This window comes from Dipodomys ordii, unplaced genomic scaffold (genome assembly GCF_000151885.1).
Source record: "Dipodomys ordii isolate 6190 unplaced genomic scaffold, Dord_2.0 Scaffold26, whole genome shotgun sequence".
Lineage (NCBI taxonomy): Eukaryota > Metazoa > Chordata > Mammalia > Rodentia > Heteromyidae > Dipodomys > Dipodomys ordii.
The window spans coordinates 3,494,312-3,561,806 of NW_012267242.1; the positions used below are offsets into that span (position 1 = coordinate 3,494,312).

Below are 67,495 nucleotides of genomic sequence, written 5' to 3' on the forward strand. Positions count from 1 at the left end.
CCGCCCCGTCCCGCGCCGCGCCTTTGCAGGGCGGCTGCTTCCGAATGTGCCCACCCCCGAGGGCGGCTTCCCGCCCTCCCCACGTGGGCTGGGCGCCGAGCCGGTTCCGAACCTGGGCAGCGCTGCCCACACGGGGCACCGGCCGCGGCCCCCCCCCCGATTCCAGCCACCCCGTCAGTTCCTGCGGGTGCCCCACCGGCCTGCCCCAGCCTCAGCCCCGCCTCGGATTGGCCTTTTTCTCTCCCCCTGCAGGAGTGGATCTCCCCCTGCAGGAGTGGAAGGACGCGGTAGTGAAGTCAGTGACCTCTTCCCTCTCCTCCCCCCACCCCACACATTGCTTTCTCTCTGCACCATGTATTAGTGGGGTGCCTAGGATTCTGAGGGGTCTTCGGTGTCCCCTTCCGGTTTAGCATTAGGAAAACGGGGTTGTTGGGGGGATTGGGCAACATTGAAACGCTATGCAGTTGTAAGCTATTATATCCACTTTGTAGGCGTATCTGTCTACCTACCTGTCTACCTGTCTGTGTCCTTGTTGCTACTTCTGACATAGGTATGCATTCTCCTGCGTGCAATACACCCACGTCTTAAGGCAATATCGGAACTGAAAGGCCACCTTCAAAAACACCCATCCGATCTTGCATCTCTTCATGTTGCAGGTGAAAAAAAAAAAAAAACTAAAACCCTGAGAGTTAAGTGTAAGTGTCAGTAGGTGTACACTGACAGCATTAAATTAGGGGGTGAAACCCAATGCCCGTGCCTCGCATTTCCTAGCTGGGCAGTGATGGAGTGAAGCAGGCCCTCCACTGCCCTCTGAGGAAAGGGCCCTGCTTTGCTCTCTTTCAGCCCGGTTTCTTCTTCACCTTTGAAATGGAGATTTCAGGCCAAGTTTAAGTAGCCTGAGGTCCCTGCAGGTCACTCTTGAGAATGGATCTCAAGTCCATCACACACCTCCGCCCTGGATCTCCCAGACCTGAGTGCCACATTCTGCAGTAAGACAGCAAAGGAAGGGACAAAGGCTGAATATTATAGTAATCTTGTCCGGACTCCCTGCCAGAACAGTCTTCCGCTTTTGGGGAGTGGGGGGGGGCGAGCCTGGAAAGAAACTAGACACAGAATCATGCCGTGGGCAGCGGAAGGGCTGTATGTGATGTGGTTCTTTGAATTGGTGAGCCAAGAGCTAAAGGGTCATGGCACCACTTTGCGACGTTTGAGTGAAGTGAGCATTGGGTTTTCCCAAAGTTAAAAAGGCTGCTGAGACTGGTCCCTTGATCTTCCGAGCCTCACTGTGGCTGGGGAGTCTGCATCTGCGTGGGTGTCTGCAGTGGCAGGAGCAAAGCGGGTCACCCAGCACTGGAGGAGCCTCTTGTCAGGGATCCTGGTGATTCCTGGAAGGCTCTGTGCTTGTGGGAGAAGAATGTGATTGCCAGGCGCATAGCATAGTAGGTTCTCAGGAGATGGTTGCCCATCTCTTTTTCCACTGAATTAAAGATCAAACCTTTGAGTCCTGGAAGAAGAGGAACTGAGAGCTGCTTCTGTTTGGTACACACACTTGCACACCAACCTTGATTCATGTACAGTCAGTTCTACCATATGTGACTGGCTTTGCTGCCCACCTTTTTCTTCCATTTTCCAGATGGAACTCATCAGTGTCACTGATTTGCTGTAGTCGCCTTTCTAGAGCTACCCCATGCACATCCCACTCTATCCTGCTTAGCTTAGGTTGGGTCAACACTCTTCATTTTCTCTCCCCATAATGTCCTTTGAAATCAACTAAAATAACACCCAAGGAATAATCCTCCTGAGAGCCATGTGCATAGAAACAACTATGTCTTATTTCATTGCTAATATAACTGATTAGTTCACAGTTAGTGTTTAAGTCATTCTAATAGATTTAGCACAGGCTCCTTTGACAACTATTTGTATATGACCTAGAATAAACTTACCCAATTGAGTTTGGGGAACACATCTTTGACTCCATGGGCCTCAGGGTGTAGGAGTATAATTCTACAAATAAGATTGCTTGCAGACAACATCTACTGTCTGGCCTAGAAGACTATCCTGTATCCTTTCTAGCACCTGAAATGTAATACCAGCAATATTGCTTCAAATAAGTAAGCCATCTGAGATCTTCCATGTCATATTGAGTGCATCAGAATTTAACTTATTTGTTGGGAAAAAAATCATGTCTTCAGGAATAAGTTTATTCTGTACATTGAAAGCAATGGTATGCTAAGCGCTGGTGGATCATGCCTGTAATCCTAGATACTCAGAAGGCTGAGATCTGAGGATCGAGGTTCAAAGCCAGCCTGGGCAGGAAAGTGTGAGTCATCTCCAATTAACCACCAGAAAACTGGAAATGGAGCTGTGGCTCCAAATGATAGAGCACTTGAGCAAAGAACTCAGGGACAGTGCCCAAGCACAGATTTTAAGCCCCATGATTGAAAAAAATAAGCAAAAGAAAGAAAATCAATGGGAATTCCTTAGCTCTCTACAGAAGGGAATTCTCACAGCTAGGTAATTTCCAATATTTGCTTCTAGGAATGAAAAATTTGTATCACATTTTCTTGGTTTGGGGGGTTTGAGCTGCTAGAAAGCAAATCCTAAACATACAAATGATTTCTGTTGGGGGGCTATCTCAATTGGAGAGCTGTCCCTCTCAGATACATTTTACACACATACATACATGCATGTGCACTTTGGTTATTAACTTTTTCCAGAGAGTTTTTAAAGGATAAGTAGAGACATCATACTTCAAACAGAATCGGCAGTATTTTAACAATGTTAGGAGCCTCAGAAAGAGAGACTAGCTAGAGCCCAGGCTCCATTCCTTAGATGCCTCCTCTAGCTCTGAGCATGGGCAAAGTCAGAAAGGATCACTTGAAACAGAGCTGTTAGAACGCAGTTTTAGTGAATTTTTATTTTGTCTGGGTCTCTTAAAGACATTTAAAAAACTCATTCATGGAAGCAAAATACCATGATTCAGATAGCCTGTTACAAGTAGTTATGAAAACTCTTTTCCTAATGTCCCCAGATTTATTCTCTTCCATTATTTGTCTTGTCTTTTCTATTACCAAGGTGACAAAATAACCTTTAATGGATCTTCATCGGTAGTTAAGGGCCATGAAATCCCGCTGGTGTTCTTAAAGTTCTCTGAAGTAGCTCCTATCCTGGTGTCTGAAGCTGGACACTGGGAGAAGGCATTGCTCTAGAGCTCCTATGAATCCCTATTCTGAAAACATTCTCTGAGAATTACCTCAGGAGGAAAAAGGAATTCAGATGCTCCCAAATTACCATGCTCTCTAAACTTAGAACTGTTGGACACCTGCACTATGAAGAGATCCCTTTTCTGTTTAGATTCCCTTATTTTTAATGGGTTGTAAGGTTAAAACGGAGCAGATTTCCTCATAAAAGTCACATTAAAGAGTACTAATCAGCTATCGGTATATTAGTTAAGGAAGTAATGTGTTGTCATTTTTTTTTTTTTTTGTCGGTCGTGGGGCTTGACCTCTGGGCCTGGGCACTGTCCCTCAGCTCTTCAGCTCAAGTCTAGTGCTCTACCACTTGAGCTACAGCGCCACTTCCGGTTTTCTGGTGGTTTATTGGAGATAGGAGTCTCATGGTCTCTCCTGCCCAGGCTGGCTTTGAACCACGATCCTCAGATCTCAGCCTCCTGAGTAGCTAGGATTACAGGCGTGAGCCACCAGCGCCCGGCTGTGTTGTCATTTTTGATAGTTCAAGTGTTATATTTATTTAGACAGAGACAGCAAAGCCTACTGGGCCTATTGACTAGATTTGAATTCTGGCTCCATCCTTCTGGATGGTTGCTTTTAGGAGGTTATGACTTAAACTCTCTGACCTTCTAGGTTCCTATAATCTATCAATCTGTGTTCTAATGCTCACCCTACCAAGCTAAAGTAGAGAGATGTCAGGTGCTCAACACCTGACTCTCATAGTAAGTAAATGTCAAAATCATTCTGGTCTTGTCTGATAGCCTTTGCTGCTAAATATGTCAGACACCACTGGATCATGTGATAGAATATTGCAATTTCAGGGACATGTTTATAGTGGGGAGGCTGGAGGAGGCTATAGTGGGAAGGAAATACAGAAAAAAAGTTGTTGACCACTGTAGTCACCATTAATTTTGTACCCTAATCCAAAGGTGAAATGAACAGTTCTCCACTTTGGGTCCCCCAGAATAACTGGGACTTATGTCCACTTTCAGTGTTTTGAATGCTGAATGGCAGTGCTATAGCACATGTATGTAGATAAAGCTTCTTAAAAAAAAGAACTGTCTTCAGCCAGATGCTGTTGGCTTACACCTATAATCCTAGCTACTTAGGAGGCCTGGAGGATGGAGGTTCAAAGCCAGCTCAGACAGAAGAAAAATTTGTGAGACTCTTATCTTCCAAATAACCAGCAAATAACTGGACTGGAAGTGTGACTGAAGTGGTAGAGCACAAGCCTACCACTTTTAAATATGAAGTTAAACAAATATTTGTAAAGGAAAATGGAAGAAGGTAGAATTTCCCACAGAGCAAGGATATCTTGATTCCATTCTCCTATTGTTCAGCATGGTGCTTCTAGCTAGGACAGGATCTGTTCTTTAAGACTTCCATAGACCAGGAACCAAGCCAGGTGTATTTTTCACATGCAGGGAACAGAATTTGTCCGTTTTAGGGGCTCAGTGATCAAGCCACACAGTTGGAAGAGATTTCAGACAGAAGAGAATAGCAGCTGGATATGTTAATGTGAAAGTCAAGTGGAAGGAGTTAAAAGGACCAGCTAAGGCCTTTTCTTCCCCACAGCAGAAGCACAAAAACTTCTTGAGAAAAAACAAAATCTGACCGTTCCATCCACAATGACGTTCCTCAGAATCATACTGCTGTGGCAGCGCAGAAATCATTTCCATGCAAGTTCTTATTTTGCCCTTTCTAAGGATGGTGATGTAGACAGCAAAGTGAGATCTGCTTTTCTGTTCCCCTTGCCCTGAACCTACCATGGGGGTTACTGGAGACTAATCTGTGACAACTCTGAGCTGATGCAGTCTTTTGCTTCTGTTCTTTCTCATTAGGTAATTAAATAGCTTAATATATTATTTTCTAAGACCTTAAAATTTAATGGATTCAGCTGTTTTCTGCCTATCTCTTAGGCAGATATGAATGTTAGTGTTTGTGTAAGCACCATATATATATATATATATATATATTTTACCTACTAATTATATAATATATTTTTTAAAGAAACTTACCACTTTGGTCCTTTTGTAGGTTTGTAATAGTTTAAAACATGTTGAGAGTAAACGATTGCTCATGATATTAGTGGTTTGTTTGTTTTTTTGTTTGGCTGTGGGGCTTGAACTCAGGGCCTAGGAGTTGTCCCTGAACTTTTTCCCCCCTCTACCCCTTACAGCCACAGCTCCACTTAAAGTTTTCTGGTGGTTAATTAGAGATAAGAGTCTCGCAGACCTTCCTGCCTGGGCTGGCTTTGAAACTCTTATCTCCAATTAACCACCCAAAAGTTGGAAGTGGAGCTGTGGCTCAATGGGTAGAGCACCATCTTTGAGCAGAAATAGCCAAGTGAGAGTGTGCAGCCCTGAATTCAAACCCCAGTTCTGTTTTTCTTAAGTCATTTTTTGCAGAACCTCTTCCTGTGCATAAATTACATCATAATTGCCAAATCGATGAGTCTTATCAGGGCAGTAATCTTGTAGGAAAAACAGGTTGTATGTTTGATTTCAGAAGATTCTTTCAAAATGCTTAATTAAAAAAAAAAACATTTAATTCCTTCGGAAAAGAAAATCCAGGGCTGGGAAGGTAGCTCAGTGGTAGAGCGCTTGCCTTGTATGTATGAGGCCCTGGGTTCGATTCCTCAGCACTACATAAGCAAAAAGAAAAAAGCCAGAAGTGGCTCTGTGGCTCAAGTGGTAGAGCGCTAGCCTTGAGCTGAAGAGCTGAGGGACAGCGCCTAGGCCCAGAGTTCAGGCCCCATGACCAGACCCAAAAGAAAAGAAAAGAAAATCTAGCCTCAGTACTCTAGATTGGCAGGAATCGATTCTCCAGGAGAACTCAGAACCAGTGAGCACTTGAGAGTAACGTCTATTTTCAAGTCTGAGATAGTGGGAGAATTGTAAAGGAAGTGTCTATTCTAATTCTGTGTTTTGGACTTGCTTGGGTTTAAATTTAGCTCCCTTTTCTTGTTAATAAGGAGAAAAATGAGAGAAATAGTAGTATTAAACCGCTTTATTTCTACCTCACCATCGGGCAGTCAGTAATTACAAACATTCTTTATGAAAAATCATTGATCATAAACAACTGAATGGGACTCTCTATACCTGGATTTGAACTTTCTAGTCCCAAATCTGCCTTCATAGGTACAAGCAAGGCCAGTCTGAATTTTTTTCTTATTAATCCCATGTGATCTTTCAGACTGCCCTGCCTACATATTTGTCTACATGTGTTCAATGAACTACGTGTGTTGTGTGTGAGTGTGAGTGTGTGTGTTGTGAGTGAGCATCACCAGAACTAATCAGACATAGAACAAGGCATCCTGCTTGTACTTGATGGGGTTCACACTGCCCCTTGTCTGGTCTTCCGGCTGCCCAGTGGCTTTCTTACAACCAGGGGCCTGCCATGGGCTGACGGGAAGCTTGAAATACAGAGGTTTCTTTCCTTTCTCAGGGACTGCATGCACACCCTACCCACGTCTGTAACCTTCACATCTTTGGATTTCTCAAAAATCCGCAGTAGTTTAGGGTGCAGTTCTCTGACGAGGGGAATCCACTGAAGTACCTGCCTTTTCAGGCCTGAACCCATGACCTTGGCCTCATTAGCGCTTGCACCAGTCACAAAGCCACACACCTCACTTTGTATAACTTCTGCTGACTCTGTTCCTGCCACCCTCCACGGCCTCCTTTTCAATTGCAAAGGCGTTCACAGGGACACAATAGAACAGAAGGCAATCAGATCTCTTCAAGACTGCTCTGAAGGACAGGAATATCCAATTCAGCAGGAAAATAATACAAAAAAAAAAGTCTTGAAGGTTCGGAGACACAACTTATCTTTCTAAGGCATGCCTGTGCTAAGAGTCCAGCTGTGTCCCTTGGATTCTTCAATCAGACATTTAGAAATAATGTGGAACTTGCCAATTTATTAGCATCAAGTCTGGTGATTCTTAGGTGTGAAGCTTAACATTTCAGATGACTAAGTAGAAATATGTCATTACATTATTAAAATAGATTGGGTTAAAAAGCAGGTGCTTATTTTTGGCAAGTGTATAGTCCCTTGGGACCAAAATGAATGTTCACCATAGTACATATGATCTGTTGTGTCAGTTGGGACACTGATGTAGAAGACTAGCTCCTGGGGGACAAGAATCACCATGGAGGAGAGGAGACAAGGATGCTTGCTTGAAAAGCGAGTTTCACAGTCAGACTTGCAGAGTTGAACCTGTCCTGAGGAGGTACATGAAAAGAAGTCTGGCTGCCCGACATGATGTGGATTTTCATCCAAACCAAATAAAAATCTTAAGGATTTTATATTTTGGCACTTTATAGGAGTTATGGGAAAGTCTGTAACAAAGTGAAGTGTTCTTAGGACAAACGTAAGAAAAGCTCTAGGGATACGGGTGCTGGCTCATGTTTTGGTGATATTGTTCCTTGTGGTGATGTCTGTACAACCATCACTTGTCCATTTGTCACATGAAAAATCTCTTACCAGTCATTTCCATTGGTCTGCAGCTTTCTGTTAGTGGCTATTCACAGTGAAACTACAACCTTTCATACCCAGAGGCGTGAGGCATACATTTATGAGCCAGGACTAGTGGCAGTCTTCCTGAGAATAAGAACCCTTGTTTTCTTTCATTCTTTTTGTAACTTATTCAAAAACATTTAAACCAGGCACTGGTGGCTCACACCTGTAATTCTAGCCACTCGTGGTTGAGATCTGAGGATTATGTTTGGAAGCCAGCTCAGGAGGGAAGTCCATGAGACTCTTATCTCCAATTAACCATCAAGAAGCCAGAAGTAGAGCTGTGGCTTGAGCAATAAAAGCTAAGCAAGAATGTGAGGTGCAGAGTCCATGCCCTAGTACTAGCACATATATGTGTGTGCCTGTATCTTCCTGCATACACGTGTACACACACACACACACACTTTTCCCTCTACCCTAGAGGATCTACTACTGGGTTATATACCCCTAGAAAGCATCAGGAAGGGACAGCATTCCATTACTTTATTCATCATTATTTTATTTGTCCTTGTTTTACTCCCTTGAACTTTGCCAGGATTTAGCCCATGTTTTATGGAAGATTGGGAAATTGAATATTTTATTCACAGAAAACCAGTAATCCATGTGTGTCATGAAGTGCGATCTGCTAATTAGAAGAATGTTTAACCACAGCACCCTTTGTGATGACATGCACTCACTGAGCTTTGATCAGATCATTCTTAGGTAGGATGAAATAGTAATATTTCTTCTATAATCTGAAGTTTTAGGCCTGAGGCCAATGCCCAGGGTTCCATGTGCCAACTCTGGCCATTCTCCTTAATATACCAAGTAGGAATGCTGAGCAGAGAAAGGTTCTTTATGTGACACAGCCATACTGTAGGAAAAGGTAAACACTTGAGCCAGTTGTTGGAGTACAAATATAAGCGTTTAGATTGAAGTAGAGGAAGAATTGGGAGGGGGGCGCGTAGAGGGTAAAAGGCATTCATAATGATTGAATAGTCCTGGTCATGAGTGTGATCCAATGGTCGCAGATATAGACCAGTTGATCTACCATATCCCAATTGGCCAGGCAAGGCCTGGTCACTGTTACAAAATCACTGGTGGCTGGTGGTCAGTTCCAATTTCTGTCACAAGATATTAGCCATCAGTCCTACCCAACCTAGGTAGTTGTGTCATAGCAAAGAACATAATTAGAAAATAGAAGCAGAGATGCCAGGCTTTTTTTGTGCTGCTTCCAGTTAATTTTCAGCCACAAGTAAGAAGTCAGTGCTTTTTAAGCAAAAGCAATTTTTTTTTCTTTTTTGCTGGTCCTGGGGCTTGAACTCAGGGCCTGGGAGCTGTCTCTAAGCTTCTTTTGCTCAAGGCTACCACTTTATCACTTAAGCCACAGCCCCACTTCTAGCTTTTTCTGAATAGTTTTTTTTTTTTTTTTTCAGACAAGAGCCTATGGGCTTTTCTGCATGGGCTGGCTTCAAACAGCCATACTCAGATATTAGCCTTCTGAATAACTAGGATTATAAGCATGAGCCCTAGCACCTGGCTGAAAAGCAGCTTCCATTTGATGCACTACCTTGTATTAAAATAGCAGGTGCTCTGAGTAAACATATTTTGGTGTCGCGACCGCCTCTACCAGCAAGGAAGACGCGACACCGAACTCTTCTCTCTGCAGTTTATTCAGGACCTTTGAGCAATCTTCTGACCCCCAACCAACCCCGGGGAGAATTCCCCACAGCCTTAAGTACCCGCTGGGTAGCCAACCCTGATACGCCACGTGGGAACCACCAATAGGTTCAGGTGCGTGGAAGCAAGCCAGATTCTTTGCCTTAGCCATATAAGGAGTTGTTTACCACAGAGAGCACTCGCCATCGGGAAGGCGGAGGGCGGAAGCCGGCGCCATCTTCCAGGTGCGGCTGCACGCAGCTCTCTACATCTTTTGGTATGCCATGCAGTGTAGCCTACCCATGCTTGTTGAGTAAACATTTCCAAATACCTCTTTAAAAAGAACAGAACCAGATGCTAGTGGCTTACTCCTATAATCTTAGCTACTCAGGAGGCTGAGATCCGAGGATCAAGGTTCAAAGCCAGCTTGGGCAGGAAAGCCCATGAGCCTCTTCCTTCCAATTAGCCACCAAAATACTGGAAGTGGCTCAAAGTGGTAGAGTGCTAGCCTTGAGCAAAAAGAGCTCAGGGATAGTGCCCAGGTCCAGAATCCAAGCCTCATGACCATCGCACTCCCATCCTCAAACTTACCACCACAACAGCTTCAGAATTTATTCAACTAAGAACATTTAGATTAATAAGGTAAGGACCTAGAAACCCTCTACCAAGTTGCTCCAGTATTTAATTGCTCTTAGTATGTGGTCAGGCCCTCCAAGATACCAACTACTGAAATACTTTTCCAGGAACAGAGTGGAGCAGAAGCTCACTGTCACCTTGTCTTGCTCTCAGTCACTTCCTCAAGAGCTGGTACAGTGCTTTGCACGTAGATACTAGATACTTTGCACATAATACTAGACATTGGCGGTGTAGGCTTACATTATTTCCTTACTGCCTCAGAGGTAAGTGTAAAACTATTCTTCACTCAGAATACAAATGGAATCGATAAGGTTTGAAAGAAAAATTTCTATTAAATCTGTGCAAACCATATCTGGTAAGTCTGAATTTTCAAGGTGAAGTCCATAGGTAGGGATCCTTTACTACAGCAAATTGGTGATTTTTTGTTGTTGTTATGTTTTTGTTTTTGTTGGTTTGAGATGAGGTCTTGCTGTATAGTCCAGGCTGGCCTGGAACTTGCTATGTTGTCCAGGCTGGCCTTGAACTCATGATCTCCTGCCTTCACCGACTGGGGGCTGGGATTGTAGGGGTGTACCACCACTTTCAGGAACTGTTCAGAATTTACTGTTTCTATACAAACAATGAAAATGAAACAAAGGAGACAAGGGAGCATTAGCTTTTAAAATTCTTCTCTAAGGAATTCCAAAGGGGGCTGGAAAGGTGGCTCAGTGGTAGAGCGCTTGCCTTGCATGCCTGAGGCCCTGGGTTTGATTCCTCAGCACCACATAAGCAAAAAGAAAAAAGCCGGAAGTGGCACTGTGGCTCAAGTGGTAGAGCGCTCGCCTTGAGCTGACTAGCTGAGGGACAGCACCCAAGCCCAGAGTTCAGGCCCCATGACCGGACCAAAAAAAAAAAGGAATTCCAAAGGTCCATTTTCTTGTGAGGTTCACAACAGAATCTGTCTGGGGCCAGGAGTTAGTACTCAGATTTGGCTGCAAAGAACTATTTGCATTCAGGGAGGTCACATTTAACGCTATACAACGTTATAAAACTATTTTTACTCCATTCTGTTTTCCCTTTGTGGGCAGACATTTTTATTGAAAGGTATCCTTGGCAGTGTTCTAAGTTATAAAATAGTTAAATTTACGTTCTTTTGGTGTTCCCATTTTCTTTGATGTTTGGTCACATGACTACCAGTTAGAGCAATAGCAATCATAAGTAAAGCTAAAAATATTGGTGTTTATCCAAAAATTCTAAGGGTGACATGATTTACTGTAGTGCTCAATATAGTGGCAGATGTTCTTTATTATCAGAAAAGATTATGAAAATATTGAATGAGAAACAAAGGCCTTAATTGTTTGTTTCTTTTCGATTGCTCCATCCCCCATAGATACTACAGAAGTAACTAAAAGTAGCAAAGAAGTGTTATTCTGATCTTGCATAAATGTTAAGACATGGGCATGGTGACATATGCCTGTCATTCCAGCTGCTTGGGAGGTGAAGTGTAGATGGGTAGGAGGATTGAGGTCTTGAATGGCTGGGCAAAAGCAGGAGACCCTATCTGACACACAAACTGAAAGCAAGAGGATTGAGGGCCATTGTTCAAGTAGTAGAACTCTTACCTAGGAGGCTTGAGGCCCTGAGTTCAGTCTCTTCTCACCCCTTAAAAAGAAAATAAACATTTCCAGAGGAAAGCATGAAAATTTAGAAGTTCATTCTTTCCTCCTCTGAGCAAGATTTAGCTGTTTCTAATATTGGCTGGTGCCTTTGACAATGGCGTTTGGATGTAGTTCTCATCCCATGGCTAAAAAGAGTTAATGTTCACGGTTCCAATGGTTGAATATTTCTCTCTACAAGCGTTGTGAATTCTTTTCTTTTAAAGACATAGATAAATTTCATCTCAGCCAGAGCCTGCATTAAAACAAATCCTAAAACAATGTCATTCTTGTCTTTCATGGCCAGTCCACTAAGCCTGGTTTCTACCTTGTAAATCATGCTTTAATTCCAATAGTTGGGAAAACCTATTAATTGCTACCTTACTGCCCTAAATATTTCCTACCTCCCCTCGAGGAGGACGCAGGCTCTAACTTTTAACAAGCCTCAGAACAAAGCTGGCGCTGAGGCGCAGGTTCAGCACAGCTCTGGGAAAGAAGCCCCCTGCTGCACGTGGGTCCTGTCTCACTGTACGTCGTGGATTAAAGTGGTGTGTAGAGCATCTTTCACTGTTACACAAAAACCCGTCGCCCGCGCATTATCCTTGTCCCCTGACCAGGGTTATAATAGGGTTCTGCCACAATTCCTCCAATTTTTATTTCTTGCTAGTGTGACCACCCTCGCTGGGTGAGAGGCTAACTTTGTTTCTGATTGTCTTATTTCAGCCTATGGGGAAGTGAGATTACTGCTGGGCTTTTTTCCCCCCCTTTGCTCTTTTTCATTTGGCTGGGGCTTGCCTGTGTTCGGAAGAGCATGCTTGTCACTTCTTCTGTCACCGTTAGTTAAAAGTAATTGTTATTGCAAGCCCCCTGCATGCCAGGATCATTTTCTTTCATGGTGAAACCCACTAAGCGTTCATTTCAGTAGCAGAAAGTAGGAAGCTTATAGAATCAAACCCTTTTTATCTAGACCAACAGCACCTGCGGCAATGCATTAAGTAGCAGGACTTGTTAATTACCCTGCTAACTTGTTGATCTTCATGCCTTCCGATTTTTAAAAAGCGAAGAAGTTAATCACTGTGTGTTTCTCCTCCAGGAGAAAATGACAGGTGTGTGTCATCTAAGTCCTGCTCCAGTCACTAATAATCAAGTACTTGCTTTTTTTTTTTTGGATAAAATTTCTTTTTCCTCTTTGTGGATAGATCCATTTCTTAAGTTCAAAGAGCCCCTCTATTCACAGCAGGGTAGAGATTTGCCCATAAAACGAAGGCTTCAGAAACAAATCCTCCAGCCCTGAGTCTGAGTGACATTGTACTGAAAGTATCTCAGTAGTTCTTATCACTTTTTAATTTTTTTTAAAAAGAGCACAAAGACTTATTAAAAAGACAGTAGTAGTACACAATGATTATTAGAGATTTGTGGTGTTCTAAGCAGCAGATTCAAGACTTTGTGTTTCTTATTTAACTTTCACAGCAGACTTAGGAGGTATGAACTGTTTTTATTTTGCAATGGAAGAACTGAGGTTCAGAAACAATGAGTAACTTGTCCATCATCACATTGTACATCGAGCACAAAAACCCACGAGGATTTGAGATTAGAGGTGAGAAAGAATAACCCATCTTGTTCATCCTAAATCAGGAAGTGGTCATCGGGAAGAGGGGGATGAAAGCTGAGAGTTTCTTTCTTAAAACTTGAACATAGCTTCTAGAATACTAGTCTGGGTACTTTATTGTAGCATCTCCCGAGATTAGCTATACAACCTGACACATCCAGTGGACCATTCATTCTTCAGAAGAGTTACACCAAAACCAGTCTGTGTTGTTGAATGCTTTAACACAATCCAGGAGATTCTGCATGCATTAGCCTCTTAATCCTGGTGCATTACCAGAGGTCGATGGCTCTGCATTCTGGAAGTGCTCTGAAGAACTTAGAATTGCCAGCACCTAGGCTGGCATAGACCTATCACCAGGAAATTGGTGGGCTGCACCCCAGGTAGCCAAAGTTGAGGACTCCGTGAGCACTTAGGATTGATTCACTCTTTAGCTTGCCTTGAGTTCCATCCCTTTTAAGTTCAGCTTGTTTTAGGGGAACTGTGTTTTCTTTCCTTTGGCACAGTCTTTCCACTTCCTGGACAATTCTGGTCAAGTTCCACAGCAAATGAAAGTTTCACTGTTTGTCTTCTTTAGCACGGTGTTTATTCTGAATGACTTATCTGGTGCTAAGGTGAACATCACCCCTCTGAAGTTTCTCCTCTCTCCCTCCCTTCCTCCCTCCCAAGCACGCACACCCACACAGTGCAACTACCTGCTCAGCAGATTGTGGGTTGAGTCTCAGCCATGAGAATTCTGAAGAGTTTACGTCTCTCCCCAGCTATGGAAAGAACTGAGCACCTGTCCAGATAATTCAGATATGGCTCACTGTCCCACTCCACTCTACCTCATCTAGACCAAAATAGATCCAAGTAGAGTCTAATGTTATTTGTTATCAGTAACTGTGGCTATCAAAACACTTAGCTTTTCTGCTTCTCCACTCTGAAAAGACAGGCAGGCCCAGGAAGCTGTGAGTTAGGAAATTCCTCTACAAGCAGAAAGGTGACTCGGTGAGCATGATTATAGCAAAATCTGCCCCAGAACCAAGCATAGCTTTGCCAGTTCTTCATTCTAGCACTAGGATCCTGGATCTGCTCAGTTCCTCTGTATGAGGAACAGGTTAGCTTCTCATAATGAATTAGAAGGACCTTCTTTTGCCCAGAAGATAGCAGATTTTTTTGTTTTTCTGCAGTCTGCTTCAACCGAAATGGATTCCTGTATTACAGTTGGTTGAGACAACCTCTTTGTAGGAGATGGTCATTTTGAAATGATTCTGTATCCTACCCCATTGATTAACTCGTGTGTATGTGTGTGTGGGGGTGCCCACATGCATCTGTGCTCTGATACTGGAGCTTGAACTCAGGGCTTCATGCTCTTGCTTGGCTTGTTTGCTCAAAGCTGGTATTCTACCACTTGAGCCATACTTCTACATCTAGCTTTTTGTTGGTTAATTGGAGGTGAGAGTCTCATGGAGTTTTCTGCTCAGACTGGATACAAACTATGATCCTCAGATCTCAGCCTCCTCAGTAGCTAGGATTATAAGCATGAGTCACTAATACCTAGCCTCCTCTGTATCTTTGACGCAAAGTGACATTACCAGGATACCTCTAGAGCTGGGAGCTTATTCACACCAGAGAAAAGAATGCTTCTCCCTTGTTTCATCATTCTTTTCAATTTATCCAGACACATAGATTACCTTTGCTTCATATAGTCTGTTCGCCTGGATAGCTGACCTTGAGGAAGGGTATTATTTTTGCATGGTGACAAAATGCGAGTTCAGATTCTGCTACCTATTTGCTGACTATGTTAGCTTAGTTATTTCAACTCTAGGGCCTATGTTATCTTCCTTCAAAAATAGGAATCAGTAATTTCTTCATAGATCTAATGTGATTCTTTAGATAGATCAGCCATCTTTTGGTCTCAGGTCCCCTTCATACTTAAAGATTGAACACTCCGAAGAGCCTTTTTTCATGAGTCGTAACTACTAGTAATCTTAACAATGAAAAATATTTTAAGCATTCATTTTAAATGATAACCATTATTTAAAAATATTTTTATTATTGTAAAGGTGATATACAGAAGGGTTACAGTTACATAAGTCAGGTAATGAGTACATTTCTTTCTGAACAGTGTCACCTCTTCCTTCATTTTCTCTCTGTTTTTCCCTCCTAACCCCCCCCCAAGAAGTTGTATAGTTCAGTTTCAACATAGTGTCTAATGAGTATCACTGCTGCATTTGTTCACCCTTTGTCCCACCATTTCTGTGCTCCGTGCTTCCCTCCCCCAAATAGATGAACTTACACACAAGACAAAAGGTATAGAAATCAAAAGTAGTGACAAAGGAGAAAACAGGCAAAAAGCAAAATAACAAAAAACTCCTCTTCTTTCTAGTTCGTAGAGTTCATTTTGATAAACATCATTTTATATGATCATATGCACATACCTCTGGAGTCTTTGTGATCCTCTCCTAAGGATATCTTTCTTTGTCTCACTGCGTGAATGTTTAGAGTTCTGTAAAATTTAGCAGGTCCAAGTGGAATTTTTTTAATCTTTTACCATCCAGTGTGTTTACTTGTAGATCTGTAGGCACAGTCTAGTTACAACAAAGGAGAGAAATAATGCAACCTATGTTTCTTTGGGTCTGCCTTACTTCACTTAATGTAATTTTTTTTCAAGTCTTTCCATTTCCTTACAAATAGTACAATATCTTCTTTCTGATGAAAACATATGCTGTCTTGTGTGTGTGTGTGTGTGTGTGTGTGTGTGTGTGTATCACATTTTCTTTATCCATTTGTTCATTGAGAGGTGTCAGAGTTCATTCCATATCTTGGCTATGAAAACCATTTTTTATTTTTATTTAATTATTTATTAATTATTGTGAAAATACTGTACAGAGGGGTTACAATTACATGGGCAAGATAATGAGTACATTTCTTATCAAGCATTGTAGCCTCCTCCTTTGTTTCCCCTTCCCATCCCATCCACCCCCCACACCCCCACCCAACCCTCCTTTCCCCACCCAACGCTCCCCCCCACTAAAGTTGTAAAGTTCATGAAAACCATTATTGTTAACGTAGAGATTTTTTTGAGAGACATTTACTAGCAAAACTGTATTGGTGAGAATGATGGTATTGCTTTACATTTTTGCAAGTCTATTTAATGTCTGTATTTATACAATACAGTTGTATTCTCAGAGATGCTGGTGAGTGTGGTCTGTAATGCCATATTGTTTTGTTTGAAGGATGGGGCAAAAAGCCAACTTGTGTAATCAGAAAGGGAATCCAAAATGTATAATTGGAAAGGGAATAGTATTTCAATAGCCTTTCTGATTAAATATGTCTATTCTTTTTTGATTGAACCTTGAAACTCACTAAGTGATATTCTCTTAAAGGTTAGTTATAATGTGCAATCTGGAGTCATTCAGGGATCTTTCTACTCTATTATACTAAAATCTATTGTTTTAACTCCCACTTTAGCTTACTGGGGATTGAACTCAGGGCCTCATGCATGTTAGGCAAGTGCTCTACCATTTGAGCCATGCCCTAGTCCTTGGCTTTTCTAGTATTTTGAATGGCCCTTTTAGCTGTGACTCACTTTTAAAATATCATAATTGCATCACTCAGTAATACAGATCTTCCCAAAGTTGACTGAGTTCAACAAACCGTATTTAAAAAATCACAGTGGCTGATAACACCACCAGTCTCATCCAGAAAGGGTTAAGTACTTAGAAGCTGTCAGACGTTCAGGGTGGCAGATAGATGTCTTCCAGAATTTTAATTTTTGCTGGAAAGCTTCGATTTTTATCATTGGCAACAAAGAACGTTTTCCTGGAAGTGACAGACTCCCTTCCTTCTTTCAATGGCTTGTCTGCCAAATGTTCAAGTCAGAAGAACAACAGTTTGTTTAAAGCTTTTCTTTCAAGTAAAAAGAAGGCATTCCCAGAAAAAGAAAAAAAAAGAGTGACTAGTTTGGTTTCCAGTGCCAGCGGTCACATAGTGCCTCTCTAAGGAGATTGCCATTGTGCTGGTGTTCTGAACACAGATATGCTCTCGGCATTCTTCCCACTTCATTGCTGAGCATGAGAAATGCCAGCAAGAATTGAGATAGTAAAGGTAACATACTTCGGTGCTGCAGCAGGGACTTTCTTCTGAGACACTGCCTTGCCTTCCTGCTGCAAACGAATGGCACTGAGGGACCAGAGTCCTGGGATGGTTGGTGCTGCTGCTTTGAGTTCTGTGAAGGAGCCCAAGCTCCTTTACTCCCGTCCATGTCTGTAGTGTGAGTGTTGAGATAATTTGGAGAAAGCAGGCAATGTCATGGTATTATTTGGAAAATAGTTTTGACCTCATCCGCTCCCAGAAGGAGTCTGTGAAACCCCAGCATTTAGATCCCCGACTTGAGAACCACCGTGAGAGAGTAGAAAGCAGGTACCATATTGCCAACACTGGAGTTCGTCTTCGTTGTCTGTGGCTAGTGGACTTGGTGACTAGCTAGCTCTAATAGGTAGCCTTGGGAAGATGAAAATATTTTGAATGAAATCCCATTAGAGTTCTTGCCTGGCTCCTTTTTTTTTCCCTTTCTCTCCATGAGATGTTTGGTTGAGGCTGAAAACAAGGCTTGGGTTCAGAGTGACTTGAGAAGAAGATTTGTATAGTCCTTACTTTCTTTGTATGCTGTTAAACTATAGTTACAGATGTAAATGTAGATATAGATGTACAGTGCTGATACTAGATCTTGAACTCAAGGCCCTAGTGCTGTCACTTAGCTCAAGTTGACATTCTACCACTTGAGCCACACCTCCATTTGCAGCTTTTTGGAGATTAATTGAAGATAAGAGTCTCACAGACTGGGCTGCCTGGGCTGCCTTCAAACCATGGTCCTTAGTTATCAATCTCCTAAGTAGCTAGGATTACAGGTGTGAGCCTCTGCACCCAGCTATTTTTATTTGTTCATTTTTTGTCTGTCATCCGGCTTGAACTCAGGGCCTGTGCACTGCCCCTGAGCTCTTTTGTTCAAGGCTAGCACTACTCTGGTTTTCTGGTGGTTAATTGGAGGTAAGAGTCTCACAAACTTTCCTGTCTGGGCTCACTTTGAACCGCGATCCTCAGATCTCAGCCTCCTGAGTAGCTAGGGTTACAAGTGTCAGCCACCGGCACCCGGCCTTATATTTTGAATGTGCTAATTTCACAGTCTTTCCCATATGGGGGTCTTTGCTGGGTCTCCAAGGCTCTTCAGTGGTCAGAGGAAGACAGGCAGCTTATGCAGCTTTGAGCTGGTCCAGAGGAGAGGACGATAGAGAAGAGGAAGTTAATGACTCTAGTCAAATCTCAAAGAGATCGCTAACCTAGGAAGACACCAGTAAATGAATGAAATGACGATTTCATATTGCCACATCTATGAAGTGACATCCCCTCACCATTATCTGTTCTCTCTCACTCATTGAAAGCTCCCTGCCAGGCTTAGCGGGTCTCTCCTTGCTGGCCTCTTGGCATTTCTTCCCAGTACATGTCACTTGGCATGTGCTGACATGTCACTTCATGGTTGTTGTTGAGTGCACCTCTGACCCTTGCTGTCTGGGGATGGAATGCAAGTGGACAGCTACCACGGGTCTCGTTTCTTTCATATTCCCAAGCATAGAGTGTAGTCTGGGTCCCGTCAGAATCACCCTGGGTGATCGTCCAGGCTCTAGAATTCTAAATTAGTGGGTTCCTTTGTGTGGACTGGGAATACGTATTTATGCACAACCCCAAGATGTGTTTTCTTCCCACACACTCTTCAGTCTGCTTCTTGGGATCTCCAAGGCTGTCGCGAGGGCTGCCAGGCTGTGTGCGTGGTGCCAACAGTAGCATTTTGGGATCACGCTCTCAACCCGTGGGAGGAGTGTGGTGACTACCGCCTGCTGACGAGAAGCAGGGAGGATTCTGCAGTGGGAAGTTGTGACATGTCTATGTGATAAAACGTCAGCTTCTCTCCCAGCAAACCCAGGGCTGCTGACAAAGTGGAGGCCTCCTCTCCCCCACCCTCGACCTCTCCCCCACAGCATGAAGAATGCCCCTCAAGAGACCATCCTGTGAAGAGGGAGTTAGGCAGTAGTTTATACAGCTCACACTCTGACTTCAAAGAGGTGGCCCTCCACTGGTTCACAGAAAAGTTCAGAGCCGGGTGGTGTGTCACTAGAGTCAGTGGCTTCACAGTTTTCGGAAGAGCACTGGCTTGTGTCTCATACAACGTATGTGTTAGTACCCAACACATGGAAAGCCATACTCTCCTGTTTGTTTTTTTTTTTGGAGGGACAAGAAAATAAAGTAGCAATCACCAAGCCAAAATGACTAAACTATGCAGAGGAGCTAGCCCCTCACTTGAACTCACAGAAGGTAGATGTGTGTAGGAACCAGATCCAGTAAGAAGAACTGGATACCAGAACATACCACAGCCTCTCCTGGGTTCCATTATTGTTATTTTCATTTTTATGTGTGTGTGGCAGGGCGGGGAGTGGTGTGTGGTACTGGGGCTTGAACTCAGGGGCTTGGGTCTCTCTCTGCCCCTTAGCTTTTTCGCTGAAGGCTGAGTGCTCCATCACTTGAGCCAGGGCTCCACTTCTGGCTTTTTGCTGGTTAATCAGGTATAGTAGTCTCAGACTTTCTTGCCCAGGCTGGCTTTGAACTTCAATCTTAAGATCTCATTCTCCTGAGTCACTACGATTACAGGCAGGAGCCACTGGCACCACCTAGGGTTACGTTAGTTTTAAGCTGAGCTTTCTGAACAACATTTGGATGCATTCTCTTCTTCATGTGATGTTTTCACCTGGGTAGGTATGCCCTCATGCTCCACCTTTATGGGCTTAGACCTATAATATAATATGTTTTGTTAAGAGATGAGACAAGATGCAGAAGGATGTGACTTTCTCCAAACTAAGGAATAGTTATACAGGTGACATTAGCAGCCGAGGATTCTCAAGGTCAGGGTCACGAATCAAAGCGCGCATGCTTGGAGTCTTTGGACAGTACCCTTCATTCACACTGGGGGTTGTTGGTTAGCATGGGATGCATGTTTCCCCCTCTAAGGGGTTAATCTGGTTTAAATGTACTTGGGGAAGATGCCATTTATGCAGAGAGTAAGGTAAGGAGAAGCATGGCTCTGCACCTGGTCAGGTGTCTTCTGTTACTGCATGATCTGATGAACCGTCTTGCATCTCTGTGCCTCTCGCCACTACCGTACCCTTTCTGTTTTTAAGGAAAGAAGGATTGTCGAAATGTGGAAGATGCAAGCAGGCATTTTACTGCAATGTGGAGTGTCAGGTAGGTCCTGGGCCAGCTGGCAGGGAGGGCCTCTCTGTCTTTCAAAATGGGGACCCCAGTGTCCTCTATTTTTGTCATTGAATGCCAGTGTCTCCCTGCAGCCCCGGGAGGGCATATCCTGTATGTGTACATACTGCCCAGGATGAACAGGCAGCCAGTGATGGGTACTCACAGTTTGGGCAACATGTGAGAGCAGAAATGAGGTACAGGAAAAGGGGGGAAGAATGTCACCACAATTGACATTGTCCACCCCCACCCCCCCGCCAGGATGCCAGCAATAGATGGTCAGTACAGGTATGACAAACAGAAACCATGAAAACACTCTTAAAGAGTTTTAAATGTTGCCATGAGTCTGAAAGTTTAGAATTCTCTAGAGCAGCAACTACTCTTGGGCTCTTGTAGATCAGCTTAGAGCTATATTCAGGTGAGTTCTTGACCTTTTCAAGGTCAGGGGGCAGCTGCTGTGAACGTGATTGAACCAGAGCTTCAGAAGCAGATGAGGGTTGAGAGCTGAGGGCCCAGGAAAGAGGCTGGGCATGAGGGGTAACTCTCACCTGAATCCCTCAATATGAGAATAGTAGAAGGGATGGTGAAGGAGACAGATATTAGAGGAACCCTAAGTTGGCCTTAGAGGGACTAAAAAGTGATATAATGGTGTTTCCCAAGTCAGTTAGAAAACCCCAGTCACACAAAATGATTGTGTTTCACAGAAAATGCATTCCATTATCTGTTTATTTCATAAACTTTCATAGTCTTTCATATGTTATATCTATATGTACATTATTTTTTTTAACCTCCATACTGTCCTTGGCTATTTTCTTTTTAAAAAACCAATTACTGGTGACTTATACCTGTAATCCTAGCTACTCAGGAAGCTGAGATCTGAGGATTATAGTTCAAAGCCAGCCTGGGCAGGAAAGTCCATGAAATTCTTATCTCTAATTAAACACCAGAAAACTGGAAGTGTCACTGTGGGTCAAAGTGGTAAGAGTGCTAATCTTGAGTGAAAAAGCTCAGGGGCAGCACTCAAGCCTTGAGTTCAAGCCTCACGACTGACCAAAACCAACCAAGCAACAACAACAAAAAACCTACCCCAAACACCTATTACGACACCTTAGGAAATGTAGGCAGCTCTGAGTGACAAGGAAGCTTTTCTCTGTGTCTGCTCCTCTCTATTCTTTTTATACCAATGTCTTGTACCCCCAACTCCTCTTGCCACCCCCCCCCACCCATCTGCTCTGCCTGTGATCACCCTGTCACCTTGCTGGCCTCCTGAGAGCATTACTTAGCACTGGGGGTATTACTTAGCAGTGGGAGTGATCACTAAGCCCCACGTCTCACCTGACAGCAGAGCTCCAGTGACAACAGAGCTCTTGCCGGAGAGAGCAACGCACACTTGGAGGCCTTGCCTTGGGAAGTTCAGCCTCCCTTCACTCGAGACCCGTGTCCTGTCTGCCTCTCCCACTGCAGGCTTTCGAGGAGCTCAGCTCGTGTGACATTGACCACACTAATAGGGCTTGTGTTGAGTTTTGAGAGGAGTATGCCTTCTTTGGAAGAAGAGAGATCTTACTTTGCCATGGCCGGTGGTGGAGAGGGTGGTCTATGCTCAGATTATCAGGGTGTTGTAGACACCAGTGGGCCTGGGTTTGGAAGGACACGGTTTGACTTTTTTTTTTTAATGTGTAGGTAAAAAAAATTCTATAAAAATGAACTCTTTCCCTCCCGACTCTCTAGAGTTGCAAGCACAGTAAACCAGATACAGTTCACCGGGTAGAACCCCAAATACCAGGAGGCCATGGCCAACGAGCAGGTCCCAGGGTACCTCTTTACCAATTCTTGGAGTTTGGCAGATCACAAGATAGCTCTGAGATTCAGTTTCTTAAATAGAAACTGAGGACAGTGATGTCAATCTTGGTGAGTGATAAGGGCAGAAATGAACATTCTATATGAACTGAACAGATGTGAGGAGTTATAAATATCATTGGCAGAGCCCACAGTAAAGTGGATTTTTACAAATTCAGGCTGGATGGAAGCTTAGCTTTCTACAAAGAATAAGGGCAACCGTGTAGTTTTGATTTTAAGAAGCTTGTTTTCTGGGCCCGAGAGAAAGGCGGGCTTCTGAGAACTCAAAGGTACTAAAGATAAACGTTGGGTGAATTAGGCTTATTGTACAAGGAGTCTGAACTCTGAGTAGCTGAGAACCGGCTCGTTAATATGGATCTTCGGAATGTGTGGCACACAGCCATGTCTCCCAGCACACGCACTGCTGAGTCATGTTTCAGTAAGTCTCAGTGCGTGTGTTGATGAATCAGCATGGCTCAAGTAAGGTGCCCATTATGGCTTCCAAGGTACTAGCTGGTCCATAGACACCTGTGTAAGCAGGCCATTCTTTGGGGAGGCTCACATAACCAATATCACAACCTGCATGTGCCACAATGCCTGCTGGTTGCTTTACAGTGAGCACTTCGGACTGTCTGCATGGTCTGCCCCTGAAGCCAGAGGGGTCGGGTGCTCACTCTGTAATAAGACAGTTGCTTGGTGGGGAGGACCCCCACGACTTAGGAGACAGTAATGTTCAGAGGTGGCAGGCCACCTCATGGTGAATTTTCACTACTGGTCTCTCACTTAGTTCCAAGGCCATGGACCCCGCATTGGGAGCACTTCACGCCTGGCTCTGTTTTCCTCTCTCTGAGTATCTAGTGACCAGGGTCCCCTCTAGGTGGCAAGTGATGACACAGCTCTTGTTTCTCCAGGCCATGTGCTGCATCCACCTTAAGTTTCGGTTTTCTTTCTTCTCCTATTGCTGAGGGAAGAAGCTAAGAGCTGTTAAGAGTTTTTCAGTCTTTTGTCCTAAAGAACTAAATAGGTGTAGGGCAGAGTATTAAATAAGTAGTCTGGGCATAGGGCTTAATACAACTTAAGCATCTGGAACTGGAGGGCAGTTCAAGGGCTCTAGACAGTAAAGTGGAATTTTACAAATTTAGGCCGGATGGAAGCTTAGCTTCCTATGAAGAATAAAGACAATAGTATACTTATAATTTTAAGGAGCTTGTTTTCTGGCCTAAGAGAAAGGCAGGCTTCTAAGAACTCAAGGGTACTAATGGCATGTCTTGGGTGAGTTAGACTTGTTGTACAAGGAGTCTGAACTCTGAATAACTAAGAACCATTTCATTAAGATAGAACCTTCCTTTAGGAAGGAATCGGATTAAAAATGTGTTCAGGGTTCCACACACGGGGATGCTTGGATGAGCTTAGCGTGGAGGTTCTGAAGGATAAGATGTGGCACAAATAAGAGCAGCGACGAGGAAGGTAATAGATTCCCCATTGAAGAAAGCCTGGCACTACTGCTCATTGCCTGGGTTTCATTGGCTGGGCCTCAAAGGAAGGCACCACCCACTTGTATTCTGCCGGTGGTGGGATTAGCACCAGACTGGTTCATCCTGCCCGTAGATAAGAATGTAGTGTGAAGTGGTTCAGTGGCCTGCCCTAGGTCAACAATGGCAGAATCAGGGTGACCCTTGACACTGTGGTAGAAGCCCTCTCCCACTGGAGAGCAGTAGGCTTGTGAGTCCTGGAGGTCCCCTGTGAGGATGTATCAGAGAAAGAAAAGGCACTTTTATGGATGTGAACAGGAAGGGCCCTCTCCGATGCTGGTGTCTTGGTCCAGAACCTCCCCATGAGTGTGAAGGTCCATTGCTCTCTGGTCTTCTTGCCGTATGTGTTCTCCCTCCTCCCCTCTCTGTCTTCAGTGTGTTAGGATTGTACCTTATTTGCTACAGTTGGTCTGTCTCGTTCTGTTTTCTTCCCTCTTCGTTCACTTGGCTCAGTGGGATGGTGCCAGAGGAAAGATTTTAATTGATGCTGCATGAGAAGGTGATAGGATGAAATATAAAAGGCAAAGAAACTCCTTTTTAGTTAGGCTTGTGACTTCACAAGCTGTGTGTTTTAATGAACTATGTTTACTTTTATAAATAGGCCCAGAAAACCAAATCTACTATTCACTCAGACTTCTTTAAATTGTACCGTGACATATTCAAGGAGAGCAGTTTTAGAAATAAGTTTTTATGTAGAGAAATCGTCATTGTGTGGTCAAACTGTCTGATGGATAGTTCTTGACCTGAAGTGTAGAGAAAAAAAGCCACAGTGTGGGAGTGACAGGTTATAAGTATGCTTCTGAAAGTAGAGAGGGGCCTGTTGTGATAGCATTGTTGTTGTTTTTAAAGCACATGTGGAGAGCGTGTAGTGAAAGATGTGTCATAGATCTAGGCATTTGTTATGTATTTTGTAGACCTGAAGTGTCAGGTATGTTTAATCAGTGCTTTTGTAGAACCTTGTCATTGTTCAGGGTAACTGGAGAATGGAACTCGCTGAGCTCACTGTGATGTCTTCACCCAGTCAGGTGAAGCATCCTAAACCTGGGCTACTCATTTGTCTGATTGCTCAATGTCACGGGTAGGAAGAAGTGTGTGTATGAATGACAGAGTACATCCATTGCTTCTTTGTTATGAATAGAAAGCAAAGCTCCTGTGCCAGGGAGCCAGGGTGGTTCAACACATGGTCCTTTTCCCACAAAATTGTCAGTGTCTTCCGGACTCCTTTTCCCATTTCTCCTCTTGGAGGTAACAGATGTGCAAAGCACAAGTCCTGTGGCATTTTCTTGCAATTCCACATTTTAGGAAATTGCATATACACATGTGTAGGTGGTAGACGCTGAGCTCTGAAAGCTCTATTAGGACTGTAGAAACACCAGTGCTAGAGCTAGAAAAGAGCATTTCATAATGAAGTTTACCACCTTAGTCAAACCGAACAGCCTCTGCTCAACAGAAAAAAAAGGGGCCACAATAATTTCTCTCCTTCCAGAGTTGGAAATGCTAGTGTACCAGGAAGCAATGTCATAGCTCTTTGTGTATCTTCGAACATTTCTGTCCACACACAAAATTCAGTCATGCACAGCACTATCGTGGCTGAAAGTGAGTCATGTTTAAAAAGAGAATCAGCAGTACCAAAAAAAAAAAAAAAAGCTCTGTCTTAATTTAAATAGATTGGATTGCTTATGTTTTATCACACCAACAATCTGTGCTCATTATAGAAAAGTCAGAACAGTCTAAAGGAAGAACAGAATGAAAATCCTATTCCCTGAGAGAAAATTACTAGTAAATCATCTGCATTGGTACATGTCTGTCTGAATCTTTCTGTACATGTATATGTGTGCTATTTTTTCTAGAAGAGAGATCCTATTATATACACGGTTTTATAAGGACTGCACTGGCAGGAGTGATTGCTTGAATTTTGAAGAAAAACAGCTTTAGAAAAAACTTAAGAATTATTTAAAAAAATCATAGAGAATACAAAGAAAGGAGGTAGGGAGCAGTCATAAAATACAGTGCATAATATCCTACAAAATTTAGAAAGTTGAGGGAGAATTGGGAGGGGAGGGAAGGAGGGGGAGAACTTTGAAAGGGGTGCATTGATCAAGGTGCATTATATTTATAAATTGCTTTGTTGAGTGGCAATTCCTTTGTATAACTACTTAAAGATAATAAAAATAAATTTGAAAAGATGATATATTTAAATAAATGTACACATTCATTTATACATTTATACATCAGATAAAAAGAGTTGCAGAGTCTGTGAACAATGAAACTACCAATTAAAAAAAAAACCCAAACTGTTAATTAGCAAGATAGATTCTTATTCATCTGCTGTGCCTGTGTTTTGTTTTTGTTTTTAAAAAATTGCCTAGGATGGGTGTTCATAGTTTCTTATGGGCAAAATTTGGACAAGCTGCTTTAGTATCTCCTCTGAGATCTATGGATCCTCACTATGATAGAAGAGACGGAATCAAAATATGCTCACATGGGGATTGGGGTGGACTGTCTCAGTGGTGGAGCATTTGGGTAGCATGTATGAGGCTCTGGGTTGTATCCCACCTGATAAAACCATCCAGTGTTTGTTGTTTGGTTTCTGTTTTTTTAAACATATCTGATATTTCTACCAAATGTTTCCCCTCTTTATTTTCTTTTCTAATAATAGAGCTGAGAAGTGCATTTATGATACAGCTCTTTCCTTCTTCCCCTCATCCATATATTATTTTCATCACAAATGAAAATGAGACATTATTATTATTGCTATCCTACTGTATACTATATCCCCCGTGGTGTAACTTATACAATTCTATATTAGCTAGAATTTATCTAGCACTCTGGTTTAACTGCTGTGTGGGGGCTGTATCTAATTATAGGTGCTCTTACTTTTAACCTTGTGCTCTTAATGTGCTCATAATCTGTTTAAAGTCAGACTTTGTCCTCCATTCCTGCCTTTAGGCTCAGTGGAGGCACTTGTTGAACGACTGTGTGAACTAGTAAATGAAAAATTACTGAGGTTTGTTGATCCTGTGCTGTATACCAGGCAGTGTTTTAATTGCTTTTTGTAGGTTAGCTTACTGCGTCTTCACAAGACCCTTTATGTTTGCATGAATGCCTGGTTATCCTAATTTAAAAGTCCTACAATTGTTGGTAGTCTTCAGGCTTTGTGGTCTGAGCATCACTGTCAGAAGGTGTAAACTCAAAGACTCAGAATTCTGGACCTGTTAAGTAACTTAGGGATCATGTTATTTACAGCTAAGGAGACAGGTGCAGAGGGATTAAGAGGCTGGCGGGTATGTCATAGCTCTTCGCTGCGGAGCTGGATAAGAATGCCCCTTCCCCCAGACACTGGCTGCTGATCTTCTCCTGATCTTCAGAGCATTCGCTGAAGTGTGAGCCCTTCCCTTCCATGACATTTGCATGGTAAATGTCAGTGTTACATATTATGTTCATATCAACTAAAGCTACATTAGATTAATAGTTAGTATGAATAAATATTATTTAACTACTATCGTCCAGTCTCCCAAGAGTTTATTGTTGTTGGTAAATAGCAAAGCAGCACCAGTAGCTTGAAGATAACCAGTAGCTTAAAGACCCATGAGGACAGAGATGTGTCTTCAGCTGGACTTTGTGTGGAGTTCCTGGGGTTGGATGTAGTGGGAGCTTACCTGCAGTTGTTCACCGCCCCTCTGTTTTGGGCCCCATAGGGCCTGGTCCGTTCAGTGACCCAGGCCTCTTGGTGTTGCTGCTGGGAAGGAAGCCACGTTTCTTGGGGAGCTGGACCTTCCTGTTCCCGTCCCAATGCCTCCTCACCATGCTCTCGTTTTCAGCTTTGGCTAAAAACAGATCCTCTGCTCCCTTGGGCATATCTTGTCATTTCTTTCTCTCCCTGCTCTCAGTTATATTTGGCATGGTGTTATTTAACTCTGTGATACATCTTGGCATAGAACTTGAGCCACGGGGGGTTGTGCCAAGTATGGCACTAAATCATTCGTGCTACTGTGTGCCTTTCCTTCTTGTGATGAGAGTGGAGGAAGCAGGGCAGGAAGATAGCGTCATTCTCTCAACGAGTCTGCTGAAGGCCCAGGAAATGTCAGACACAGTATAGGTGCCCTGGAGTGACAGCCGTGCACACAACAGACTGAGTTCTTCCTTTTTAATGATGTATGAGTGTGTGTGTGTGTGTGTGTGTGTGTGTGTGTGTATGTGTGTGTGTGTGGAACATGGACACAGATACTAAGCCAGAAGTCTGTTGCATATGTCACCTCATGGTGAGACGTACTGAGAAGCAGCAGAGAGCAAGAGGAAGGAACATGGTGTGGAGGAGCATTGTGGGCAGGGTGGTCATGGCAGGTGGCTTGAAGGATGACATTAGAGAGCAGGAGGAGGGAGAGAGCCACAGGGAAGGAAGATTGCAACACACAAGAAGTCATTTAAGGACAAAAGGTCTTGCAGCAAGGTCAAGGTCACGTGCTCGAGTTGCAGCAAGGACACCGCCATGGCTGGGGAGAGCATGGAGGGAGATGCCAGGCTGGAGAAGTGGGGAGCTCCTGTCATCGGTGGCTTCACACATCATCTTGAGGGTGTCACCATTTTTTCTCCTCCGAGTTCTAGGACTGAATCCCTCTGACTGCTCTCTTGAGCCATGTGTGGGGGTCAGGCCGTGGCAGTCATGTTGGTATTAAAATCAGGGTAGCCGAGGGCAGGATCAGCAGAGAATTGGACTTGGTGTGTGAGTGAGCACAGTGTCCAGAGTGACTCTTGAGGTTCTGGCCTGAGCATCCGTAAGAATGGGCTTGCCATGTCTGAAGGGCTCCATCAGAGTAATTATAGCATCTATAATGTGATCCCCTCAACCCTAGATCCCTGTAAACCCTCACCCACTTCTTTGGGCCTTCCATCCTTCCATTTTTTTTTTCTCTTGAATCCACTTAGCAACTCTCATCTCATCAGATTTTTTAAAAATCAAAGCCTGTGATGACCTTTGTGACCCGCCCCCCCCCCAATCAGTTTCAGAGCCATCCTACGCTATACCCCCATCAGCAACCAGCACTGGCGTCCTCATTTGCGTCCTCAGTGCTCAGAGCACTTTCTTCTTTTGTCTTAACACACCTGCGTCCTCCTGCCTCCACCATCCCCATCCCAGCAATGAGATCACACCCTCTACCTGTCCATCCAGGGAAGGAAAGCTCCAAGACAAGGGGAAGAAAGAAATAGGGCTGGGGGAGGGGGAGAGGGTTGTAATCAAATGAAGCTGAGCAGTCCATATTTCTATATTTTCCATAGTCGCCTTTATCAGACACTTTGAGGGCCCTTGACAAAGCCCTCATTGTGTTTGCTCTTTTCTTTCTTTCTTTTTTTTTTTTATCACCAGGAAAAGGGAACAAGCCACCTATCAGTTATTTGCCCTGACGTGAGAACAGAGCCAGAGCGGGACTGTACCGAGAGCAGAGCCAGATCAGTGGCCAGAGCTCGATCCCTAGCCCCCCTTCTGACAGCCTGCCCAGATAATGGGAAGGTGGACATGTTGTGTGGAATAATGAGGGTCTGCAGAAAGACATGTGGTGCTTGCTGCAAAAACACAAAGCACATTTTCTCATCTCAACCACCACGTCCAAGCCCGAGTAAAGGTTACGCAGTCCTGCCTCTCTGAAAAGATATTAACCTCTAGCTTTTATGAGTGTCTTAGCATTTTCCAAAAAGAAACATACTTCCCTTGACCTTAACTAAGGGGCACTTAACTATATCCTCTTTTCCGGTACTTTCTTCCACTGTGTGTTTGTATTTGTTAAGTTTTAAAAATCTTCCCAGAAAGAAGACTGGCCCATGCACAAGCTGGAGTGTTCGCCAATGGTGGTTTTGGGGGAGAACTGGACCCCCTCGGAGACTGTAAGACTAACAGCAAGGATTCTGGCCAAACAGGTGAGGAAACAGAAGTGTTCAATTGGCAAGGTCAAGGCCATTTCATTTTCTTTAGCTGTCAGAACTGACATCTAAATAACTGAATGTTCACCTCTTGGTAAACTTTCTTGGGCTCCATTTCCCGTCACATCCTGGCGGATGGGGTGAAGTAGCACTCTGTGCAAAAACTTGTTTTTTGTTTTTGTCTCCCTTATGCCAGTAGGCTGTGGCTTACCCCAGACCAAGAACATAGACATGACTATTGTTAAATGCAATGTTTTGTTTGTTTTTTAGTTAGTGTACATAAAAAAGATGAACATAACTTCACAGCATAAGAAATTTGATTTTTAAAAGAAAATTAGAGCTGCTTAGAGGGCCAGGTTACTCTGAGAAGCGTGGAGATTTTCTCTTCTTCCTTCCTAACATAGAGATCTACTTTATCCCCTTCGCTGTATGGTATTCTTTCTGTCTCTTTACTCCCTTGTTGTGCAGGGACAGGCAAGGAAGCAGAGGGAACAGCCAGGGTGATAGCAAATACCAAGAGAAAAGAGTAGAAGTAGAAACAGAGGCAGAGGGCTGGGGAAGAGGCTAAGAGGAAAGAAGACAGATCCCCAGGTGGACAGGTTATCCATCACCAGCAGTCTTCTTCAAAAACCAACTGTTTCCCCCCCCCCCTTGCTTGGTCAGTTCTTCATGGTTAGTTGCATGAGAATGGGACCCTGCTAATCTCTGCAAATATGAAGACACCTTTGGACCTCTGAAGTAGGCTGTGGATGCTCAGAAAGCATCAATCCATGGAGTTTTTACCATGTGGGTGGAGACACGGGTGGCAAGCCTCTGTGCTTTAAATACCTTCCTGTGAGAGCTTTATCCACCTCTATCTTCCTTACACCTCCCAGCACCTACCCGGCTCACATGGGTCTGTTTTCTGAAACTTGAGCATGATGTAATGATTTACTATGTACTTGTCCCCGGACCAAAGTAGGATGCTGGGTATATAAACAAGAGTAGAACATTCTCAGATTCTGAGATCATCATCCTACTGTGTTCAGACTGGGTCAGGTGCTGCTAAAATAAATAAATAAATAAGTGGAACTAATTCGAATATTCAACTCAGTGTAATCAGAGCCATTCAAAGGTTATGGTGGAGTCACACACACTAAAAGATCAGTATCATTCTTCCTTGTAGGGGGTTAACGTTTGGATCCTTAATAAGAAGTTAGTTTTGAGTTTATGTACAGCAGTTAGTTGGGGGGAGGGAAGGATACAGAGGGATGGTGTGACTGGATGAGATATCAGGGTGAGTAGCCATTAAAGGTATCAGATTGTGCACATTTCAGGATCAGGAGACCAAAAATTTCTGGCTCTTCTTCATTTCCCCTGCCTTACTGGTGTTATTGGTCGAATTCTTAACAGGAATTCAGAAGGAACTGGTGAGCTTTCCTGAATGAAATGCTTCCCTGGGCAAGAAGACTTATTAATCTTCCATTCCATGAATGGAAGATTTCTGCTCTACAAAAGAATGATTGAAAGATTTCTGACCCCAGGAAGGGTAGTCTGAATGCTATGATGAGTTTACACTCGTTTCATTCAACTTTTATTATAATTACTACACTACTAAATAGTCTATTAAATGACAAGTTACCTAGCCATCTTTTCATCTCTATAGGACTTGGTGATTAAAAAACCAGACCATTTGTATTCCAGTAGCTTGCAAAGGATTAGGGGAGACAGGCTACCAAACTACCAAGGGGAAGCTTAACATGTTAACTAGGGAGGTGAGAACACCCCGCGAGACCACCTGTATCCCCAAATTGAATAGCCAGATTACAAAGACGAGGCCTTGGGCCAGCTCCTGAGCTCTGTGTTTGAACTCTTGTCAACACCAAGTTTATTCATGTTCTCAAAGCCTAGCAGGTTTACTATTGTTAGCTCCTCTTGGGGCGTCTAGAACAAAGCCAGCAACACGTTTAAAGTGAATCTGGGCTCACAGACACAACCAAAAGTGTTCTTTTTGAAACACGGAATTTGAGATCATTTTAGCCTATGCTTAAAGGAAGTGTAAAATGGATGGGGGGTTGGATTTTGTTCCTTTTTAGAAGGAGAAATAATAAATAGGATGGTTTGTCTGTAGATTTGATCCTTTTAAGTAAGGACCCTAAAAAAAGTTGTTTTCTGGCCCGTTCTCTCCCATAATAAGCATTTCTGAGCCTACTGTGTGCCTAGTATTCTCAGGATGTCAGAAATGCGGTGGACACTTTGAAAAGCCTTTTCAAAGAGCTCTGTGCTTGGAATGTTGGGCATTCTCAGAGCCTCGGGTGGTAGACTCCTTGGGTAGCTTTCTTCCTTGAAAACTGTCGCCTTCTTCATGTGGACGTGAAAGCAAAAGCACTTCCTTTCAGACCAGTTGTTAACATCTCTGTCTTTGTGATTTCTTCCCCAATTACTAGAAAATCTACCCAGAAAGAACACCTTCGGAGAAACTGTTAGCTGTGAAGGAGTTTGAATCACGTAAGTCTTTCTGTGACCAGCCGGGCAGTTTCTTTAGTCACAAATTTAAGGTGGATTAGGCAAGGTGAAGAAAGGGAAAGGATCATTTATTCACTTAGAGGAGGGATGGTGTTATTTGGACTTGTATGCTATTTTGAAAAATACTTTCTTTGGTGGGGGTGTCAATCTGTTTCATGAAAAATACTTTTCTTTTTTCCCCCTCTTGAGTTGACAAGTTTATTAGGAAGTGATTTAGAGCTGGTAGGACCTCACAAGATGAATGACTGCACCCTGAGTCCTGTCTGCTGGCTCCCTTGCATGCTGAATATTTTTGGATCTTTGCTGAATTGCAGTCTTGGAAACAGCTGATGTCCTTACTGAAAGACATTAAATCAGGGGTGTCCAGTTGCTTGATCATGACACAGATCCCAAGGCCAAGGGGGAGGAGGGGGGGAGTTTGACCATACTGTGACTGGTTAGCAGTCACTACCTCTTCATTCCTGACCTCACTGCTAATGACCACATGACATTTCATGTCATGGGTACCCTCTGTTGGAGGAAGGGAGAAGAGAAAGAGTGTGCTGTTCATTTTCCAACATTTATTAGGTTAGCCAGGTGATAGGGAAAACATGTTCTGTGGGACTCCACATGCTGGATTTTTTTCCTCCCTGCTCCTCCGGGCCATTTATGAAAGAAACAGATGAAGTTGGCAATTGAGTGTTTTCTACGGGGCGAATAATGGATCTTTTATCCATAGATCTGGATAAGCTAGACAATGAGAAGAAAGATTTGATTCAGAGTGACATTGCTGCCCTTCATCAGTTCTACTCTAAGCACCTCGAATTCCCCAGCCACAGCAGCCTTATAGTGCTCTTCGCACAGGTAAGAATGCCAGTCAGTGTCAGATAAAGCTTTAGCCTTTCTCTCCCTCAGCCCCTCCGCTCAGCATGTCCTTAGGAAAAGACAAAGGATGACATCTACATGATCACAAACCTTGCTAGGTAACCTGAGCAGATGAAGGTCCTCTCTGGGCTAACCCTCCAAGAGAGCTAGAGAGGAGGGTATTTATTTTCCTCCCAGTTTTCATGGAAACAAAGGAGCTGCCAGTGTGCCCTGGTTCTCAGGCACCCATGTGTTCAATTCTTTGCAGCGAAACAACCAAATGAAGTTTTCAGTTGAATTTCACTTTTCCTCTCTGAAATCCTGCACCCTGGTAGAAGATGCCCTTCTCTGAGTTGCTCCTCCTAATAAGGCTGAGCCGATAACAGCAGAGAATTTGTAGGTGCTCTGAGGGAGAATCTCTGTCTGATGCCTGAAAAGGATAAGGGGAATCCCTGATGGGCCTTGGCCCTGAAGTCTTTCCTAATGGCTGCTCAGGAGTCCTAAAGAGCCCGGGTTTTTGAAAGTCAGGTATAAAAATTAATTAATTAATTAAAGGATCTTGTAAAAAAGAACCACTTGGAAGTGATTACTAATTGGCCTCTATAATGTGCCATGGGAAAGGTTAAGTTAGGGCACAGTTAGGACAAGGGGAAAGGATGCCAGTCAGGACTCAGTGGGGTGCACAGCCTTCCTCTTATTTCTGGGATTGTCCTTCTCAGCCCTACTTGACACCTTAGATCCCTTTCTCTCAACTACTCAAGCATGTTCCTCTCCAAGCATTTTCCATCTTGTTGAAGGACATCTCCAAGAGGGAAGGACTGGAATACTCATGTATGGGTGCGATTGCTGTGTTCTCATCAGTGCTAGAACATATGGTCTCTAGAGGTATTTAAAAGCCAGGGACTACTTACATTTTCTGTCATAAAATAGAAGGCAATGCACATCACCAGTGTACCCTCGGACCCTGTCCTTCCATTTCCTGTAGCCAATCCCAAGGAAATAATCAGAGACAACAGACAGGTTTCTATGTAAATTATCTATTATAGGGTTCTTTTAAACACCCAAAGGAAGGAAGGAAGGGAAGGGGTAAGAAAGAATTTGCTTAGATGAAATTTTGTCATTGGTGGATGGTGGTTACATAGCTTGTATATAACTTAGTTTCAATGATTGCTGGGATGGGGGATTTTACCGGTGGAAAACAGTGTGTGATAGGAAAGTTTATGTATATATATTAAAGATTCCAGCTGGGTGCCGGTGGCTCACGCTTGTAATCCTAGCTACTCAGGAGGCTGAGATCTGAGGATCGTGGTTCAAAGCCAGCCTGGGCAGGAAAGTCTGTGAGACTCTTATCTCCACTTAACCACCAGAAAACCAGAAGTGGTAGAGTGCTAGCCTTGAGCTGAAGAGCTGAGGGACAGCACCCAGGCCCAGAGTTCAAGCCCCACGACTGACAAAAAAAAAAGATTCCAGTTCACAGGTGGTTGTTTTCTGAATTGTGGAATATTTTTTCCCCTCCACTAGATACTTTCATGGATTTTTTTTTACAAAGGACTAACTTAAAAAAAATACTGCTGGGTGCCAGTAGTAGTTCACACCTATAATCCTAGCTAATGGGGAGGCTGAGATGTGGAAGATCTCAGTTCAAAGCCAGCTGAGCAGAAAAATCTACTAGACTTTATTTCAAAAAATAACCAGCAAAAAGCTTAGCTGGAAGCATAGTTCACATGGCAGAATGCCAGCCAACCTGAAAAACTGAGCAAGTGTGAAGCTGAGTTCAGATCTCAGTGCAATCACCCCTCCCAAGAAAAAACACAACTAAAACCAAACTAAGAAGAAGAAAAAGGTAAAGAATTTTTTCCTTTCTTCTGCTCACTTCAACCCTTAAGGGAACCACTGTTAACAGCTCATGAATTCTTTCATAGACTTTATGTTGATATACTTCAATTATGTGACTGTCCCATTTAGAAAATAACTACTGTTCTTTGTGACAGGAATAGTGGTTTGAAAATATGAATGTGAAAATAGAAGTGATGGAAAGCCTTCTGGACTTTCATTGTTCTGGATTTCCACCATGTTTTCTTGAGTATCCTGAGATGATGATTTAAGTGGTAGTAGAAATCTGAAGAATTGACTTAAGTACTTTAAGCATCTGGGCATGTGGATACATATGCATACACCAATAACCCTCCCCCCCACCACATATCATTCTTTTCATCTCTGAAGTGGCATTAAGAAGTGGCATTCTGTAACTCCAAAGAAAACTCAAGCCCAAGGGAAAAGTATGTCTTCCCCATGCCACCCAGCTTTGCATCTACCTCTGAGCCCTTTCCTCCATCTGGTCCAGAGGAGGCTGCCGGGGGCTGACCTGCAGTCCTGCAGCAGCTGGCAGCCATGGTGACTGCACTGTTCAACAGCATTGAGGTGTGTTTTAATCATCGGAACATATGCATGGCTGGGAAGTGTATTTTTGCTGTGCAGCTTACATCTAGTCTAAATGCTAATTATGAGAATAGCTTTAGCAAGGCATTTATGCCTGATTTGACTTAAAAAAAGAGGACAGTGGCCCATGCATCTTTCTTAACGTGTAAGTTCCCTTTTTTCCCCCCAGGGATGGCTCTGAAGAGAAGGAAAGCTGGCAGGAAAATTGCTATGCAATTTGGCTTAAACACCATTGCTGCCTCCCCAGAAGGAGCAGTAATGATACTTAGGAAGAAACACACTCCCTCTTCTGCAATAAGGGGAGGCAGAAAAGGTATTCAGGGACCAGTGGTCAGAGAACCATCAGGCCAGAAGGTCCTGGGGCTACAGCTTCCTCCTCCATGTTCTCCTCCCCCTTCTGCATGTACAACCTATCATAGCCCTTACTTCAATAGATACTCAGGATTCCCAAGCCTTTGCCAGTAATTTTATGTACGATTACCACATTAGAGACATAGTAAATCTATCTTAGAAGAAACACGGTGCAGTATGAAGCCAGGCTTCATTGTCAGAATGTCTAATCTCAATTCTGATCCTTCTCTGCCACTCGTACTTACATGGTCTCTCCTAGGCTTCATTTCCCCATCTGTAAAACAGGTTGTTATCATAATTCTACTGTGAAACTGGGTGTGGATGAAACTGCTCCCAGCACAGTTCCTAGCTGCAGTGGTGCTCAGCAATGCTCATTTCACAAATGTCTGTTCGCTGAGGGGGTGCAGTGCCATGTCTCACGGTGTGGGATGGAGGAAGGGAGGGAGGGAGGGAGGAAAAGTCATGCAGCCTTGCAGGATGAGCAGGGTCTTAGTCTTTAAGACTCTAGACTAGCCAAAATTTATTTCTCACCTCAGATTCGTCCTCTAGAACATGAAGAGTCTGAGTCTTGAGGAAACAATCTCAGAGGGCATAGATTTTGGCATGGTGGTTTTTTTATGCTCTGGTTTTAGTCTGTCAATAAATGTAAAAAAGAACAGGTTTACAGAATGTAGCCTGCTTTTCCTAAAAGTTAAACCTCTAGTAAGAGTTGCTCTGTGTGTGTGTGTGTGTGTGTGTGTACACATAATGGGGGGGTAGGAGAATAGTAGTACTCAGGACTTAGTGTTTACTATTAGTCAGGGGCTCTGCCACTTGAGTTATACCTCCAGCTGCCCTTGGTATTTTAATGAACAGTTTCTTTCAAAGATGAGAAAGTAGCCAATCATTCATTAGGCTGAGACATGAAAAGCAAAGCCTCAGTCCTTTGGCTTCAGGCCCTCAGACCCTTCTTAAGGGGAGAGGCAGCCATTAAATAGGTGAATGAGGGGTTTTGTGTTTACCCAGAGTAGGGGCATTGGATTAAGGGTTATTTTATTTAAAAGCAGGGGAATCAGCAATGGGCCCCAATCACACACAAAAAAGCCATAGCATTATCAGAATTAGACTCTTAAGCATCCTGGCCCCAAGTAGCCTGATAACCATGCCGGTATAGAAACCTCAGATTGGGGAGATGTGGGGGCGTGTAATGTTCCTGGCCTGTGGTGAACTGTTGGGTAGGTGGGCCACAGGAAAAGGGTCTTCAGCCCTTACAGTTGGCTTCTGTATTTACACCTAAGAATTCAAAATAAGTTTTGTTGGAACAAAAGATACAAGGGCCACACACAGCGTTTTAAAACTATGGAACTGAACCAGAACATCTTCCCTAGTTCATTGTGAAGAGACCAGTTCATGATCTCCATCCGGGGGGAAGCTTTAGCTGACCTTTTGTCCTCTTGCTTTTTCATTACAGGTTAACTGCAATGGCTTCACCATTGAAGATGAAGAACTTTCTCATTTAGGATCAGCGATATTTCCTGAGTAGGTTGAATTTGACTTGCATTTCTTTCCTTTGTACTTTTAACAGTAATTTGATCGCTCTCTGTTTTTTTTTTTAATTTTTACATAACCCACTGATCTGCATGTGGCAGGCATGAAACTCCAAGTAAATTAAGATAGCTTTTTAATCTGTCAGATTTCAAAATATTTCCCCTCCACTTAAGGATCCAAAGGCAGTAGTTAAGAGAACAGTTGCTGTTGAGTCCTGCTAGGCGGAGAACTGTTATTAAGGGGATATTTGATGGTATGCAGAAGAACAGATACTGACCTGCTGAGAGATGAGCTTTCTGTGTGTCGCTGCTTCTGGAAATCTTTGGGTTTCTTCTGCTCAAACCGAGACCTTAATTGCTAACCAAGAATACCCATGGGCTTGGTAGAGACTTGTATGGGCATCTTGTCAACTCTCCTTTTTGAATACTGCTGATTCAAAAAAACTATTTCGGTAGAAGAAGCTAATTGTTCTTTGAAATTTTCCTTCAAATAATTCACTACTTCAGCTTGGTCTCCCTTGAAACTGGGTTTTTGATTAGCCCATGGACAAATAAGAGATCTTCATAGTTCTTTCGTGGATTGCCAGGAGTGGCCTTGCCCTTCCTGTTAGAACGGGGAGGACTTACAGGATGATTTAGTTCCTCAGTCTGGAGCCTTTGCTTCACAGATGGAGCAGGGAAGCCCTCCTGCACCCCGAGGAAATCCACACTGGAGATGAATTCCATGAGCAGGAAGGGGGTTCACTGCAGTATGTAATCACTGCAGTGTGTACTGTACTGTAGGGGCCGTGGATGTCACACTTAGAAGCACAGGGGTCACGGCACAACTCTCATGCCTTCACCAGCATTCACACTTGTTCGCTGCAGCCATGCCCTTTCTCCTGCCGCATGTGTTTTGAGCTGCCAGGCTCCATGCATCCAGCCCCTCTGCGTCTCTTGAGCAGCCGCCACAGGCTTACTTGGACCACAGTAACTGAAAGCCATATTCTTTCCCCTGCGGCCAGTGTTGTCATCTTGCAATTTGAATTCCTGTAACAAAGACAGGTGCATTTGTGGGGAGATTCTTCTAGACTTTTGCCATGGGGAAAAGGAAAGCAGAAAAGGGAGGGCCTCCATTCCCAGTGAAGAAGGCTCAGCTCTACAACTTCAGTCCTGAAACAAACTCCAGTGTCTGTGCTCTTGGTATTGGAAAAGACATCCCAGGAGAGGTGGTGCTGGAGGCGTCATATTCTCCTGCAGGAGTCCAGGAAATGACAAATCCAGGAATAGGAGTGGTTTTAGACTCTGCCTTAGAGCATCCCACCCACTTTCTTACAGAGATTCCCCAGGAGTTTACGGAGAAAGGGAATACTTGATCCTTCTTGTAAAAGTTGATGCTAGAAATCTACATCTCCTGCAATATGCACTCTTGCCTTTTAGCTGATGTCCTGGGGCCTGGCCTGGCCCTCACTGGCAGGGAGCTGGGGTATGTGTGCAAGGAAGACGGTCTCTCTCCAAGGAGAAGAACACTCACCCAGGAACCTGCCTCCTGTTGGTCCCAGGCACAAGGCCCACCACACATTCACTCAGACCTCTAGCAAGCCGGAGGGAGTGGAAGCCACTGCGGGGCCTCACGACCCCCGGGCAGAACATCTTCATCCTTACCCATCTTTGCAATCCTTTTCCCTTTTTTTTTCATATCCTTAGGGCAAATGTGAAAAGCATTCTGGTCTCTCAAGGGTCAGGAGGGTGGCACTGGCTACCTGTACCCACAGGAGCCTGAGCCCCAGTTTCTGGGCAGTTTTAATTGGGGGAAAAATCCCCTTGGGCTGAAATCATACGGCATTGTGATTTCAAAGGCAGTATTTTCAGAGATCAAGCACTCTTTCCCTGTAGTTTAGAAATTTCTGTTCTCAGAACTTTGACCTTGATATAATCAGAAAGCTCAAAGCACCTCGCATAGGCGAATCTCTCTCTCTCTCTCTCTCCCTCCCCCTCTCCCTCTCCCCCATCCTCTCTCTCTCCCTCCCTCTTTCTCTCTCTCCCTCCCCCCCTCTCCCCCTCTCCCCTTCTCGTTGTCCCTGAAAAGCAGACAGTGAGCAGCAGGAGCAATAATGTCCCAATTTTCCAGATGAGGAAATTGAGGTGCAGAGAGACTCAAACAGGCTTCTCCAGGGCCCTCCAGGGATCATAAGCTCTCCCTCACTTAGCAGCTGGCATTTCTCCACATCTGAAGAAAGCACGAGGGAGGGATGAGCCACTTAGAGAGCCCGCTTGCAAGCCGCAAGCCATTTGTCTTGTAGCTTGTACAGTGGAGCGGCAGTAGCTGTAGGGGTTGGGATGTGAGTCCTGCATCTACCAGGAAGGAATATTTGTGGAGTTTGTTGTTTTCATTATGTGGTTTTGCTTTTAGCTTAGATATTGTTTTGAATTATGGATTTTGCTTTTTACTGTGATTAAACTGTTAGCTATTATAAATGCATGGCAAAACAACTTATCCGCGCAGTCTAAATGTCTTACAAAAGGCAGGCACTGGTGGCTCATGCCTGTAATCCTAGCTACCCAGGAGGTGAGATCTGAGGATCATGGTTTGAAGCCTGTCCAAGCAGAAAAGTCCTTGAGATTCTTACCTTCAATAAAACTACTCAGAAAAAGCCAGAAGTGGGGCTGTGGCTCAAGTGGTAGAGTGCTAGCCTTGAGCAAAAGAAGCTCAGGGACAGTGCCCAGGCCCAGATTTCAAGCCCCATGACCAGGAAGGGAAAAAAAAAAGTCTTAGGAAAATTCAGTTCCTCCAGCTCAGCTAGAAGTGAGGAACATCCATCCTGCAGGCGGTGTAAGAACCACAATGTCATTTGGTACATGGTACTACACACATGCATGCTTCTTGTATGTTGCTTGTTGGTTCCCTTCAGCCTTTCTGTCTAAATAAATCATTTTACCTGGTCCACAAATGCTGTTATAAATATCCACATGATCCTTGTCAAAGAAAAGCTTCCCCATCTCTGATGTCATTCAAAACAATGGGTCTTCTCTTCTGATCGACAGTGTGGCACTGATGAATCATAGCTGTTGCCCCAATGTCATTGTGACCTACAAGGGGACCCTGGCAGAAGTAAGGGCCGTGCAGGAAATCCACCCAGGAGAAGAGGTGAGTGTGCTACACCGTGAGCACAAGCGGTTGTAAAAGGTCATGCAGGTGGCTCATGCCTGTAATCCTAGCTACTCAGGAGGCTGAGATCTGAGGATTGTGGTTCAAAGCCAGCGGGGGTAGGAAAGTCCCTGAGACTTTCTCCACGCAACTACCAGAAAACCAGAAGTGGTGCTGTGGCTCAACATGGTAGAGAACTAGCCTTGAGCAAAGGAGCTCGGGGACAGTGCCTTGTTGGCCGAGTTCAAGCCCCTTGATCATCACCACCAACAACAAAAAGGTCATGTAGGCCAACCCATGCAGTGTCAGTCAGCAATGCCAGTGCATTTATGTGGGAATCCCAGGCTGGGGCTTCTGTTGAGTGCTGGCCATTTCCTTCTTTAGTCAAGAAGAAACAAGCAAGGGGTATGTTCAAGTGACATCATCGTGAGCCAAGATTTAAAGAGGTGCATAGAGAAAGGAGGCAGCCGAAATGACCAGATTGGAGATCTTGATTCTCTTTAGATTCTGCAAACCCTCGTTTTCAGACACGTGACTTTCAAATTCTCGCCTATCCCCACTGTCCCAGGAAAAGGTCCAAAGTATTGTCTGAAAAAGAATAAGCCACCCAGCAGTAGCTGAAGAGCCCTACGATCACAAGTGGTACTTGAATTTCACATCATACAACTTGCGTGTCTATACTTGCAGTTTACTTTTGAGGAAGGTACTGTAGGTGGTGGGATGTATGTCTTGATAGGGAAATAGAGGCAGCCACTGGGCAAAAGGCACCCCACCAGCCTCTTTCCTTAACGGAGGCGTGTAGAGATAGCCAGGCTTCCATTGCCTGCTTCCCTCTCCTCTTTCCTGTCCTGTGCATGGTGTATGACCTTTTTATAAGACTTCTCTTGGTGCGAAGCCTGCCTGGTGAATTGTTGTAGGGACACTGTGTTCTCAAGCAGATCCCTAACCAGTCCATAAAGGTAGGGACAGTAGTCTCATACTTTAGGTTCAATTTCATGTTACTTGCAATGCTGTTTTAAGGAACATATTTAGATACTTTGAATTTTAAAAGTAATTGAGCGTATGCTAAAGGATGAATGCTGGAAGGTATTAAATAGTCCACAGCTAAAGCAAAACCACTTTTCTTTTTGTAAATGCTTCATGATGAAGGTGTCCTATTTGAAACCAGGCTGTCTAGGTCTTGCAGTACCAGGATGCCTGCTTAGGAAAACAATTAGGCAGAATGGATGCATCAGGCCCCTGACTCCTGGACAGGTTTAGTTTGAGCTACGAACATGAGCCTGAAGTGGCCTTTGTCGCCATCTTCTGGAACTGCCTGCTTGTTGCATTGTGTCCATCAGTAATTTCAGAGAAATCCCCGTCTTGCCACATGCAAGACAGGGTCAGCTGCTGTTTCTGCAAGTTCTCACAGGCCTCCAATGTGGTGACCTTGGTTTGGGGAAGTCAGTACTTTGGAGGTGACTTGCCCTTCAAAGAGGAAGGAACCATCCCTCGGGGGGGGGGTCAGAATGAGCTGTGCCATATCTCGTCCTGCCCTGTGGGTTGGGGAGACCTTGACCGGGCTTTGGTTCCTGCCTGATGAGGCGAGAGGTCACTGGCATGCTAGATGGCTTTGTGAAATCTGTCTGTTCAGGCAGACACGTGTCTGCTTCTGCGAGCTGAGCAGCCAACGCTGTCCCTGTGGGGAGATGATGGATATCTGGGTGCTGGCCTCCCCATGTGCTCCAGACAAAAACTAACAATGGTAGAACCAATAAGACATTGTATATTCCCTGGCCACGTGATGGCCTCAGTTGTTTCTGTAACAGACTGAAGCTTTGCCTTCTTGGACCCCTAGGTGTTTACCAGCTATATCGACCTCCTGTACCCAACAGAAGACAGGAATGACCGGTTACGAGACTCCTACTTCTTTACGTGCGAGTGCCAGGAGTGCACCACCAAAGACAAGGTCAGTTCCCTGAGGGGCCACCGGTGTGGGCTGTACTTGGCTCCAGCATGCTGCTGCAGGTGAGCTCTCCTGGCTCACAGAGTATGTATTCTCCTACAGAAGGGGAATTTTGACCCTTCCAATCCTCCATACCAAGACAGCCAAAGAGAATCCTGTTAGACCAGTCTTTGCTCAGATCTGCTTCTTGATAGCTGGGGGATGTATTCCCCAAACACTATACAAATAAGAGAAGATTCTGCCAACTTCCTGTTTCTATAAAAAAAAAAAAAAGACTGCCCAAGCTGGGCATGATGATTCACGTCTGTAATCTCAGCTACTTGGGAGGTGAAGATGTGAGATCCCAAGTTTGAGACCGACCGGGGCAAAGTTAGCAAGAGCTTGTCGCAAAAATAAAACTTCTGCGGCTGAAGCTTGATTAGTCCTCATGTACTTGCCTAGCAAGTTCAAGGCTCTGGACTCAATCCCAAGTAAAAGAAAAGGAGGGAAGGAGGAGAAAGGGGAGGGAGAAGAAAGGGAAGGGAGAGAAGGACGGAAGAGAACTGTTCAGGGGGAGAGTCTCCGCTAGCATCACTCCCGTTCCGGCCTCGTCACCTGGCCTTAGGCGTGGGCAGCCCCTATCTCTGCCGAGGTTTGCTGCAGTGGCACCTCTCACCTGCGCCCCTTTCCTTCAGGACAAGGCCAAGGTGGAAGTGCGGAAACTCAGTGATCCCCCAAAGGCAGAAACCATCCGAGACATGGTCAGATACGCACGCAACGTCATCGAGGAATTCCGGAGGGCCAAGCACTACAAGTATATCCTTTCCGCCTCCACAGTCCAGAGATTTTTTTTCCTACCTGCCGAGGTGGCAGGAAGTTGGGAAGAGGGAGCAGGAGATAGATGGGGTGAAGCGTCGGTACAGTGAAGGAAAAGGGCTCTCCTGGGAAATGTGTGAAGAGGAGCACTCACCGTGTGGTTGGTGTCTTTCGTTCTTATTTCTCCTTGGTTGTCTGCTTGGGCTGGGTGCTTCTGTGGCAGAAGGCTGAAGAAGGATCCCTAGGAAGCCCTTGTTTATTGAGCATTTTTACTTCGGGCCAGGCATTGCTTGTGATTACTGCTTGTTAAGTACAAGTACCTCAAGTACCCTGGGTGGTCCTGAGTAGGGGCTGGTGCCGTCTAGCACACGAGGGAGTGCACCCGGGGGTGTCTTGCTCATGGGACACCGCCGATGAAGGCAGTAGCTGGGATTTTTTATCCAGAGCTGCTGGTGACAAGCATGTTTATTCTAACCACCACATTGCTTTTGGAAAGGGATTGGATTTGTCCCTCAGTAGAAAGAACGTATAACCAGTGAATGGAAATGATAATGACACATCATGTTTATTTGACAGCCTAAGAGAATTTCAAGGAAGAGAAAGGGAGGAAAGAGAGAAGGAAGGGGAAGAAGGAAAGAAAGGGAGAACTGTGAATTTTGCTGTGGTAGGCCCGGCTTCCTTCCCAGCCCAGCCCAGCCCAGCATCTAAGCCGGTCAGCCTGCATGGGTGAACATTTCAGTTTTATTAAAAGACTGAGAACTTGTGGTTCTAGTTAACAGTTTCATATCAGGACGAGCAGGTAGAGCAGGTGAGGGCTAGTTTGTGTCTGTAAGGAAATGGCAGTTCCCTTTCCTCTTCTATAACGTGGAGCTGGTGATGGTGCTCCTTGCGCCCCTCTTGGGACCTGCTACTCACTTCCTTGACACCACAGCACCCCCTAGCGAGCTGCTGGAGATCTGCGAGCTCAGCCAGGAGAAGATGAGCTCTGTGTTTGAGGACAGCAACGTGTACATGCTACACATGATGTACCAGGCCATGGGTGTCTGCTTATACATGCAGGACTGGGAAGGGGCCCTGAGATATGGACAGAAGATCATTAAGCCCTACAGGTGACTGCTGTGGCTGTTCTGGGCCTCCTGGTGTGGGGTGGGACAGGGGGTGGGGGGTGGGGATTGGCTACGTAGTCCTACTGTCCCATGTTGGAACTTGCCAGGAACAGCTGCTGCCCCTGGGCACTTGGTGTGGAGGTGTAAGAGCAGAGGCCACTCTATTGACCCAGGCCAGTTCCTTCCGCCACCCCAAGGGGGACAGCCCAGGATGGAGATTGAGTTCTGCAGAGCATTTCTGAGGCAAGCCCACCCAGGGCCTGTATCCACGCCCCTGAATTGCTGCCAGTATTAAAAGGGTTTGCTTCCTTTCCCATCCACTGCTTTTGGGTTAAATGGCACGTAAGAATCAGTAAGTGGTGGGCACAGAACCCTGCATTTCCATCACTGCTCACACCATCCTTCTCTTCTGCTCCCCAGATTGCATTGGGGGAAAACTCCAGAACCTGTGGGCCGGTGTGGTTATTCAAATCCTCTCTTCTGGGGTTTGAGTAAACCAAGATGGATTTTAGTTTGTAGTAATCGTGGCCAAAGGGAAAGGGTTTTTAGGCCTTAATGTAGGCCATGAAGAGGAATGGCTGCTGTCCTCCTTTGCCCCCGGCCTGGGGTGGGGACTATAGTTCTGATCCCTGGAGCTCTCCTAAAGGCCTGGACATTATACCTGCATAGCATCCGCCCCGCCAAATGAAATAAGATCTTGGGGAATTGGGCCTAGAAGTCCCTCTATAACATCAACATCCTGTGCCTTTTCTGATGGGTTTGAGAAGCTCACTTACTGTACGGTTCGTGTCAAGTTTGAGTTTCTGTGTTCATCTCTGCCTTCCTTTTACCCCCACTGTGTCCTGAATAGCCAGCAGGGGGAGCCCAAGGGGAAGCCAGCTCTGGGAAACATTTTGTTAAATTGGAGACAATCTCAGGCTTCCCTCAGAGGTCCAGGAAGGGGTTGGGAAGTACTCGCAGACTCATGCATACGTCCCTCTGTGAGATAGGGAGGAAGACACAGACAGTGTCTCACCCAGCCGTTCTTCTTCCAGCAGGGACTGACTGGGCGAAACCCTTCCTTAGTGAGCCAGATCTGGCCTTCTGGAGGCCGCTGGCCCCAGGGCTTCCTCTCTCCAGGAATTCAGCTAGACTTTCAGGATAGGCACAGTAGATCAGACTAGCTGTAACAGACATCTCTCTCCACACACACACATGCACATTCTCATAAGCTGGATCCCATTCCAAGAGAAATGGCTCTTTGCTAAGCAGACTCCATCAATCATGGCGGAGAAAGAAATCCTACAATATATACACAGCCCTTTGGCAGACAATAGAGAACATTCTAGAAGGTACAGCCTTCAGAGAGCTTACAATTTTGCTAAATCCCATTTGTATCATAGGTATGTATAATAGAAAGCTCTCTGTGTTTCCATTTTTCTGATGGAAGGAGAGAGGCTTCACTACTGCCCTCATAGAAGGGGCGTTTTCCTAATGCCTTCTTTTGAGTGTACCTGAAATAGAAAAATCTGGACTGGGACTATACATAAAACATTGCTATGGTTTTTATAAAATAGAATTTCTCTGGCAGTTTTGATGTCTCCTCCTCCTCCCCCCCCCCCCCCATGATAGAAACTACAAACACAAACTACAGACCGTGGGCGGGATGTCTGCTGGTAAGCCATCCTGACCCAGCCTCGCTCTGCCCAGGACCTGGCAGTGTTTGCAGACGCCTGGTTGCTTTGAAGAGCGCGGTCATGCGCCCTCACCTGCAGAGCAGGGGGGGGGGGTTTGCTGCTGACAAGGCCGCCTGCCCTCTTTCCTTCTTCTAGTAAGCACTATCCTGTGTACTCCCTCAACGTGGCCTCCATGTGGCTGAAGCTGGGCCGGCTGTACATGGGCCTGGAGAAGAAAGCTGCCGGAGAGAAAGCCTTGAAGAAGGTACGGCTGGGATTCCAGGCTGGGAGGCAAGGGCTTCCAGAGCCCTTAGCAAGCAACCTCATGCCCAGGGAGGCCTGGGCCTGAGGAGCAGAGGGTGACCATCTGGCCGTGGCATACAGGAGTGCATTCCACGAGGAGGGGTGGGAAAAGGCAGTGAGCCTGGGTCTGGGCTGGCCCGTCCCTTGGCCAGGGGGGAGGGTGATGACCCTCCAGTGCTGGCTCCTCTCCTCTCTCCTCCCCTGTTATTGCCATGGGAATGAGACAGCTGGCTGGGCCAGGAGACCATGATGGGGAGTTCTCCATTCATACCTGAGGATTTAGAATTACAATACCCAACCACCGTGGACTCAGACAGTTGGGTATATGGACTGTGGCTCAGTGTTAGGATGGCGTGTTGGCAGTTTCTATAGTGGATTTAATAATCATCACCATTTATCAAGGGCCTCTATAGGTCCGCACAGTTAGCACAATACTGAGATAGATTTCCTTGGTGAAGAAAGTAAGGCCCGAGTGGGTCAAGGAAGGGGTCTAGGGTATATATGGTGGTCCTGCCTTGGAACAGAGATCTTTCTGGATTGCAAGCCTCCACCCCCTCCCCTGTTTATGCTGGGACTCCGAACACCTGGCCAGGGCAGACCAGAACCCAGGCAGCACTCACCCTTGGTATTGGACAGCTGCTCCGTGGGTCAGGAGGTCGGGCCCAGACCCTGGCATCATACAGTAGCTTAGAAGTATCCTCCAGTACTGATTCTTGTTCTTTACCTAGAAGTCAGTCTATTGATTTGCTCCTGCAAGAGACTGTTTACAGATTTTAGAGCTTAAAGATGGCCTGAAGCCTAATCCTCCACATTCCCCAAAGTGTCATATTGAGTTATTCAGGAAAACAGGATAAGGCTCTATAGATCCCAAATTGAAGGGGCAGGACTTAGCCAGGACAGAAATGGGAGTTAAATATAGAAGTTCCTGTTTAAGCCATTGGGTTTGTCACCTACAATAACATGCTCATTGTCTTAGTGAGATGGAGAGAGAGATGTAGCCAGTTAGATCACAGCTAGAAAGCGTGGGCTGGTCTAGAAACATCTAGAATAGTAGGGAAAAGAATGCTACAAAGTTATTTTCTCTACATTGTGTCTAGTACTTGGATAGGTTTGTAGGAAACTGTCCTCAGCAGTGGAGACTGGATGGTAGCTGGTTATAGATAGTTTGTCTCCTTGTTTGTCAAAAGCCAGACTGAAGGTGAACAAGGCTCTAAAAGTCTGAGTGTGTTCTGTGCCGCAAAGCTGTGAGGTCTAGTTGTGATTCCATGGGGTCAAGATGGAGAGGGAGGGGCGGACTTGAAGGTTCATTGCCATTTGTCTCTCCTCCCTAGGCTCTTGCAATCATGGAAGTAGCTCACGGCAAAGATCATCCATACATTTCCGAGATCAAACAGGAAATCGAAAGCCACTGAAACTGCAATGTGCTGGCTTTCACCCTGAAACCGAGAGGACTGGAGGACTTCCCCTCCTGTACGTCCTCCAGCATTTCTACAGACTCCCCGCAATGAAATACTTCTGCACCTCAGCCTTGCACACTTTGAGGTTGATCTTAATCTTCAACCTTAACATTAAATTATTTTGAATGCTTCTATGTTATTTTTATAAGAGGTAATGGCATGGTTCTTATGTCTTATATGATTTGGGCAGATCAGGTTTTAAAATGCAATTATTTTTCCCTTCTTGCCTATTGTCATGACAAAACTGAACAAAGTTGAATGATGAGAGAATAAAAGAGATATAATATGTACTTGACGATTGCGTTTTCTTCTGTCTGTGGTGAGGATTTTTTTCTTTTTTAATTTTTGAGACCATCTCACTAGATAGCCAGGCTGGCCTCCTTCCAACTTTGGTCTTCTCAGGGGCTGGGATTACAAATATGTACCACCACACCTGGCTTTGTGGGGAGGATCTGTATGTGTTGGTGGCAGCCAGCTTTGAGTGGAAGTTATGCCTGGCCTGCATCATTCAGTGAGCCCCCTGGCTCTCAAGGGAGAGTGGAGGAAGAAAGCGAGAAGAGGGAAAGTACCAGAAGGAAAGAAAGGTCAGCGGTGGAGAACAGCCAAACAACCTGGCAGGAGGAAGTGTCGATGTGTCCATCTGCAGTCTTATCCTGGCTTTCAGTTCATCGCCCCCATCTGCTGGAAAGCCGACTTTCCATCTCTCATTCCATCGATTGTTCCGAGCCGTGCTCTCCTTTTTTGGAAAGACTCCAGAGTAAGCTTGAGGAGGGAAAAAAAAATTTCCTTACCAACCCAGTGTTGTGAGCAAACACTGATCTCTTTCCTCAGGGCCAGTAGAAATCCAGCTCTCTGCAGCCCAGAGCCGATAGCAGAACCTGGGGAAATGCGTTGGCAACCACTTGCTGGGCGGAGGACTCAGCACTGCTGAGTTCAGGGGTGTTTTTTAGTGAAGTGTCTCATACCCCCTTGGATAGTAAGTAAAGCCTGGTGAAGTTTATACTTCGATCGCCATAATCTGGTGCAATTTCCTCCCTGGTCACCCCTCCCTGCCTCCTACACATGGTAAAATTTAGGTGGCAGAATGCATTCTCTGGTCTAATACAGTCTTAATTAGCCATTTATTGAGCACTTACTGTATGCAAAACACTGTATACTTCTCCAGTGCACAGGAAAGCCTCAATCCTCAGTCGGGGAAGCGTGTTTTAAGAATGCAGATTGACGGTTCTGTGGCCAAGCCTCAGATGACCTTAACGCTACTTACTTATCTCTAGAGGTTTTACAAAACTGATGAAAGCAGTAACTCCTTCAGTGTAACCTAAGAATGCACACCTAAATGAAAGTCAGCCGTTCTCACCAGCACTTTGGTGGTGAAGCCACTGTGAACAGTTTTGTCAGGCAAGATTCTAGTTTTTTCCATACCTGTTCTACAAAAGCACCATACCCATGGAGGTGGTCTACTGTAATGTAGCAATGTGGACATGTTCACATTCAGATATTTTCCTTATTCCCTTTTAGGGGCATTATATACAGAGGTCATAGTTTGCTCACATGTCTCTTTATGGACATGTTTCTACCCAGGTCGGTGTTATTACAATACCACAGTGTACTTTTAAACATAATGCTGGTATGTGGTGGTGTAGGGGGTAGAGGGGGAGGTAAGATGCCTTAAAAAAAAAATTTCAGAACCAAACTGAATTTTAACCATTTTTAAAATAGTCTTATTTCCTTTATTTTCTTCATAGCACTGTATCATTAGATCTCTTTCCCATCAATCCATATATGTAAAATAATGTTTCTTGTGCATTTGTTAGCAAGGTTGAGTGCATTTACTTATATTTAGAAATGACTGTTTCCATGAATTCACAGCTGAGGTGTTACTGGGGTGAGGGGGTGGGGGTCTCATTGGCCACTACTCCCACTCCTTGGATACCATGTTGTGTCCTGTGTTCAACCCACTCCTCACACTACCCAGAGTTGGTGTCCAGCAGTGGGTTTGAGGGCTCTGTCCCACAAGACCTCCCTCGCTGCTTCAGCCAGTCACCATAACAGAACCCTGTTTCTGTCTGACCAGTGTTTCCATTGTCCATCTTCCCCTGTGATTCATCATTTAGTGGTTCTCAAAACTCCAGGAAGTAACTCGATTTAATACTAGCAGTTTCGAGGAAGAGGAGAGGCATGCAAGAGTCCTGAGCACAAGCGCTCTGGGCCACATAGAGTTGCATGTGTCACCTTCCCACCACACCTGTTGTTCTAACCCCATTGCTTGGGAATTCCAGAGGTTACTTACATAACGACGGATTCATCACTGGCAATTGGCAATTAAATCCATCTCCAGCTCCAGAAGTTGGGGTGGGGGGATGAAAGTTCTAAGCTTCTAATACAGGCTTGGCCTTTTAGCCAAGAGCTCCCATCCTACAGCTCTCTAGGGGTCTTGCCGAGAGTGGCTTCATTAGAACAAAAGACGTAGAGCAGCTGGTGGAGCTCAGTGGTGGTGTGCTTGCTTAGAACAAAAGGAGCTCCTCTACCACTTCTATGACTCAGGAGGTTCCAAGGGTTTTAAAAGCTGTGTCCCAGGGGACCAAAGACCAAGTATCTTTCCAGGATACCACAATGGCCATTGCCTGTTCCTGTTTTCCAGAATTTATTAGCTCAGTGTAGAGGGAGGGGTACGTGTGAGGTCTTTATTGAAAATGATTTCTACCCTTGTTTTCCTTTTCACAACACGTGCATAGGTAGGCCGGTTTTCACCAATGAACCAAACTTTTAAAATAAGACGTTGATCTATCTACAATTGTTAAATAAGGTTATCACATTGTTCTTTTTGGAACAACTTGTAATCACTTCTTCCTTGGGTTCACATCACTTATTGAATGACTCCTTTTTTCCTGCTGACTCAGAATGGCAACATTGGCATTCCCCTAAGACTTGGCTGGTTTTTGTCCTTCTTCATTCCATCCAGTATATATTCTGGTGTGGTGAAAATGCTCTTGATTATGATTGTACAGCAAATCATTTAGTATCTGCTTAGGGCTCAATCTTCTGTGTTCTGATTTTTTTTGACAAATCCCTCTTGCTCAACTTTTTTTGTTGTTGTTGTGGGGCTTGAACTCAGGACCTGGGCACTGTCCCTGAGCTTTTTTGCTCAAGAATAGCACTCTACCACTTTTAGCTACAGTGCCACTTCTGGTTTTCTGGTGGTAAATTGGAGATAGTGAAATAAGGAGATTGGGTCTAACAGGTGCCATCGTGGCCATGTGGTGGATGATAGGGTATTGAGTTTAACGTGCCATCTTGTCTTCATGGTAAAGGTAGGGAAATTCCACCCCCAGGTGTTGGGCATGCCTGAATTCCTAGAGGCAGGAGTGGGAACTTGGATGATAGGTTACTGAACCTGACAGTTCTGTGTCTTGAACTCTCGAAACTCTTGAGTTTTCTGTGACTCTGCCCCGATTCTGACCCTAATAGGCCCAGACAAGCTCTGGCGCCATTATGCCATGCCTGGTGCCCTTTGTCTTGTGTGTCGTGGCTCTCCTCCGGTCACCCCGGTGTCCTAGTTCAGTTCTCCACTGGAGTTGATCTGGTTTGTTGTTATCTTTTGCTCTTTCTTTCCCCTCCTGATCTCATGGCTGTTTTCTGACAGTGTTAAGTATATGCAGGTGTTTGTGACAAGAGTCCACCTGGGGCCACCGGCTCTCCAATACAGACTCCCAATTCAACCTCTCAAAAGGTGGCTTCTCTTTCTTGTGGCTGAATTCCAGTACAACACATACTCTTGCTCTAGACCGTGGCCCTTGGTCAGCACTGAAGGGACTTCACTGTTCACCTAAGGCCAACACAATCATCCTCAGTTCTTGGGCTTTATATTTTCAGTAGCTATTACAAATGAGGTATGTTCTTTCTTTTGTTATTGTTATTTTGGTTTTTGTGGCTCTTTTGGTTCAGTGTACTTCTAGACTGCTAAATAAGTCTGGTAGGGTTCCATCCCACCCTTTATAAAACAAAATGAAAATCACTTTAGTTAAGGCTGCATCCTTTTGTCGTTTTATTGAAGGTTGGCACATACGTGTTTCTTGTTGCTATTGCTTACATACATCTTTAGTTTTGGAAGGTTCTTATTTTAAAATTTTCTTTCTTAGCTCTAATAGTCTACTTGGAGACAGTCTGTGACCACTTTTATCTCAATTTTATAAGAACTCTAAGTTTTTAGTCAATGAAAGTAAGATTGATCTATTTATACTGCCCAAGAAAGAAACTTTTTCATTCTACCTCACTGCTTTCCATTTCCATTGGTATATTTTGCCTGCTGTCATCTTTTTTAAACATTATGTAGCTTTTATTTCAAGGACTACCATTGCGGGCAGGTCCTGATGGCTCATGTCAGTAATCTTAGCCACTCAGGAGGAGGAGATCTGAAGATCACCCTTCAAAGCCAGCCTAGGCAGGAAAGTTCCATGAGACTCTTATCTCCAGTAAAACACAAAAAGCCAAAAGTGAAGCTGTGGCTCAGGTACTAGAGCACTTGGCCTTGAGCAGAACTTGGGGACAGTGCCCAGGTCCTGGCTGCAGCATTCTCATGATGTAAAAGGAGCAGGAAGAACCTGTAGCAGGTGCATGAGCCCTTGCATAGCAATGGGGGTTGCACTGGCTGAAGTCGCATTGCCCTATATAAAGCAAGAGCCCACCCTTAGCCCAGTCTGAGATAGGGCAGCGGCTTTCAACCTGTTGAGCTGTTAGGTCAAAGACAAAAAAGGATTTGGGTTTCTTGTAGCAGCCTGGGGGCCTACCTTCTCCACATTAGCAACCTGGTGTCTGAATGAATGAATGAGTGGAATGCAGGAGGGTTTCTTTAATTATCAGGGCCTGACACTACATTTGTGAAAAAGGCCTATTTCCATACCCTTTTCCCTCCATCCAACTCGTGATGGATCCTTTCAGGTAAAATTTCAAACTAAATCTTCACTCCAGTCAGATTAAAAGAAGTGCGTTTTTAAGCAGCAGAAAGGCATTTTTCCTATATACATTTGGCTATGAATATGATTTTAAGAGTAAAGGATCTTTTCGGGATCTAGTCAATGAATATCTAGTCTGTTGAGAAAGTTGGAAGAGTTAGACGACTTATTTTTTTCTCTGAAAAAACCAAAGGTTTATTGCATATGGAAATCAATAGATATCTCTTACAAAAAAAAAAGGTTAGAATAAAGATCTCACATTTGAAAAGGCACATATGAAACATTTTACAGTAATGACGGGGCAGTGAGAACATCAACAGGGAACAATATCTAAGTTAAGACTTTATAAAAACAGACAGGAAACAGTGCAAAAAATACTGTCAAGGTCAGTTTTACACACCTTGTAAAGGTGTGTACAACTGCCGCGCATAAGCTTATTTACTGATATAAAAATAGCTCATAGAAAATAGCATGCATAGTTTTATATAAGGCTTTCAACATCATTCGACTGACTGACAGGGAGTCTGTACCAAAGGCCAGCTCACAGGACTGGATAGCATCACTCCCCCACTGAGGGAATGTCCTATGAACGTCAGTCCCTCCCCACCTTACAAGTGGAGTTTGTGGTAGCCTAGGGTTCCATCTTCCAAAGCAGAAAGTGGCCACTTGAGAATGAGTTCTTGGGATTCCATGTCCCAACATGGAATGCATTTATTTCTCACAACAACTGAATGGGTGTGCTGGTTACATTTCCAGGTCAGCCCTTGAAATCCAACCAGATCTGACACAGTTTGGTAAGTCAGTAGGGCCTAGAAGAAGCCTGTAGTCTTCTGTGGGCTGACCAAAGACCCCTGCTAAAATAAACTGGTTTTGAAGTTGGGGACTTATCTGTACATCACTTCAAAACAAAATTCATGATGTTTTACAAAACAGACCAAAGAAAGCCTCAAAATACTGAATTAAGTAGTAACAACAGTCCAGTGAAACAAACTAGGTTAGGCTAGTATCTGAAGTAACACAAATTACAGAAGATTATACACTTAATAGTCATCTGCATATGTAAAACCTTCTTTATCCCACACTTTTAAGTATCCCCAAGAGGGACAAGACAGTCCAACTATTCAAAGAACAAAGGATACTCACAGGACCCTCCGTCTCTGGGCAATGGGCGGGGTGGGGAGGGGGGCGGTGGCACGGAAGCATTTTAGGATTCCCAACAGTGGCAAGGAAAAGTTCAAAGCCAAACTGTAATAACATTTTACAATGTTCAAGTTGAAAAAAAAAAAGGCTCTGAATGACAACTTTCACTTTCATGTGAAAGGTTACTCATTAGCTCACCCTGCAGCTGAGGGAGATTGGAGGCCCTGAGAAATGCGGAGAATGCCAGGCACCCCTGCTCAGATCACCTGGCTAACCTCAAAGCAGCATTCCTGAGATTGTAGCAAAAGGTTCCACCCCAAGGCACAGAAAGAAAGTTCCCAATCCAAGTCCCCTAAGCCTCTGGTTAGATGAGATAGCATTTGTATTTCCCTGATGGAAGAGGTTGGGGGAAGAAAGGTTAACTCACAGTTTGGGTGAAGAGCTGACCTCTCCCTCCCTAGAACCTAGTGTTGGTGACAATCACCTTTCAGTGTTGCTGGGCAGCCCCCAGGTGCACCTGTCTCACCAGGAGGCCAGTCTGCACAGGGGCAATGATGAAGAGCAACCCAGTACAGCACGAAGAAGCTAGAAACAAGCTAAGCCATCACGCAACGCCACCACATCAAAATGGTCACCTCAAATAAGTGGAAGTAGATGATCATTATTGGAAACAGAGCTAGTATCAACCTCCTCTTCTTTCATTTCTCCCAATACTGAATGACAGTTGTCACTAACAAGAAGGCAAAGAAGTAGGCAAGAACAGTTTATTTTGGTTGTTTCATTTGACTTTTTATTCCCTTCCCCCACTCCTCACCCCTCACCCCCATAGTGGGGTTTGAACTCAGGGCTCTACCACTTGAGCTGTACCTTCAGCCCAGTTTTTTGCTGAGTTGGAAATGGAGTTATTACAATAGACTTTTCTGCCCCAGCTGACTTCAAACAGTCCTTCTCCGGATCTCAGCCTCTTGAGTAGCTACAATTACAATAGCTCACTTGCCAAATCTTATTCCTTGAAACCTTGAAGCTTTTCTAAAAGCAAAACTTAAATTTACTAATTCCTTATTCTGCAGAGATATAATAACAGCGATTTTCTGTTACTGGATTTAACTCTTGTAGCGGTTACCTGCACAAGGTAAGTAAGAACAAGAAGAGGTGTACTGCTGAAAGGTGATCCCTAAAGCAAAATTTTGAAAGCACAAGAGCAACAGACTCCTAAGTCAATGAAGTCCTCTGGGAATGAAGGTGATGACATCATAAAATGGTACCCCCTATCCCTGGGTGGTGCGCTGCACATAACATCTTGCTTGCTGTGAAGTGGAAAACACCCAGGATCACAGCCCAGAGGGAGCAGGATTAGGACTGCTGACTCTGGGGACCATGTGGCTACGTGGAACCCTTTGTTCACAAGGCTGCAAGAGAAGGAGGGGGCTGCCAGTGATGAGAGGGAGGGTGATCCTGAGCAGCACATCCGGGCACCTGAGAGACAGCAGGAGTGACAGCCCTGACAGCCAACAAGCTCCTCCTCAGCTGTGGACACAGTGAAAGGCACCAAGCTCGGGTGAAATGGATCCCAGGACCACCATGTTCTCTCTCCAGTGCCACTTTGTAGTTTCCAAAACTGACATCACTCAAGCTGAAGCGGGGAGGGGGAGACACACCCCAGGGTTCAAAAAACAAAAACAAAAGTGAACCCTAAGACATTGTGATAGAAACTCAGGACCTAAATCCTCCTCCTCTCTTCTTCTCTGCATACGCTTAGGGCACTTTTTAGAAAGAATGCTAACTGGTGGCCTGAAGGCAGATAAGGAACTGACTTTCTACAGTCACTTGTCCTAGTCAAGCTGCCCTGGGTCTCCCTCTCTCCCACCTTGTAACTAAATGTCTTTCTTTCTGAAAATGGGAAGGCTGAACAAGTCTCTCAGATGTGTATCTGAAATGATACACACGGGGCTATGAAATCTACCGGTGTTATCTCAAATGCCTCATCCATGAACCCATTAATACAGAGCTTTCTAGTTTCATCTTGAGAACGAAATGCTATATTATTTAGCTGGAAAAGATTTGATAAGCAGTACACTGGATAAAAATGCTTATCTGCCAGAGATAAGCAAAAGCTGGGAGCAGAGAGCACAGCACCTCATGTCTTCCAGGAAACACACTGGGTTTGGCAGAATTTGGTCAACTGCACGTACATTTCTCCCAGGCATGTTGTTGTTTTCTACAAATTTGGTAACTACGGTGTTCTATCCCTGAATGTTTTAGAAGCTAAGAAGACAAGAACCCTTCTATTTCCTTGCACAGAATACTACCTCATGGACCAGCTGAGAACTATTTCCATTCTATTGCATTGTAATTTGTTGCCCACAAGGTTGTAGGCCATTGGAAGATGTGTGTAGTTCTCATCAAAGATCCCATTTCTCTATTTGAAGCTAGCTGAGTTTTTACTCTGCTCATGAAATTGCTAAATAAGAATGTCTTGGATAGCTAATAAAAAAAATCACTGGTAATAAAATAAAAGCAGCAGAAGCATCTTCAGTCAAACGAGGAAGCTGAATCCCCACAAAGGGCCACCTTAAGAGCTCACTGGTGATTATTTGGCACTTCCCAACAGGAAAGAGGAATAAACGGGCACTAGCATGGATCAGAGCCAATCATATTCCTTGAATTTATGCTCTTGGCACATATTCTAGAATGCTTTCATCTCAAGTGGTTGACAGCTTCCTCAAATGAAAATCAGTAACTATATTGGCTGTCCCCATCAACCACAGCATTGGAAATGGGACAGATGAGAAGGCTTTTTGATTGAGGGCACCTCCGGGACTCAAATGAAGATACACCAGTAGAGTTTATATATCAAGGAGGGACCACTGCTGGAAATCCCACAGAGTCTTCTGATGGCCAATCCAGCTTATCAGGATGTGTATCTGAACTGATACACATGGGCCTATGAAATCGACCAGTGTCATCTCAAATGTCTAGCCCATGAACCCGTTAGCACAGAGTTTTCTAGTTTCATCTTGAGAAACATGTGCTATATTAAACTGGAAAGGATTTAACAGGCAGCACAATGGATGAAAATGCTTATCTACCTGAGGCAAGCAAAAGCTGGGAGCAGAGACAATGGTGAAGTGAATTACTAGCTCTGCAAAGAATGGCTTCTGAGACCCAGGATATGGGCCACTCTTTGGACAGAGCAATTGTCACAGCAGGCTCACAGAGAGCTAGGCTGCCCAGTGCACATACTTTTGTGCCCACTAGCCCTTACTGAAGAGGAAAGTACGGTACCGCCTCAGGGAAAGATATCACTTATTAGATTAATCCCTTTAAAGTTTCTGTATTCACAAGAGAATGTACTCAATTATTGGGAATCCCATGTGGGTAAACCTATACTAACCCAGAGAAGATGACAGAAGTAGCTAGCTGGATTAATATGCTGATCTGATGTGCTCATAGGGGTTTGTTTGTAACTAAAAGCAAAAGCCATGTTAAGGCAGGATGGGGTTAAACGAATTGGAGCAGGTAGTCTAGTTCCACAGGCTCACCCCAAGCACAGTCTACAAAGACCATCAATCCAGGCTAATGGAGAAGGAAACCAGAGACAGCTATGTAACTCAGGTTAGATTGTAACAGTCTAGTTATAATCAGAAAGCAGTCCCTCCTCCCCCACTCAATCTACAACCACACAACTTCCAATTCTCAGTGAAAGCTACTTGTCCATGGGGACAGCCTTTTCACCTTCCCTGATCTTACGGCTGACCTCTGTGAGTGAGTAAAGGAGAATGAATGACATCTCTCTCTAAACACAGCAAGGCCCACCTTTACTCTCTATGCAGAGCAAGCGCTGTGTATAGCTATGAAGGTTAACAGTAAATACTATTCAAGACCCTTACTCAAACACAGTAGGTATCTCTTTAGAACCCTACAAAACCACATTCTGCTCAGCCCCTAGAACCCAGGGCCCATGGTGAGTAAGGATGAAGAGTTTGAATCAATAGATTCAGATGAATGCAAATAGAAGAAACAAAATATTTCCACTGGTAACACAGAGGCTGGAAAATGGGTGAGGGCTTTGTTGTGAGATGGGACTTTATATTTCCTCCATTTTTAATTTTCTCCCTTCAAATCCAAACTACAGCAATAGACCCTGACAGCTCTAGCTTCAGACTTGATACATCATCAGGAAATCATTCCAAATGCTCTAACTAGATAACTAATTTAATATACTTTGCTTCAAGGTTTATTCCTTGGCTTGCTTCCCAGATAGAAAGCATCTCTGGGCAATTATTATGCAGATGTCACTTAAAGGACTTCAAATGGCTGCTGATAATTTAACTGGAGATCTGTTGGCATTGGCTAGGGATGTGAAAAAGAATGCAAAATGTGCTAAAGACTCAAACGCATTTTTTTTTAAATGAACTATTTGGAATAGTTTTTAAATGTTTTCCTTTGGGTTGAATGGCTAGGAAATTGGGTATTAAAGCTAGGAAAGTGGGCATTACACTTACTTCTTCTCTGTACCTATGGTGTCACTTATGCAACATCACAAAAGCACAAGGTACATCATTAATTCTTGTAATTAATTCTAGTAGCATAAGGTGGGAACCATGGATGAGGTTAAACAAAGCCCCACGAGCAATAGGTTCAAAAGACATCAGATCTACATGCTGTCCACATGAGACATTTTTTAACAGTGCCCACCTAGGGCTTAGAGATAAAAGACAAATATTGACATCCTTCATCATACAATACACTAGGAACTGAGTTCAACAGTTAGAATATTCCAAGGATGAAAAATCTCCAAGGAAAAGAAACCAATGTTCACACGAAGTATACATGATACCATTGGTTTTCTTTTTCAGGATGTGTGCTAAAATTTAGAACTGACAAAGCTCAGGTGAAGTTAATACTATTCCTTATGATACAAGAGACCAGGGAGGACACGAGAAAGAAAACTCTCCTTCTCCAGATACCCTGAGTCTACATGCGCCTAGCAGAAAATGGAATGGTTCATCTTCCAAAGGAGTGAATGGGAAATCTGCTTTCGCAACAGTCTTTTGCTATTTAGTGACAGTGAGTCACAAGGGCATGCTCTTCCTCAAGGATATGATACCATTCTCCACCTGCCTTCAATGTCTTTTCTGCTCAGGAAGAAAAAGAAAAGAAGACACAATGAGAGGAAGATTTAATTACCACAACTAATTCTAAAAAACAAAACCATTATTAAAAAGGTATGAGCCAGGTGCCAGTGGCTCACGCCTGTAATCGTAGCTACACAGGAGGCTGAGATCTGAGGATCGTGATTCAAAGCCAGCCCCGGCAGGAAAAGTCCATGAGACTCTCAACACCAACAAACCATTCAGAAAACTGGAAGTGCCACTGTGGCTCAAGTGGTAGAGCGCTAGCCTTGAGCTGAAGAGCTGAGGGACAACACCCAGGCCCAGAGTTCAAGCCCCACGACCGGAGGTAGGGGGAAAAAAGTTATGGGCAGGTGCTGGTGGTTTATCCCTATAATCCTAGCTACTCAGGAGGCTGAGATCTAAGGACCTTAGTTCAAAACCAGCCTGTGCAGGAAAGTTTATGAGATTCTGATACCCAATAAACCAAAAAAAAAAATGGCTAGAAGGTTGGAAATAGGGTTGTGGCTCAAGTTGTAGAGTACCAGCCTTGAGCATAAAAAGCTCAAGGATAGTGCCCAGGCCCTGAGTTCAAGCCTCAGGACCACTCCCCCCTCCCCCAAACAGAAGCCCGTTTCCTCACATGCTTCCTTTTATAATCCTTCTAATGATGTAAGACTTGACAGATGAATGAAGCACACCCCAAACCTCAACTTGCAGCCTCCTATCCAGTATGCAAACAAGATTTAAAAAGAGCAGTGTCAGGGCCAGCCAGGGCCCTATTCCTATTCTGGTCTGTAATCTTCTCTCAGTTAGTCAAGAGACCACGCTGCACAGATGGCCCAGCCCAGGGCCTTAATGCCACCAGATTGGGACAAACAAACAGCAACAGTTGGCCAGGGTGCAGTCACCAGCAGGACAGCAGACTCCAGAGCTGAGAACAAGGAATGGTCAAGAAAGAGACAATACAGAGTTTCTTACTCAGCCTGAAAGATGCTACTACTACCCTGTGAAGGAGGAGGGTGATGTCTAGCAGATCCCACCTGTAACTCAAGCTCAAGAGAACACAAGAAGAGTTGGAAGAAGAGAGTAAAGCACATTCCATCAAGCCTCATGACACCTCAAATAAAAGACAAACATGCTTCCTCCTTCAGGAAAGGTGCCCGGTCCTTTTTCCTTTACATGTCAAGATGAAATTCTTTTTTTTTTTTTCTTGCTGTCTTTGATTCAGACACAAGCACTTAAGCCAATGCATTTCAGGGTGGATTATGAGTCTGGCTGCCACTGAACTAGAGATGTGTCCCTCTTTTGCCCCGTCCCCCAAATGCTCCACCCTTCCCTACTGACATATTACAATGCAGATCAGTCAAAATGTGGTTCAAACGAAAAGCACTATATTACGGTGAAAACTGTATTATAATAATTCACAAAAGTTATTCCAAAGGGGGGGAAATAAATTATCTCGTATAAAATAATACATGATATCTGTGGCGGCCTGCCTGCTGCCTGCTATCTGCCCCTCGCCCAGGGGAGCAGATGTTGTCTGGAAGTGACTGTCCACCTGCAGGACAGAGCTGGTCCATCCTCTAGGAGCTGGGTGTGGGAGATTAAATGAGTCTGGAGTTTTGGAGGAACTGGATGAGCACTTGGTAGACGAACTTGTACTGAGCGATGGTCTGGATCATGAACATCCTTTGCTCCCTGAGGAGCCTCAGCATCATGGGCACTTCCACTTCCTGCAAGAGAAGAGAAAAGCGCTCAGTTCCTCCGACAATGAGTATGCCCTGCTCCCTTCCTCACGCCTCCATCCAGGAAGAGTTCCCCCACTACGCCTGCCCAGGTGTAAGAGGAAGAAAAGGACTCTGACCCTTTAGGTCTCATGAATCAATGAGTCTTTATCAGCACTGGGAAAAATCTGGTTGCCAGATATCCTTGGTATGGTATTTTAAATAGCTACCTGGCTCGATGTGATTGCAAGCACCTAAACCACACAGTATTGTTAGTCAGGCATCAGTGGCTCATGCCTGTAGTCCTAGCTACTCAGGAGATTGAGATCTGAGAAGTGAGGTTCGAAGCCAGCTCAGCCAGGGAAGTCCATGACTCTTCTCTCCCATTAACTACCAAAAAGCTGGAAGTGGAGATGTGGCTCAAGTGCTAGCGTATAACAGCCTTGAGTGAAAAAGCTAAGGGGCAGGACCCAGGTCCTGAGTTCAAGCCCCAATATCAATGGGATTGAAGACAATGTTGGGTCTTAATTTTCCTCATCTGTAGAATAAGGATCATAATACTCTCCTCTACCAAGGGATGATCACTCTTTCAGCAATAAATGATAAGCAGCATCTACCTAATAGAATCAAATGATGAAACACACGTAAAACATTTGGGGCCATGTTCAGCCCACAATGAGTTCTTAATAAAAAAACAACTCATGTTATCAACAACAAAATATGTTCTATTCTTTTGAAACTGGGGCTTCAATCTGACCAGCCAGGCCTGAAACAGCATCAGAACAGAGTAGAGAATTTATGTTTCTCCTTTAACCATCTACCAATAGCAATTATGGGAAATGGGGCAGATAAGGCTGGCTATATTTATGCTGCGGGAAAGGAAGTAAAAAATATGAGTCATCTTGCTATCTTTGAATATCAATGGGAACAGTTCTTTTGGGACTGACTATGTACCAACAAAAGAATGTTCTGGCATGCAGTTGGGCATTGAGGAAGAGTGCTATGTTTGGACACACCATAGGGAATTTAGCCTGGGCCTCCACCAAGTCCACAGAATGCTCTGCTGGCTTCGTCCCTTACTCCACACCATACTGGCTTTGATATATGTTGTTTGTGTCCCATTGGACCAAAACCATCTGGTAGGCAATGAGCTCTCATGTCAGCCCTTGATGGATTTCCACACTGCTCAGACCAGAGCAATCTTTCATGTCAGACAAAATGGACAAACTAGTTTCTTAAGGTTGAAAGGGGAGGGAAAGGGCCAAAACACAGGAATAGCGAAGAAAGGACTCTGAGGCGAGAAGATGATAACGAAGGTCTCCTCCACCCCTGGAACCCACTGGTACCAGCCCCATGAGTTCAGATTCTCTGAGGGTATGCACATGAATTCTCTAGCATCTTATTCTATCTCTTAGCACTAGGTAGATTGGTACTTAGGTGGTGTGTTCAGTGTACTACATTCTTCTAGCTACTTCTAATAGAAATAGGATACTGGAAAACAAACCATCAAATCCTTTGTGAAGCAAAGCAGTAAAAATCTAGAGATGATGATGCAGTTTTTGCCAGGTGATTGACTGCAACAGATTCCATGATAAGCATTGTATTTATTGACAAGTTTCATAGTTTTGTTTTAGCTTTGTTTGTTTGTTTGTTTGCTGGTCCTGAGGCTTGAACTCTGGGCCTGGCCACTGTCCCTGAGCTCCTTTTTACTCAAGGTTACCACTCTACCACTTGAGCAACAGTGTCACTTCTGGCTTTTTCTGTGCTTTAATAGGAGATTAGAGTCTCACAGACTTTCCTGCTTGGACTGGCTTTGAACTGTGATCCTCAGATCTCAGCCTCCTGAGTAGCTACGATTATAGGCATGAGCCACCAGTGCCCAGCTTGTTTTAGCTTTTTTAAATCTTAGCTACAGTTGGGAGAGTCCCTCTTCTAAATTTTAGCAGAACAACATACACACAGAATGAAAGTTTCTAAAAATTTAACATTTGCTGCCAAGAGTTTAAAATGTTTTTGAACAAGTTTAAACCTAGCAATGGTTACTTTTTCCTAGAAGTTTCAAGGTAACAAGTTTCATGGGTTAATATTGAGGATCTTTAGTAAACGTACAAATACATATATATTACACACACACACACACACACACATGCACATACATACACAAAAACCATTACACGGTTTTCCTTATGTTGTCTAAAAAGTATAATAGGGAAACAGAACAGAACCAAATGGCACTTGGTAGGGATATGAGTTTATATGGGAAATAATTGTGGACCAGGAGGTAGAAGAGCTTGCTTTTTACCTCTGTACCACTGCTTATGAGCCACAGAGCAAAAGAGAAGTCACATGACTGTTTCTGGGGCTCAGTTTCCTTACCTAGCCTAGCTCTTCTATGTGGTAAAGATGAAGACGAATGGTGGTGGGAGAGTGTGTGTGTGTGCGTGCATGTGTGTGTGCAAAGTCCCTTAAAGGCCAATGGTTCACACCTGTACTCAGGAGGCCGAGATCTAAAAACTGTGGTCTTAAGCCAGCCTGAGCAGAAAAGTCTATGCCACTCTAGAAGTGGAGCTGTGGCTCATGTGATATAGTGCCAGCCTTGAGTGAAAAAAGCTAAGGGGCAGGACCCAGACCTGGATTTCAAGCCCCAATATCAGCTCCAAAAAACAAGCAAAAAAGAAAAGCCAAAAAAAACAAAAAACTGTATTGCCTGGAGTTGTAGATACGATCACAGTGCTAGGCACAGTGCTAGGTATGTGCAGAGCTAGATCTCTAACATCTTTACAACCTCACGTAAAAAAAAGCAGAATGCTGGGTGCCAATAGCTCCTGCCTATAATCCCAGTTACTCAGGAGGCTGAGTTCTGAGGATCAGGGTTTGAAGGCAGCCCAGGCAGAAACATCTGTGAGCTCTTGTCTCCAATTAAGGACCAAGAGAACATAAAGCCAGAAATGGAGCTGTAGCTTATATTAAGAGCACTAGTCTTGAGCAAGAAAGCTCAGGGACAGTGACCAGGCTCTGAGTTCAAATCCCAGAACTGGCACAACAACCACCACCAAAAGAAGAACTATTCTGGAACTTTTGACTACCGTTTAAGTCTGACAGTGAAACTTCCAAATCTGACACCAGCAGCCACTCTGCAGAGAGACGAACTGGAGGGCTCGGTAGACACAAACACCAGTAATGGCTGCATATGCAGAGTTTTACTCTTCTCTGTGACACTTCACACTAGACAAGAGGAATCAAACCTTCACTCTGACATTTTCCACGTTGGACACATTTCTACACAGGACACATCCAAGCAAGGCAAGATACATCTAAATTATGTGCAACAAAATAACACCATGGCTAACTACCCACTGTAAAACCAGACTGTGTGTGTGCTTCTGGAAGTACAAACTACCGGAAGGTTTTCTGAATGCTTCCTTATCTATATTTAATTTCTTCTATGTCACTGCCCAGAGCCACAGAGAGAAAGAGAAAGACAGAGAGAGAGAGAGAGAGAGAGAGAGACAGAGACAGAGACAGAGACAGAGACAGAGACAGAGAGAGCATGTGCATGAGAGAGAGCATGTGCATGAGAGAGACCAAAGACAAGGAAGGCTGAAAATGTTCAAAGTGGCAAAGTAGAAGGATGGGTCTGGAAATCTCTGATCAAGAGACAGGACATTAACCTAAGAACAGGAAAGGGTACAGGTGAAGGGGCCACCAGGGTACAGGCCTGTCCCCAGGGTGGAGTGTTCAGAGAGAGAAACCCACGATGACTCACTTCGTTATGCTCCAGGCAGTAGATCATCAGTTCAGAGAGAATGACCACGCCGGTCCGGCCCACCCCAGCACTGCAGTGGACAACGATGGGAGGGTGCCGGGTTTTGCTTCCTTCCAACATGCTGTTGGTGTGTCTGCGGACTGACTGGATCTCTTCCAAGTAGGCTGCAGGACAAAATGCAAATCTCGTCATCAAAGTACCCCAGGGCTCTGTACACAAGTGGGGGTGGGGAACAACTGAGGGTACATTTTTGTTGTTGTTATTTTAAGTGATAAACGAATTCGTAGTTCTTACAAGACACTAATCATTTGGCTTAGTATCTGGCTGTACTTCCCTGGATGCAGAAAAGACCAGCTGGGAGTCAATTAAGTCCATGGGGGAATTGGTTCTTTAAAATTAAATAGTTCTCTCTCTAAAAAAAAAAAATTAAATTCTGTTTTCCCCTCTGCAAATCCCCAAGTCCCCCAAGCAGATGATTCTAGACATTACTTACAGCAATTCCTACTATTAACAGGCTGGGATGAGAACAGCAGCTAAGTACCCTTGAAATGCCCGCCTGCCGGAGCCAAGTCCTGGTGAGGAGAGCGGCTGCCCCCTCCTCCTTCCCCTCACTCACGGATGGAGTCGGTGTCAATGCAGGCTGGACTGCGTTTCAGAGTCTAAAACCGACTTGGTGCAGTTGGTTTGACACCATGGGTTCCACGGGGTTATGTGAACAGATGAGCCAACTTCTAGAGGCAATGTGCGTGTGGGGTAGACATTCCCAGTCTCCCTCACCACCACCGCCAGCAGCTGCCCGGCCCAGAAGGGCTGCACAGGCTCTATCTACAACTCCAAGTGGGCGCAAAAGAAAAATGACAGCAAGACAAGCTTTCATGATTCTCCCCCTCCAATAATAACTGATAAAGGAAAAGAATATAAATTTCAGATAGTCTAAAACTAAAAAAAAAAAATAGTAATTTAGATTTGGGAATGGCTCAAGGTGAGAAATAGGCCTAAAGATTCCCTCCTTCCCTGCCTCCCTCCCTTCCATCCTTCCTCCCTTTGCCCTGTGCTCCTGAGACATGGTCCCAAACCCTAAAGGTTCTTGGTAGTCAGAGAACCTCATCCTAATAGTAAGACTATATGAGGAAATCCTCCAGTTGTTGAAAATGATTGTACTGAATCATTCCCATCAATTAAAAGCATCTATTGTCATCTAAGTACTGGGGCTTTCCTTTTCAACCATACCAAGTTACAAACTACTTTTCCAAATAGACAGACTAGTATTATCACTTTTGGGATGATGATTGGTGGAGTAGTGACTGTAGCTGAAGTCCATATAGCACTAGTCATAGTAACAGAAAATAAAATAGAACTAAAAAAAAATAGAGACATCCCTGGATGTACAGGGGGCACAGCTGTGAAGAACCAACATGCGCTAAACAGTATGCGCGGCATCATCTTGGCAACTCTTCTGCAAGGGGGAAAAGATAGCTAGCAACTGACTACTCTGACAAAATGTTCACAAACAAGAGACAAAGAAGAAAAATAAAAGGCATGCTGGGTAACACAACATAAAATGGACTATTTTATCCACTTTTAAAAGGACTATTCACTGTCATTAAATATATTTGCAATACTATGCAGCTACCATCATTATTCATTTCCAGGACTTCCCTATTTTCTTAACAGAAACTTTATGCCCATTAAAGAGAAAGTCTACATTTCCCCTTCCCCAGCCACTGGGACCATGTCTCCTACGTTTTGTCTATGGATTTGCCTATTCTCAGCATTTGTGCTTTTGTATCTGGCTTATTTTATTTAGCATGATGTCTTTAAATTTCACCTATGTAGTAGCATGTATCATAATAGTTATTGATTAATGAGATTCTAAAGGATTAAATCAACGTGGGACCAGTTTTTATCTCTCTTTCTCTCTCTTTTTGCCAGTCCTGGAGATTGAACTCAGGGCCTAGGAACTGTTCCTGAGCCTCTTAGTGCTCAAGGCTATTGCTCTACCACTAGAGCCACAGCCCACTTCTGGCTTTTTCTGAGTAGTTTTTGGGAGGTAAGAGTCTATGAACTTTCCTGCCCAGGCTGGCTTCGAACCATGATCCTCAGATCTCAGCCTCCTGAGTAGTTAGGATTACAGGTGTGAGCCACAGGCACCCAGTCTTACCTTCTTTTTATAAAAGGTTTTATATATACATATATACACATATATTTATGATTTTATCCATCCATATGTATATATTATATGTCATAATACTTTTGCTACTTAAGAGACAACATCCACATTCTATTTATCTCTAACTAATAAGTCACTAGTGGAGACAGCTAAAACCAGTTTGGGAAAACACAGAGTGAAAGGAAAACACTTACACAAGAACCCTTGGACATCTTCTGGGCAGCCATGATCTGGCCAGTCAGTATACTGCAAATGCCACACCGTCCTCTCCTGCCCGGACAAAAGGTGCTTGACCTTCAAACCTGTGGTTGCATAGCAGCCAGAATCTGTTCGGAACTTGGTAGTGACCTTGAATTTGCCATAGGTGGCTGAGCTGTGCTTCGACCCCAGTTTGGGCCAGTATCTATGACTTTTGGTCCGTCCGCCCTCCTGTAGCATACACAAAAGCAGATTTGGAAATACATCAGAGGAAACTTTGACCTTTTGTCTTTTCTTTTCTTTGCTTGCCAGTCCTGGGGCTTGAACTCTGGGGGCTGGGTGCTGTCCCTGAGCTTCTTTTTGCTCAAGGCCAGTGATCTACCATTTGAGCCACAGAGCCAATTCCCACTTTTTTTTTTAAGTCGTTTATTGGAGATAAGAGTCTCACAGAGTTTCTTGACAGGACTGGCTTCGAACCGTGAGCCTCAGATCTCAACCTCCTGAGATGAGCCACTGGTGCCCAGCTGAAATTCTTTTTTTTTTTTTTTT

The 67,495-nt window shown here is 44.3% G+C and overlaps 2 protein-coding genes across 2 annotated transcripts in view; one reads left to right on the forward strand and one right to left on the reverse strand.

Annotated features, from left to right (window-relative positions):
* The first annotated feature begins 17,550 nt into the window (after nucleotides 1-17,550).
* Nucleotides 17,551-48,160, forward strand: Smyd2 (SET and MYND domain containing 2). The gene is made up of 12 exons (XM_013014985.1): nucleotides 17,551-17,666; nucleotides 20,474-20,537; nucleotides 29,714-29,824; nucleotides 32,254-32,314; nucleotides 33,051-33,175; nucleotides 37,416-37,483; nucleotides 40,516-40,618; nucleotides 42,456-42,566; nucleotides 43,238-43,358; nucleotides 44,293-44,467; nucleotides 46,276-46,384; nucleotides 47,754-48,160. The coding sequence occupies exons 1-12, from the start codon at nucleotides 17,551-17,553 to the stop codon at nucleotides 47,832-47,834; spliced, it is 1,245 nt and encodes a 414-aa protein (XP_012870439.1). The 3' UTR covers nucleotides 47,835-48,160.
* Nucleotides 48,161-59,734: 11,574 nt separating this feature from the next.
* Ptpn14 (protein tyrosine phosphatase, non-receptor type 14) overlaps nucleotides 59,735-67,495 on the reverse strand; it is a 94,609-nt gene continuing 86,848 nt past the window's right edge. The window contains exons 16-18 of the mRNA XM_013014964.1: nucleotides 66,943-67,177; nucleotides 64,579-64,742; nucleotides 59,735-60,821 (exon numbers count right to left, since the gene is read on the reverse strand). Of these exons, the coding sequence (XP_012870418.1) occupies nucleotides 60,693-60,821; nucleotides 64,579-64,742; nucleotides 66,943-67,177 (528 nt within the window). The 3' untranslated portion in view covers nucleotides 59,735-60,692. The remainder of the gene's footprint in view (nucleotides 60,822-64,578; nucleotides 64,743-66,942; nucleotides 67,178-67,495) is intronic.

Coding starts and splice junctions, on each gene's coding strand:
- Smyd2 (XM_013014985.1), top strand. CDS start 17,551: ATGTCATGGTATTATTTGGAAAATAGTTTTGACCTCATCCGCTCCCAG. Junction 42,567..43,237: donor AGTGCACCACCAAAGACAAG/GTCAGTTCCCTG, acceptor CCTTTCCTTCAG/GACAAGGCCAAGGTGGAAGT. Junction 46,385..47,753: donor GAGAGAAAGCCTTGAAGAAG/GTACGGCTGGGA, acceptor TCTCCTCCCTAG/GCTCTTGCAATCATGGAAGT.